General features: G+C 44.5%; 2 protein-coding genes across 2 annotated transcripts in view; both read left to right on the top strand.

The window, feature by feature from the left end:
* Positions 1-7,048: 7,048 nt before the first annotated feature.
* LOC132651914 (ubiquitin-like modifier-activating enzyme 1 Y) lies at positions 7,049-29,507 on the top strand. The gene is made up of 25 exons (XM_060376868.1): positions 7,049-7,126; positions 7,251-7,306; positions 7,391-7,559; positions 7,645-7,779; positions 8,011-8,117; positions 8,326-8,416; positions 8,967-9,099; positions 11,206-11,303; positions 11,398-11,544; positions 11,646-11,822; positions 11,931-12,035; positions 12,124-12,204; positions 12,522-12,677; positions 14,797-14,962; positions 15,187-15,383; positions 18,381-18,445; positions 18,653-18,848; positions 19,435-19,509; positions 19,603-19,792; positions 21,068-21,156; positions 28,020-28,112; positions 28,242-28,433; positions 28,917-29,018; positions 29,119-29,219; positions 29,372-29,507. Exons 2-25 carry the CDS (start codon positions 7,254-7,256, stop codon positions 29,505-29,507), a joined length of 3,054 nt encoding a protein of 1,017 aa, XP_060232851.1. The 5' UTR covers positions 7,049-7,126; positions 7,251-7,253.
* Positions 29,508-52,805: 23,298 nt separating this feature from the next.
* LOC132651915 (ubiquitin-like modifier-activating enzyme 1 Y) overlaps positions 52,806-60,948 on the top strand; it is a 22,462-nt gene continuing 14,319 nt past the window's right edge. Inside the window, exons 1-14 of the mRNA XM_060376869.1 lie at positions 52,806-52,883; positions 53,008-53,063; positions 53,148-53,316; positions 53,402-53,536; positions 53,768-53,874; positions 54,083-54,173; positions 54,724-54,856; positions 56,971-57,068; positions 57,163-57,309; positions 57,411-57,587; positions 57,696-57,800; positions 57,889-57,969; positions 58,287-58,442; positions 60,567-60,732. Coding sequence (XP_060232852.1) covers positions 53,011-53,063; positions 53,148-53,316; positions 53,402-53,536; positions 53,768-53,874; positions 54,083-54,173; positions 54,724-54,856; positions 56,971-57,068; positions 57,163-57,309; positions 57,411-57,587; positions 57,696-57,800; positions 57,889-57,969; positions 58,287-58,442; positions 60,567-60,732 — 1,618 coding nt within the window. The 5' untranslated portion in view covers positions 52,806-52,883; positions 53,008-53,010. The remainder of the gene's footprint in view (positions 52,884-53,007; positions 53,064-53,147; positions 53,317-53,401; positions 53,537-53,767; positions 53,875-54,082; positions 54,174-54,723; positions 54,857-56,970; positions 57,069-57,162; positions 57,310-57,410; positions 57,588-57,695; positions 57,801-57,888; positions 57,970-58,286; positions 58,443-60,566; positions 60,733-60,948) is intronic.

The following is a 60,948-nucleotide window of genomic DNA, read 5'->3' as shown; positions in this document are numbered from 1 at the left end:
TTTTCCTTTACAAAAGCTCTTCAGTTTCATGAGGTCCCATTTATTGACTGTTGTTCTTAATCCTTGTGTTTTAAATTAGCTATTCTAAACTGTAAACATAAAATAGGAGTATGTAGCATGACGTGGTTTTAAGTATATGAGCATATTAGAGGATTTGATTATTCTATTATCAAAGCAAAACTTTCAATCATAGATACAGTTTATAGACTGGCTAATCCTACCACATTGAATCATTACAGACTATTGTATTTTTCTGAGTGTCCCAGGGTATCCACTCAGCCAAAGCTTAAGAGACAGAAGTTACATTTGGTGGTCAGCAAGGCACCGAGTCTACCTGACAGTCACAAATAAACGCAGCAGGGATCAGATGTCTCCAAATGGAAAGGTTACCCTAGAACAAAGGCCTGGTCTTTGTTCTAGATAGACTAGCTCTGGCATGGCCATGGCTTTTCAGAGTGAGTCCAAGTAGTATCTTCATTTCCATTGAATTCTAGGAAGACTTTAATTTCTTTCTTTATTTCTTCCCTAACCCAGCTGTCATTTAGTAGCAAGTTGTTCAGTTTCCATGTGTGTGTAGGCTTTTGCTATTTCTGTTGTTGTTGAGGTCCAGCTTCATTCCATGGTGATCAGACAGGATACAAGGGATTATTTCAATCTTCTTGTATCTGTTGAGGCTCGCTTTGTGACCAACTAGATGGTCTATTTTGGAGAAGGTACCATGAGGTGCTCAGAAGAAGGTAAATTCTTTTGTGTTTTGGTGTAAGGTTCTGTAAATGTCTGTTGGGTCCATTTGATTCGTGACCTTTGTTAGAGACATTGTTTCTTTGTTTAATTTCTGTTTTATTTCCTGTCCTTTGTTGAGAGTGAGGTGTTGAAGCCTCCCACTATTAATGTGTGGGGATCTATGTGTGATTTAAGTTTTATCAACGTTTCTTTTACAAATGTGGTGCCCTTGTATTTGGGGTATAGATGTTCAGGATTGTGATGTCTTCCTGGTGGAATTTTCCCTTGATGAGCATGAACTGTCCTTCCCCATCTGTTTTTATTAATTTTGGTTGAAGGTCTATTTTATCAGATATTTGAATGCTTGCTTCTTGGGTCCATTTGCTTTGTTTTTATCTTCCACTAGGTCTTTACGCATTTTATTTGTTTCCTCTGTTATCCTTTTCATGAGCATAGATGTTAGGCCGTCATCTTGACTTTCAGTTATGCTGGGGTGTCCAGGGCTACTTGCCCCTGGATACCTGGGTTCTGGAGATGCCATATTGCTCTGTCTTTTGTTGGTTGAGCTTTAATGCTGGCTTCTACCCATTGGGCTATCTTAGTTTTTGGGTGGTAGTTTCTGGTGTTCCTGGAATCCTGTGGTGGAGGGAATCCCCTTCGCAGGAAAGGGAAGCCTCCTCAGCTTTTTGGGTTTGGTCAGTGTATGGCCGGTGTTTTTCAGGAGTTGCTACAGCTCACCTCAGGCGTTCAGACCTGAGTGGTAACTGTGGTCCTTGTGAGTCAAGAGGGCTCTCCTCTCACCCGCAGAAGTCCTGGAGACAGCTGCCCTGCTTCTGGGTTTCCTGCTGTAATTTAGTGAGCTGCTGCTATAAACTGGGTGCCCCGTGGTTTGGTCAGTTTTGTTAGGGATAACTGGTTGCCCCTTGGAGCAGTATCTGGGGGTTGATCTCGGGAATCCCAGGCTTCTGTAGGTCTGAGGTTGGGGATCTGTGCCCCAGTACCCAAGATGATGGGGTACTTGGGTACCCCATTAACATCTTAGAAACTAACTTGAATTCCACCTTCTACTTAGGACAAGCCTTAGTTTCAAACTGGAAGTGTGATACTCTGTCTTTAAGTTGCAGCACAGTCTTCTGTCTTCTCTTTGCTGTGCATATCTACACTTTATTTGTGGACTTAACCAAGCACAGAAAACATTACAGGTCACTGGTGGGTATTTATGTAATTGTGTAGAGTAACAATTTATTTGAAAATGGATCTCCTTTCACTTAAGCTTCTGTGAATTATTTTATTTTATTTTTTCCCTTAAGGTATATAATATGCTTTGCTTTTATTTCTTGAATTACTTTATTTTATTTTTTAATATTAGTTACAGTTTATTAATTTGGTATCCCAAAAGTAGCCTCGTCCCTCATTCCCTCCCAACCCCACCCTCCCTCCTCTTCTCCTCCCTGCCCCTTTCCAAGTCCACTGATAGAGAGGAGGTCTCCTCTCCATCCATCTGAACCTAGCTTATCAGGTTTCTTCAGGACTGCTTGCAGTGTCCACCTCTGTGTCCTAGCAAGGCTGCTCCTCCCTTTGTAGAGGGTATGGGTGGAGGGGAGGTCAGAGAGCCCGCTATTGAGTTCATGTCAGAAATAGTCCCTGTTCCCCTTACTAGGGTACCCACTTGGGTACTGAGCTACCATGGGCTACATCCGAGCAGGGTTTCTAGGTTATATCCATACGTGGTCCTTGGTTGGAGATAGAGTCACATAAAAGCCCCTGGTGCCCAGATATATTAGGTCCTTGGGGAGCTCCTGTCCTCTCCACATCATCCCCCTTCTTTCACATGATTTCCTGCACTCTAGGAAGTTTTCTTTATGAGGCTCAGCATCTGCTTTGATATACTGCTAGATAGAGTCTTTTATATGTATAAATATAGATATATTTATAAATATGTGTGTGTGTGTGTGTGTGTGTGTATGCAAGCATATATGTTACATTGTGTAGACAATTCAACTGGTCTTCCTTTAGGATTGTTCAGGGTCCTGAAAATGACCTATGTCAGTATCTGTATCCTATGACATCATCTGGGCCAGATACACTGTCCTGCCCCCCATTACTCACTGTTGTTTGTTCTCTCCCTCTCTGCTCTGTCCCCTCTCTTTGTCAGGGTTCCCCCTCCCCGCACCATCACCTTCTTTCTCCCCTTCCCTCCATCTCCATCCAAGAAACCTCTTTCATATGAGATCAGTTGTGTGCATGGCATTTTTACAAAAACACTTAAGTACGAATACACACATCTATGTATGCATACAACAGATGTATATGTAGGTGATGTAAATTAAATTAAATTCTCAAATAATGGGTGAGAATACGTCCCAACTTGGCACATCTTATCACCAAATGAAGTTTTGAATATCTTGCCTGGGTTACATGTAATTGAGTTGTTGGTCAAAGCTGTTTCATGGATATCCCCCCAAACCTGAGACTATTTCCAATAAAAAGGTTTGTCTTAATGACCTGAAAAGCACAGCCCCATTGCTAAAGACAAACCTACCCAACTCTTTAACTATGGAGAAATAGAGCTGGCACCTGTATAAAACCGTCCTTCTTATGTGTTCATGCCTTTGTGGTACAGGCAGGTACTCGGCATGCTACCAGAGCACAAAGGGAAACACCAATCCAGCCACAAAGACTTTAATCTACAACACTGTTCTTCTGCCTACAATATATGCTATGGCAATGGTGTCACAAATCTGTGGTATGAACTAGCCAATATATGATATGACTTACGTCCCCCTCCCTGAGACATGAGCCTCCTCTGACACTGCTTGGGGTACCAAGAACTTGAGACCAAATAGCCCAGTGACCTGGGTAAAGGCAAATACTAGCAGCTGCCACCCTGAGTCTGCTTTCCCCCAGGCAGCCTTGTGCACAGGGCCGGACTGTAGGGAATGAAGCTCAGCCTGGGTTAGGCAGGATCTCAGTAGGCACAAGGGGGGCAAGAGAAACAGCCTTCTGAGAGACAGTTTTCAATGAAACAGCTCTCAGGACAGGATTTTCAGAGTCTGGGCATGTCTCAACCTCACTCCAGCTCTGGACCCCACACTCTAACCCCCGTAGCACCATTGCACAGCTTAGTAGTCTCACAACCGCTGTGAAAAAGAAATTAAAGGTAGCAGTAACATTTCTGCTAAAGACATTTGCTGGGCTTATGTGGCCTTGTTCAGTCACCAAAGCTTCCTCCTGAAGCAATGGGGAAAAAAGTACAGGGACCCACTGACAGACATTATGCAGAGAGAATCTTTGGGACAGTGAGCCCTCGATGGGATGTCTCGATCAAATGCTTCAATCCAGGGCTCAAGGAACGTCATGGAGAAGGAGGTAGAGAGATTGTAAGAGCAAAAGGAGATAGAGGACAGAGAAAACCAGGTCCTCCCGAGCAAAGCACATGTGAACTCACAGACTGAGGCAGCAGATACAAGGCCTTCACTAGGTCATGAGTGGGTCTCTGATTCTTGTGCCTTCTCTTGGGCTCTTTTCTTTCTGTTACCATTTTAATTTTATCTTATACTTTATATATCTCAGAAGCCTGTTGTTTTCTTAAGAGAAAGAGAAAGGGAGAGGATCCAGAAGCAGAGGAGGTGGAGAGGAAGTGGGAGGTGGAGAGAGAGGAGATACCATAATCAGGATATATTAAGTGAGAAGAAAAACCCTTCTTTTCAATAAATGAAGCAAACAACAAACAAACAAAAAACCAAAACCCCACCAATGAAACAGAAACAAACCTAATCATTCTCTCTGCACTACAGTAAATTTGAATTTTTCCTGACCTCTCTGCATCTCTCATCTTTATTTGTTTATTATTCTTTTAATGTTTTTTAAAGATTTTATTTATTATTATTCTTATTAATTTTTTACGTATGCGTGCCCTGCATGTACACCCACATGCCAGAAGAGGGCATCAGACCGCAGTAATAGATGGCTGTGAGCTCAGGACCCCTGCCTGGAAGAGCAGACAGTGCTCTTAACCACGGAGCTATCTCTCACTTTTAATTACGTGTTCAGGATTTCACTGTGCAATAACACACCAATAGTTTGTTTTTCATTTTGTGTCTTCAGTGTACCAGTCAATAGTCTCCCCTCGCATCGTGGCAGGCTTACATCTTCTCAGCTTCTCTTTTAAAGGTGCAAGTCATATTTAAGAAGCCATTCTGACGCCCATAGCTGTTTTCTGTTCAAAAGATGAGGAAACGCGGTCTCTTATGCGGTATAACGTATTATTACTGGGGAGTAGTGGAAAATCCCACAGCACTGACAAGTGACGACGACGAAGAGCTTAAACCTTCAAGGCATGTTCTATGTTCTGTTCAGCTGTAATGTTCTCTTGCCTTCCTGCACTGTAAGCATTTTCCAGCAGATTTCCCTTTAATTTCATGTGACGCTTCCAGGAGGAGCATTCACCCTTTCTGTTTGTTGCTGCATTGTCTCAGAGAGCTCAGGCTTGGAAACCGGACGGCATTCACTCCGCCTTCCTCTTGCATATTCATTTCTGGCATCTGACTACGTCATAAATGATTCGTGACTGGGCGTGGACCACGTTTCTCTCTTCCGGCTGGGCAGGCACCATCTTGTTTCCTGGCCCAGGAGAAGGACGTGCCCGTTGTGTGGAAGGTGCTCCTCAACCCGCTGCTGGCCGGGGACCTCAAAGTGGAGGCAGCAACGGTTTGGAGCCGAGTCTCCGGGAAGAGGAAGGACTAAGAGAGTGGCAGGGACCGCAGTCAGGCGCCAGCATTGGTAACAGTCTGTACCTCGGTCGGTCGTAGAGGCCTCGGGAGCCCTTGGGCGGACCTGGGCACAGACAGTCGAGCTTTCGCCTTTGGAGCTAATTAGAAAGTAGGGAAGCAGAGCCATTTGTATAGCACAGTTTCATTTCCTTATCCTGGTATTAGTCGACTGGAGGTGGTCCTGTCCTTTTTTTTCTTTTTTCTTTCTTCTCTCTCTCTTTCTTCCTTCCTTCCTTCCTTCCTTCCTTCCTTCCTTCCTTCCTTTCCTCTGTGCCTCCCTCCGTCCATCCCTCCGTCCGTCCGTCCGTCCCTCCCTCCCTCCCTCCCTCCCTCCCTCCATCCCTTCCTTCCTTTTCTTTTTCAGCTTTTTGCCCGTACATAGAATCTGGGGCCTCGGATAGTCAAACTAAAACACAGTCTTTCAAACAGTCTTAGGCTTCACTTTCACAACTTCATCCTGCACAAGACTTAGTATTTTATAAAATGTGCCTTGTTGTTTTGGGTATCTAGTGCACCGGTATCAGATGCTCCTCTAAAGGCCAGAAATGTGTTTGGTCACCTGAGAAGAACTGGTTGTGACATTCCAGCCTCATTTACCTTAAGTGGTAAAGTTAATTTAATTCGGGTGGAAATAAACCCAAAAGTCCGGAACTCTGCGTTGTGTTCCTGCATTCTGAAAGAGGTCAGATGCCTGCACAGTCCGTTTGGCACTCAGTTGCCCTAGGAGTTGCTCAATTTTTTTCCTTCAGAAACAATTCCTGGATTCCCCTGGAAGCTCTAGAAAGGAGAAGGGAATCAGGTGGGCTTGAATCACTGTCCAAGTCTCCTACCTAACAGATCCAGCCTAACAGTTTCAGTAAGATTCCTTTTGCACCTTGGATTCCTATTTAGAGAGCTAGAGTCTACATGTGACTCTGGAGAGAGTCCTCAGAGCAGATGTTTTATGTAAGTGCACAATTAGACCCAGCATCTGGCTTTTACTATCTTATTTGTCTCTCGTGATCACCCGGCCTTAGAACTGCACATTGTATTGAAGAAATGTGGTGCATGTACTTTTTGTGGAATAGCCTCCAGTTTTAAAGGTCTCAGCACCCTCTTCAGGTTACCCTTAGTACCTTCCAGATAAAACTACTAAAGATTAAAGACACAAAATAGAAACTGTGGGCATTTAGAGCCAACCTATTACAAAAAAATTGTGCCAGAGCCTTAGAAATTCTTAACGTTCCCTTGAAAGTGTGCATTGGCCTCATGAACTTTCCTGGGGCCGCTAACTGACCTCTACTCTCAAAAGTGGGATTCAGTTTTATTGTTTGGAGAAGCCCAGGCAGAATTCAGGTGTAACCAGTGTCTAAGCACTGGATTTTTTTGGAATGTGAACTGTCAGAATATCTACTGCTTAGATGCTGGCCGTTTGGCCTACGGTATCTCTTAAGATAGCAGTGCTGGTGTCAACCTCTATGAAGGGATACCAGCAGAAAGTCCCTGCCACACATGTACCTCAGCTGTGATATGTTTCCTGTTTCTTCAGATGTCCGGGAGTCACAAGAGTGTCTGGGCCAGACTCTAAGCTGGATTCTAATTGGTCTCCTGCCTATTCTACTTTGTGTGAAATACCCCCAGGGCCAACCAAGGTGAGTATGTGGCTCCTGTCAAGATGGAAACAAGAGGAGGGAGTGGTAAAGCACCACTGTCTTTTCATATATCTTAAGTTCCATTACCATTTTATCTCCGCTGGAACTCTGTGCTCGTCTTCAGGCAATGTCGAAAAACAAGGAAATGGACATAGATGAAAGCCTTTACTCTCGTCAGCTGTGAGTGGTGTCCAGGATGGGAAGTGGAGATTGGGAGGAGGCACAGAGTGGGCCAAACTGTAACCTAGAGTTCTTTGTTGACAGGTATGTGCTAGGTCATGAGGCGATGAAGCATCTCCAGGCTTCCAGTGTGCTGATATCAGGCCTGCAGGGCCTGGGTGTGGAAATTGCCAAAAATATCATCCTTGGTGGGGTTAAGGCTGTCACTCTCCATGACCAGGGTACTGCCCAGTGGGCTGATCTGTCTTCCCAGGTATCTCTTTTTGTTTCTCCTTGCCTAGGCGCCAGCATGTGCACTGCATATGTTTCAGTCCTATCTTTCCACACCGACTTTATAGTTCTACCTGCGTGAAGAAGATATTGGCAAAAACCGAGCTGAGATATCCCAGCCGCGCCTTGCCGAACTCAACAGTTACGTGCCTGTGCACGCCTACACTGGACCCTTAAATGGGAGCTTCCTTACTGGTTTTCAGGTACCCTCCTGCCTCCTGCCTTATTCTTTCATCTTTGCTGTCATTTCGGCTGTGGCAGTATGACTGGTTTTTTGTCCTGGAAAATGAGGTGGGGTAGGTGGCACTTAGAGCTCCCCAGAGGGGCAGATTCTTTTGTAGAAGGGGGCTGTGTTACAGTGACATCTGAAGCACAGCACCTGCATACATAATTCCCGAGCCCTTGTAAGAGCGTGAGCCTCTTGGTCTTTACAGGTGGTGGTTCTTACCAGTGCTCCTTTGGAATATCAGCTGCAGGTGGGTGAATTCTGCCATAGCCATGGAATCAAGCTGGTGGTAGCAGACACTCGGGGCCTGGTGGGGTGAGTGCTTGCCTCTTTGTTGTCTAACTTCTGCCAGCTAGGCGAAGAGTCCCCCAAACCTTCATGTTCTCCTCCACCAACCAGATTTGAAATGCTTTTTTATTTCTCTTGAGTGGTCTGAGGGGTGTAGGATCTGTTCCAGTACCTTAAAGTGCTGGAAGGCCCTGTGCTTGGTCCAAAGCACCACGCCTGTCGCCTCCCTCCCTAGACAACTGTTCTGTGACTTTGGAGAGGAAATGATTCTCACTGATTCAAATGGGGAACAGCCACTCAGCGCCATGGTTGCAATGATCACCAAGGTAAGGAGGCCAGCTGCATAGGATCTCAGTCAGAGGTAGACAGCAGTTGTTCTTCCTCTTTCCTCTCCTTTTCTTGTTCTCTGCTTCTCCCCGTTCTTTCTGCAGCCTGCACTCCTTCCTTTCTCATCTTTCTGTGTTCTTGATGTTTTCTTTTCCTTTCTTACTCCCTCATTTTTTTTCTTATTTTCCTGTCTCCCCTCCCCTTTTTTTTTCTTCCCCTACCTCTGTCTGACTGTTGAATGTGGGATCTGACCACTAATTAGGTGAGCAGCCTATCCCCGAGGTAAATCAAGCACCTCTAACTAGTAGTTGCCCTTACCTGCTGGCAACCTGTGCTTGACTGTAAATCCTTGGTGTTTTTTGTGTTTTTGTTTGTTTGTGGGTCGTGCTGGTTTTTGCGTCTGCCTTTGAGATGTTCTCAGGAACGTACTTAAGACTAGCTTTGAATTCAGGTTGGGGTTCTGCCTCAGCTTCCACGGTGGTGGTACTACTGTAAGCATGCCACACTGTGCTAGGCTTAAAGCTAACTCTTTTTTCTTTCCTCAACCAGGAAAATCCAGGGCTTGTCACCTGTTTGGAGGAATCACGGCACGGATTTGAGAGTGGCGACTTTGTCTCTTTCACAGAAGTTCAGGGCATGAGTGAACTGAATGGCATTGGTCCCATAGAGATCAAAGTTCTGGGTACGGCAAGCCTGGGGAAGGAGGGTGAGAAGTGATAGCAAAGAATAAAGGGAAGAATGGCTCTGTGATATTGGCTGTCTGAGGAGCCAAGAGGTCACTCTGCAACTTGTAAAAGTGGTCTCAGAAGAGTCCACTTGCCTCTGCCTCCTGAGTGCTGGGAGTAAAGCCATGAGCCACCATGCCCTGATGAAACAGAGCCTTTTAACTTGTGTCTCTCCATCCCCACTGCATCATCTCTCATTCTGTGTGTGTGTGGGGGGGAGTATGCGTGCCTGTGTGTGTGTGCCTGTGTGTGTGAAGTGCATTGCTTATTGTTAAACAGCCCAGTGACTGTGGGTTTATTCCCTTTTGGCTGTTGGTTTATTCCCTCTTGACTTTTCCCTCTATTGGTTGTAGTTTAGACAGCTTAATTTTCTCCTTAAGCTATGAAAGGACTAGGCGACTACGTCCTTTCTGTGAGGTAAGATCAGTAAGCTGGGTTCTGGAAAGACTGCTCAGTTTGCAAGAGCATTGCCTCTCTAAGTGTTGGTGCCGAGTCTGAATTTAGAATAGCCACGTTGTGCAGTCCGGATGGCACACAGGTGACCACTGCAGCTTCAGTGGGCGTCAGGGGCAGAGGAGTCCTGAGGGCTCACATCTCAGTCATCGAACCTGCTTCACTGAGAAAGTTTCTGAAGGCTTGTATGGTCGTGATGTTAAGAATCTATAGTACAGAAATTTGTGTATGCAGTTAGCCACATTCAGTGCATCCCAGCAAAGACTTGTGAGACTAATAAAGCTTCTGTAGAGGGAATAGGTTAAGAAACTTGGGGAAACCTAAATGAAGTGAGGTGTGTCAACAACCACCGTCAAGAGACGCATGGTGTTTGATACTGTTTGATAGATGCAAGATACTTGTGAGTCTTACATCTTTGATGTTGGCTCCAGTTGTACTGGCATGCTGAACTTTATTCTGGATTAATCTTCTTAACCTTGGGCCTCAACTCCTTTGTATTGTCCAGACCTGGATGAGTGTGATTCTGAGTACTCGAGGTGATGCTTATAGGAAGCCTTTCTTCATGGCGGAAACTGAGCAGTGATGGAAAGGACTGTGAAGACTCTTAAAAGTTGTTTTGTATGTAGCCCTCCACCCCAGGGTCCCTGCTCATAGAAATGATTCGTAAGAAAGGGAAACTCTGTACCACTGTGGATGACGTCATGCACCTGACGTAATTCTGGCACTGAGGAGGTGGATTCAGAAGGATTAGGAGTTGAAGGTCAGCCTTAGTTATAGAGCAATAGGCCATCTTGGGCTATGTGAACCCTTGTCTCCAAATCAAGAAATAACGGAAGAAAAATTCCTTGTTTTTGAACATGAACACATTTTTTTTCTTGTTATTCCCTAACTAACATTGAAACATAGTCTAGCGTAGAGAACATTGGTATAGCAGTTCTCACTATGGTGAACATTGGTATAGTTGGTAAAGTTCTTGGTTTGTGTAAGTGTTCTGGAGAGTTTGATCCCCCAGAACCCCTGTAAGAAAAGTTAGGCCCTGTGGCTTGTGTCTTTACAGAGGTAGTACATAAAGCTTGGGAGAGGTAGATTTTTTTTTCTCTTGTTTTGAATTTGTGTGTGTATGTGTTCCGGGATGCCCTGCAGTGAGAGCTACAGACAGTTGTGAGCTGTATGGGGTAGGTGCTGGAAATTAACCAAACTCCTGTCTTTGTGGAGCAGGAAGCACTCTCAACCACTGAACTAAATCTTGGACAGAACTTGAAACAGAAGCCAGACTTGGTGGTACTTTCCTTTCATGGTATTAGTGAGTTTGTTGTATTCTGCCTGCTATGTGCACACTTTGAACTGGCTGTTTTTGTACTCTGAATCCCCTTGAGGTGACTTCTGAAGTGCTGGGATAAGACTTGTATACTCCTGTGACTTTGGGAGTGTTTTGTTTTCTTTTCCATGTCTTGAGTACAGCATGCTTGAAATAAATAAAAAAATAAAAATAATAAAATAAAATAAAATAAAGGCTGCTGTGTCTTAGGCTTGGTTTTTGTACTTGGTCTTAGGACAGCAGATGGGCACTGCATGGGCTGGCAGTCCTCTCCATCTTTTTCATCTTTCAGGTCCCTATACCTTTAGTATCTGTGATACCACCAGCTTCTCTGAGTACATCCGTGGAGGCATTGTCAGTCAAGTGAAAGTATCTCGGAAGATCAGTTTTGTGAGTAGTTGGGGAGGGGCCATGGGTGCATGAAGGAGTGCTTTGGAGATTTGTAGGTTGTTCACATCTGGTGTCAATGCTCCATCGTCTACAGAAACCCCTACTTGCCTCCTTGGCAGAGCCAGATTTTGTGGTAACAGATTTTGCTAAGTGTTGTCGCCCTGCTCAGCTGCACATTGGCTTCCAGGCCCTGCATCAGTTCTGTACTCAACACAGCAGGCCGCCTCGACCCCATAATGAGGTAAGTGAGTGGGAAGCCAGCCAGGAACCCCAGATTTGTCTATTCCCTGTGCCTGTTTTACCTCCAGTAGGGCATGATGGATTCTCTCTGGGTCCGACCAGGAGGATGCTGCAGAAGTGGTGACCTTAGCACAAGCTGTGAATGCTCAAGCTTTGCCAGCAGTTCAGCAGGATTGCCTGGACATAGACCTCATCCGGAAGTTGTCTTATGTAGCTGCTGGGGATCTGGCACCCATGAATGCCTTCATTGGTGGCTTGGCTGCCCAGGAGGTCATGAAGGTTAGCATGAGTGGGAAAGGGTATGGACTGCTGTGTGCATCCGATTCCATGACTGCCTTTCAGTCCCTGTCACTTCCAGTTTGGCTACTGACAGCACTCCTTCCCCAGGCTTGTTCTGGAAAGTTTATGCCCATTAGGCAGTGGCTGTACTTTGATGCCCTTGAATGTCTCCCAGAGCACAGAGTGGCCTTCATGGAAGAAAAGTGCGTGCCGGTAGGTTGTTGGGAACAAAGGGAAACTTTGGGAACCTCTTGAGGGAAGGCTCTCTGTAACCAGTCTCTATTCATCCACATAAATCCAGCGTCAGAACCGTTACGATGGGCAAGTGGCTGTGTTTGGATCAGACCTACAAGAGAAGCTTGGCAAGCAGAAGTACTTCCTGGTAGTTGACACTAATGGCTTCCCTCCACCCTCTCCAGCATCTCTCTCACCCTGATCCTTTTTGGGGAGGGATCTTTTGGTTTTCATGTCCTGATCACATCACCTCTTCTGTGTTTTGGTTGGTCAAGGAAAGGCTACATGATTCTGTGTTTCCTCCTCCTCCTCCCTCAGTCACGCAGAGGAGTTTTCCAGCCCTGTGCCTTGAACGTTTGGTACTGCACAGTCTTGTGTTCTCTTGTTGTTTTCTTATGGGAATAAGGAGTGGCTTACCGTGTGCCACCATTATTCACTCAGATCAGACTGTTTACCAACTTTTAGGTGGGTGCAGGTGCCATCGGTTGTGAGCTGCTCAAGAACTTTGCCATGATTGGCCTTGGCTGTGGAGAGGATGGAGAAATCACAGTTACAGATATGGACACCATTGAAAAGTCAAACCTGAACCGTCAGTTTCTCTTCCGTCCCTGGGATGTCACCGTGAGTGGGATGGGATGGGATGGGATGGGATGGCATGTCTTTCTCTCATCTCTTTGATTCTGATCCAAGTGGTTTACACGTTTCTGCTTTCTTTAGTTTCTGCCCTTTTCTTTACTTCCTTCCTGTATTTCAGTCATTCTGGAACGAGTTCAGTTGATGTTATTTCCTGTCCTATTCCTTCCTTTGCCTGGTTTTCCCTCTCCACCCAAGCTTGGATGTTTCTTCAAGGCAGATGTGACATTGTGAGAAGTGGGTTAATAGAGGCATGATTGTGGATTCCGTACAGGTCAGTACGACCTCGACTTGCTCATAGTCCACCTTTCCTTGGCTTCATTTCACACTAAGCATTCTAGACTCTTGATTTAGAAAACTGAGGTAAGGAATGTTCGTGGCCCTCTGTGATGGGAAGGTTTGGAACAAGGGAGAAACTTCCTGAGTGCATTTTGATCTCCTCTCTCTGTAACACTGAGTCTACACGACTCAGAGATTACTTAAGTGGTATTGAATACTGTTTGTCTTCCCTCACCCAGCTCGTTCTGCCAGTGGAAAGGACAAGTTTCTTCCATACTTTCTGGGAGCCTTTGTTAGTTCAGTGAAGCTGTTTTCCAGATGACTAGTCTGTGGTAACTAAAACAAACAAACAAAAATAACAACAACAACAACAACAACAAAAAATCAAATCAGAGTTAGCTATTGCAGCTTTTGCAGTCTCTAGCAAAGACTGCCATAAGTGGGAGGCTGAAGCCAGAAATTAGGACAAGCCTGGGCTGCACAGCAAATACAAGAAGCAAAAGATAGCCTGTCATGGTTAACATGCACTAAACAAAAACTAAAACAGAATCTTTAAAACAAAATAAAACACTTCAAGAGAATACTCTGTTTTCCCCGCTCTCCTTCATAAACTTTTTTAAAGCTGCACCTAAAAACAGATGTAGGAGTGCCATGGATATAAAAATATAGCTGTATTTTCAGGTGTGGTGTGGCGGTGTACACGCCTTTAATGCCAGCACTCGGGAGGCAGACACTGGCCCGCTGTAACAGAGTGAATTCCAGGACAGTCAGGGCTACACAGAGAGAGACCTGTCTCCAAAACCAACCGACCAAAGAAACCAACAAACAATAGGTGTCAGAAGAGAGGACATCACCTGAAACATACTTAGAAAAATCTGAATATGCTGTGACTCCTCAGGAATTCTATGCTGGAAGTGTTTTCACGATAAATGCTTATTAGTGCTTTTAAATATTCTGCTTAAAATTCTAACATGGGAAGTTGTGGTTCATATGACCTAAATCCCAAGAGGCTCTTTTGGAGACTGTCCTATGAATATGAATATGTCTTATGAATATGTGGCGTATGGTTAATGTTAGGATGCCAGACGTGTGTAAGAGAAGTAGAAACAGAGAAGTTAGCTTTTGGAAATACCGGGGGTGCTGGTGTTCAGTGCTTAGGAAGAATTTTCTCGTAGGGAAATTGGCATTTCCGTGATGAAACAGGGTATGAAAGCAAACAGTTGACCGCGCCAGGTTTGCAGTAGCCTGAGGAAAGATGATATTGGGCTGTGTGGTATTTAAAGATTAGAGAGTCCAAGTGGAGGAGGCCACAAGTGAAAGTGGAACCAGAGGAGCTGTTGGAGAAGTAGAACATAACTCACTCTGTCTGTGTTTCTATTTGGGTTACTCCTGATGCCATTAACTGAAAATACAGTAGCTATTAGCTCATTCTGACCTCGTGTCTTGTTTCAGTTTTTCTTTCTACTCACCTTCTGACTTGAGGACACTTGCATTCAAGTGTAAACACACACCCAGAGAGAGGGGGAGAGAGAGACTCAGAGAATGTACAAGCTAAGGAAATACCTATTTCACAAGACTCAAAATATTCTGTGGTCCCAAACTTCCTTTATAATCCTTAAGCCATAGAGATCTGAGAATATAGCTGTCATAAAAGAGCATCCTGTGGTCCGTAATCTCCTTTGAAGTATCCCTTGGGGCTGACACGATTGGAGCCTGGTTCACCTTGAGCCTTCTTTTGCCCTTCTGGAGATAAATCTCAGGATATCTGTGTGACATTTTGTTTTGTGGGTATATGGGAATCAGCTCCTTTTTCCATATTCTCACCCAGAAGTTAAAGTCTGAGACTGCTGCTGCAGCAGTGCGAAACATAAACCCACACATCACGGTGTTCAGCCACCAGAATCGAGTAGGCCCTGAGACAGAACACGTGTATGATGATGACTTCTTCCAAAACATTGATGGTGTGGCCAATGCCCTGGACAATGTGGATGCCCGTAAGTTTGCAGCTTTATGAGGACAAGAGCAGGGTAGTGTGTGTGTGTGTGTGTGTGTGTGTGTGTTGCTTGTGTTGCTGCCTTGTCTTGGGGTTTTGAGACTGAGTTTCTCTGTGTAGCCTGGGCTGTCCTGTAACTCACTCTGTAGACCAGGCTGGCCTGTGGTCCTACCGTATCCAAACATTCTTGCTGCTTATCTTCCATTTCTCCCCATCTCGCCGAAGGTTTGTACATGGACTGCCGTTGTGTGTACTACCGTAAGCCTCTGCTGGAATCAGGCACACTGGGCACCAAGGGCAACGTGCAGGTGGTTGTTCCCTTCTTGACAGAATCTTACAGCTCTAGCCAGGACCCACCTGAGAAATATATCCCTATCTGCACACTGAAGAACTTCCCCAATGCCATTGAGCACACCCTGCAGGTGAACATCTTTGGGAGAAATGGGAGGCTTGGAAGGGTTAAGTCATTCCGCCTTTTTCTGTCTCGTGCTGCAGATTACAGTTTCCTGTGTGTTTCTGTGTCTGGAATACATCCTGTGGCTGTATACCTACTGCCAGAGAACCTGTCAGTGAATCCTTTCATTTAAAAAGAACTCTACCTTTTTGCACATCCTGGGTGTGCTGTCACAGTCTCTGAGGTCTTACTTACCTGTATTAGCCCATAGGTGATGTATATCTAGCAGGTGTTCCTTTGGTGTCCTCCACCTCTGTTGACAGCACTCGCAAGATTGCACAAGTTCAAACCAAGCAAAATCCCAGCACAAAGAAGAAGTCCATACATTGTCCTGCCTCTGAGCAGGAAGAGTGAAACCTGCTCAGAAAGGGAAAAATCGTTGTCTACAATGGACTGTTACTGGGTCTATCAAGCACATTTCAGGGTAGGCCCCATGCCTAGGAGTAGGTGGCCACATGGCCTTCTTGTTTTTCTTGCTCGCTTCTGTTTTGGTATTTCTTCTCTTGCAAATGGGTTTCTGTCCCTTTACTTCTCTGGGTTTTTACTTTTATTGTGTTTTCTTGAGAGATACCACATGGGTTAGGCAGGGAGGGAGTCTCGGAGGCCTTGGCAGAAGTCAAAAATACAATAAAAATATATTGTGTGAAAAAACTATCTCAAGTTCAAAAATTAAAGAACCTTAAGCTTTTCATTTTTGAAAGAGGTACAGGAAGGTCATTGGACATGATCTGAAGAGTGAGAACGGCCTGTATAAACAATGCTTTCTGCTACACAAACCAGCTAATGTTGACTCTGCAGGTAATTTAGAAAAATTACCTTTGATAGTGAGTGCATTTTTGGTTTGTTTAACGCTTACCCAAAGTCTGTTAAACAGCTGGTTAGTCAGTGTTGCTTCTGCCTGTGTAGTCAAGTACATAATCTTGTGAGCCATCTGGCTGGACAGAGTGAATGCTGTCCAGTGGAAACCAAACCCAGAGCCCAGGGCTGAGAGGATGTTTTTGTTTCTGTTTGGTCATAGGCTCAGTGTAGTACCACTGAGGCTGTGCTAAGGAGTTGGCGATCAGGAAGGAGTAGGCTGTGGAAAGGTCCAGCTGCATTATCATGTCCTATTTCTTTTAATTTTTATATTTTTCTTCACAGTTTATCCATTATGTATCCCAGTGGAAGCCCCCTATTCAGTCCCCCCAAGTCTAACCCTCCCTCGCTCTTCCCCTCTTCCCCTAGTCCACTGAAAGGGGGAGTTCTCCACTATTGCCCCCTGTCCATACCCTGTAAAGTCTCATCAGGACTGCTTGGATCCTCTTCCTCTGTGGCCTGACAAGGCTACATCACCAGGGGCAAGTAATCAGAGAGCATTCGACTGAGTTCATGATAGGGGCAGTCCCTGCTCCACTCACTCAGGGATCCACAGGGAGACTGAGCTGTCAGTTGGCCACATCTGAGCAGGGGGTCTAGGCCCTCTCCATGAATGGTCCCCTGCTGGTGCATTAGTCTCTGCAGGAACCCCTGGGCTCAGATCTTTGAGTTTTTAGGTCTCTGTGTGGTGCTCCTGTCCATTCCCACCCCCCCCCCATGTCCCTGTAATCCTACCTCTCTTTCTCTCTAAGACACCCTCTGTTCTGCCCAAAATTGGCATCTGCTTCATTCCTCCATTGAGTGGATTCTTTCAGAGGACCCTCTATTGTAGACTCCCATCCTGTTTCCTTTCTTCCACTGGTGTCTATCCTGTTTGGCATTCTGAACGCGATTTAAGCATCCTCCCTAGGGTCCTTCTTGGTGTTTGGGTTCTTTAGGTCTGTAGATGGTTGTCCTATATTACATGGCTGAATCCACTTATTAGTGAGTGTTGACCATGCCTGTCTTTCTGTTTCTGGGTTACCTCACTCAGGATGATCTCTCCTGGTTTCATCTATTTGCCTGCAAATTTCATGACTTTTTTGTTTTTAGGTGAGTACGGTAGAGTTGTGTAGTCATGCCTGCCTGTGCACATGGCTCAACCGTCCCAGACAGCACTGCGGGCCCCAAAGCACCCAAAGAGACTGGTTGTCCCTGTTCGGAAGAAACCCAATGCTGAGGGAACCATGTCCGTTTTCTTGCTAGAGGTTATGGAATGGTTCCCTGGGTCTTCACAGCAGACAGAGAATCAGAAAACTTGTTTAGACAGTGTTCAGGTACTTTGCAGGCTCCCTCCCAGATCCTCAGATTGCTTATCTGCAAAAATGTGCATCCCTATCAGAGATAATGTGCATTGAAGTAATATCTACCTCAGGGGGTGATTAAAGCACTTATCAATAAGCTTTGGTAAAGTGCTTAGTGTTGGGTATGCGGTTGCCATTGTAGTCAGTCATGTGGTATGGTATGTACTCATTCACTAACTTTGATGCCTGCTCATGCTATCGTTACATCACAGAGTTAAAATTCAGATGTGTGCAGTGGTGTTTATTCTTCTGCAGTGGGTCATAAAAGCAGGGGATTGTGTGTGAGAGTTAGAATTCAGAACCTGTATGTGCAGTGTCTACATAGATGTCTCAGGCCATTTCAGCAATTTGTCCTAGCTCTCAGAAACCTTAGTGAGTAGACAGTGTCTGTTGAGTCATGGGTACTGTTCTGCCCAAACCTAATAACTGCTTGTGGATCATTCTTCTTCTAATGTGAGTTGTTGTTGTTGTTGTTCTTTTTTTTTTTTTTTTTTTTTGTCTATCTCTCTTAAATCCCAGCATATCACACCTGTATTGCCATGAACTTTCTAGTGTCTCACACATAACATAAGTGGCTGCAAAGAATGGCCACAGGTGTTAAGATTGGTGTTGAAAGCTCTGGAGAAGGTGGGTCCCCTCATTCAAGAGGTTGAATGCTGTCTTCACCCAGAGCAAGCTCTACTAACTAGTAGTCACTAATGTGTCTAGAACGCTATTTTGTTGGGCATTGCTGACAAGCACATGACATTTGTGTGCTCTGTCTGTAGTGGGCTCGCAATGAGTTTGAAGGGCTCTTCAAGCAGTCAGCAGAAAACGTTAACCAATATATCACGTAAGTCCCAGACACTGTCTTGCCAACCAACAAAGGTATGCTATCTGCTCAACTCAGGCAGAGGAGATGAGTTAGATGGTCGATTGAGCCTGGTGCTGGTGGAGGTGCTGGGAGGTGGTCAGGGTCGCCTTTTCCATGGAGAAATAGGCTAGTCCAGAAACCTTACTTTTAGGCCCCTGATGTAATCCAGCTGTTTGCATTGGGCAGGGACCCCACATTCATGAAGCGAACATTGCAGCTAGCAGGCACCCAGCCTGTGGAAGTCCTGGAGGCTGTACAGCGCAGCCTGGTCCTGCAGAGGCCACGTACTTGGGCCGACTGTGTGACTTGGGCCTACCGGCACTGGCACACCCAGTATTCTGACAACATCCAGCAGTTGCTGCATAACTTCCCTCCAGACCAGGTATTCTCTACCCCCTGGGTGTATTGGGCTGAATACATTTCCAGGAAATTGGATGCTTACTGTCCAATATATGACTATCCATGGCTTCTTCCAGGCAGCTTAACTGCCATGGGCACCCCAAGGCAGGGTTTAGGCCAGTACTTTGGGCAAGCACTTGTGTTTTCCTTCTCCCTGTGTGACAAGCAAGGGGTTTAGTTTCCTTTCTTCCTGTACTTGTGGGCTGAGTCACATCTGATGTCACATGAGGGCCGTGGTCAGAGGTGAGAAAGTTCTCTAGTTAAGCACATACAGCAATCTCTGGTCCCAGTTCCCAACTGTGGTTGGCACTGGGTCACATCATGGGTAATGTCTTGATGAACATCGTCTGTGAAATAGGTATGGTAATGTCTTTTGGGAGTTTAGAAAGGATCAGTTTGCATTTCTTAGTATTCCTTCGGTTTTGTACCTCATATAAAGTGGTAAGTTTTGTCTTGTTGTGTGTTGGGATCATCATGAATTTCCAAGAATGGTGGGCCTGGGATTCATGAGCTGAGGATGGTGTGAGTGTCCTACTCCCTCATCCTCTTCATCCTTTGCATTCTCCTAGGTTACGAGCTCTGGGGCACTCTTTTGGTCAGGACCAAAACGCTGTCCACATCCGCTCACCTTTGACACAACCAATGTAAAAGTTGTCCTGGGTCGGTGGGTGGGTGGGTCGGTGGGTGGGTGGGGAGTTTGTCTCTACCCTCACCCTTTGCCCTGCCTTTCTTTTCAGCCCCTGCATCTGGATTATGTGATGGCTGCTGCCAACCTGTTTGCCCAGACATACGGACTAGGAGGATCCCAGGACTGTGCTGCTGTGGCCAAACTCCTACAGTCTCTGCCAGTCCCCAAGTTTTCTCCCAAGTCTGGCATCAGGATCCCTGCTTCTGAGCAGGAGCTGCAGAGCATCAGTGCCACACTTGGTGAGAAAGCTCCGCAGTTAGCTCAGGGTTCATGTGTCTGTTTCCTCTCCCTGTAAGCCTCCCTGCCCTCTGGTGTTTGCCACTGGCCATGCTTTTCACTGTGTTTCTGCGATTTTCCTGGCCTGTCTTCTTTGAGTCTGTACTTTAGGGTGCATGCTTGGAAAACAAGTTTCTGTATCTCCTTTCTCTGCAGTATGGGTTTATGTAAATGGTTCATTCTTTCTTTATATGAATTACTTTACAGAATTCTCCTTCTTGTTTCTTCTTGAATTCATTTCCTGCAAACAAAACCTGAATGCTCCCTGCCATCTCCTTCTGCTGCTTTGTCTTGTAACAGAGGTTGTCTCTTTTCCCACCCAGGTATCTACTTCACACTTTTCTCTGTGTTTGTGTCCACTCTGTGTCTTGCTTGAAGCACACCACACTTGGAGCCCACTTGGAGTCATGCTCCATCTCCTCTTCTGACCTCTCTGAAGAGTCTCTTGTCTTGTCCCAATCTCCCCAGTTGATACTCAATTTCCCATAGGTAGTAGTTGTCTCCTTCTGGTATTTGGCCAACAATGTCCTTTTCAGACTTTCACCTCCTTCATTTAAGTCTCTGCTTCTCTTCCCTGTAGGATTGCCTGTCTTTTCTTTCCATTAACTAACGTCTGTCTTTATGTGAAGTTATCTGAATCACTTTTTCCCAGCTCCGTCATCTTCATCTTTCAAAACTGAAATCCTATGCCCATCGAACAGCTCCTACCATCCTGTACCACCTCCCCATTTCAGAAGACATTTGTCGACTTTCTTGTCTTTTTGACCACTCCCTATACCATCTTAGCACAACTACAGAGAAGCAAAATCATACCAGGTGTTTCTCTGTCTCATCTATTTTTTTTTTTTTTAGTGTGATGGCTATGCATTAATGTACTCCTACAATTTTCTCTCTGTGTCACGGCTTTATTAGACTCCTGTGTGAATATTTCTCTGTTAATTTGTTGCCGTATAACTAATTTATTTCCTTCCACCCTTGATCTATTATGAACATGCTGCTTGCTTGTATGATGTGTTCATCTTTGTCACTTAGGTTCTTCAGGTGTTTGTGTGTTTGTATTCCTCATCCCTGTATCCCTTGGGCAGGGAAGTGTTTTCTCACCTCTCCTTCTCTTCCATCTTCCACGATACCTTTCCTTTTCAAATACTTTTACCTGAACACCACCCACTCACTCCTGACTTCACCTTGGACAGTGCAATGGGTTCACCAGAGATTGTGGTGTCTTTCACTTTGTGCAGATAACAGCCATCTGGAGAACCTCAAGATTTCACTTCCTACTCCAGACAAGCTGCGTGGATTCAAGATGTACCCCATTGACTTTGAGAAGGTATATGGTGGGCTACTTGGGACGTCTAGCATGGTAGGCACAGAGCCCTAGCAGTAGGCTTTGGTCAAACATTGTTGGCCTGCAGTGGTCGCCATCTGTTTCAAAGAGTAGTTGCTTTGATGAAGGGAGAGAGTTAGATCTGTGAGTATAAGAATGAATAGCTTGAATGCCGTTAAGAATTAGGCTGGTTTAGGAAAGGTGTGGTAACATCTCCTTTTTTAAGATTCATTACTTGACTAATTCTGGGAATTGGCTAGGTTCCCAGTCCCTGGCTTGATTTCCACAAACCCCAAATGGTCTGTATTTCATATGTTCATCTACAGTACTTGTCCTGCACTGGAAGGCAAGTTTTAAAAAATGTAATATCCTTTGATTAAAAACAACAAACAAACAAACAAACAAACAAACACTACTGCTTTGAGATTGTGTCTCCTAGAATTGACAGTGAAGTTTCCCAAAACAAGACCTGAGCAAAGGCAACACCAATAGACATTTTTTCCATTTAGATGTACTTTGATTATATTCATCTCCTTCCCCAAGTCCTTCTAGATCATTCCCAACCACAACTTCCATGATTTGTCTCTAAAACAACAGAAATGTAGTACAACAATAAGACTTTCCAAAACCAGGAAAACAAGACACCACTCAAGAGAGAGAACAGCGAGAGTCCCAGCAAACCCTTTTTAAAAATTCATTTTTTAAATTGATTACAATTTATTCAGTTTGTATCCCAGCTGTGGCCCCCTCCCTCGCACCCTCCAAACACCCTTTCCTTTCATTTCTCTGCCAATGCTGCTTCCCCAGTCCACTGATAGGCAGGTCGTCCTGTCCTTCCAGCTGACCCGCCTATCAGGTCTCATCAGGACTGTCTGCATTATCTCTCTCTCTCCACCAAACTCTTAACAAAATAAAAGCACACACAGACTGTCCAGTCCTCTAGGTATTGTTCCACTATTCCTAAACAGGAGACCTGCTCTGATATGGTTGATATACCCATTGTCACTCCACAGGAGAAAAGTGATGTTCCTGTTCCCTGCAGGTATAAATGACAGATTGGTTGTTAACCTTGACCCTAAAGGTTTTGCTCATTCATCAATTTTTTTTTAATTTTTTTTTTATTTTTTATTTTTTTACAAATACAACAAAATAACATAGGATAAAACAACTATCACCTCAGAGCTGGATAAGACAAACCACCGACAGAGGAAAAGAGCCCAGGGGAAGGCACAAGAAACAGAGACCCACTAAGTGAAAGCCATAATACTTACTCAGGGGACCTGTGCAGGGTTTATATGAGATTCGCTCAGTTGATTTAGAGGGCCTAGTTTTGTTGTTGTCCTGCATCCCTTCTTGCTCTTACCCTCTCTCTGCTCCTCTTCCCTCCATTTCACCAGTGTGGCTGCCCAAACAAGACCTGAACAAAGGCAACACCAGTAGACTATTTATTTCTACTAAAACAACTTCTCAAATGTAAAATTACGTTGATCATATTCTTCCCCTTCCTCAAGTTCTTCCAGCTCATCTCTGATGGAGTGACACTGGGCATAATCCACCACTCCAGGTCAGACATCCTGTTTGGGAGAGGTTAGACAGCGCATCGTGAGTTAGGAGGTGCATACAAGTCTGTGTGTGTGTGTGTGTGTGTGTGTGTGTGTGTGTGTGTGTTTCTTTAAGAGGTTGGTGGTATCTGTTCTCTCCTCTACCATAGGTTTCATGAGCTCAGAGAGGAGGGATTTCATGTGGATGTCCCATTGAGGGATGGCTGCTCCAAGATCTCTTACTCTCTGCATAATATCCAGCTGTGGGTCTCTATGTTCCTATCAGCTGAAGAAGGAAGATTTTTGGATGTTGGTGTAATAAGACACCAACATTGATTCATAAATGTAGTGGAATATCTGTCATTAAGAATCATTTTTCACTATGTTTTTGTTTTTGCTTTTACCAGTATCATTTGATCTCTTCACTACATCTCTTTAGTATCTATTGTCAGGTTCTTAGTCACCCAGTGTCAGGTATGGCTCCATCTCATGTGGTGGGGTCTTAGGTCAAGTCAGTCATCGTTTGGCCTCCCTGCCCCACCCCCCCAGTCTTTGTGTCAGTGTTAACCTAGTATGTGTTGCAGGCAGGACACTATGGTAGATGAAGGCTTTGTGACTGGCTTGATGTTTATGTTCCTCTTTTGATAGCATGCAGAGAACCTTCCTGTACCAAAGAGTGAAATGTAGGGGTGAGGGCTCTGTCTAGGTACCAGTTTGACATTTCCATGTTCAGTGAGTTGTGTAGATGTTTTTCTTCAGCTGTCAGCTTGAAAAGAGCAACCTGTAGTCTTGGCAACAGCTGGGATTAGTTGGGGATCCCTTGGGACCCCTTTGGCCAGTTTCTCAGACAGATGCAACACAATCCCAGTCCTGGAAGCTTCTTTTTGTGACGAGAGGTGGCCAGTTGGGGGGACTTTGTCTCTCCCATCATTTGGTGATTTCATTCTATCTTGCATGCCCCCACCCCCTTTTGTAAATGCTTTCAGGAAGTTTCTACTTTGTTCGGTTTCTGCATACCCTCACATCACCATTATTTTAGCCATATCTCCCCATATTCTCATTTTGGTTTGTTTATATGGTGAATCACTTTTATTGTTTTTTACATATTGAACCATCCCTGCATCGCTGGGTTGAAGCTTCTTGGTCATGGTGGATGATGTTTTCCAAGTGTTCTTGGATTAGGTTTGCAAGCAGTTTATTGACTGTCTTTGAATTAATGTTCACAAATGAAATTGGTCTGTAATTCTCTTTCTTTGTCCTCCAGTCTTTATGTGGTTTGATTATCAGGGGTAACTGTGATCTCATCAAAGGACTTGGGCAATAGAGTTCTGATTGTCTTTTGTAGAGGATTGGTATTAACTCTTCTCTGAAAGCCGTGGTGGTGGTGGTGGAGCATGCTTTTACTCTCAGCACTTGGGTGGCAGAGGGAGGTTGATCTCTGAGTTCGAGGCCAGCCTGGTCTACAGAGTCATTTCCAGCACAGCTAAAGCTACACAGTGAAGCCCTGTCTCGAAAAATAAAAACAAACACAAAACAAAACAAAAAGTCTGGTGAACTCCTGTGCTAAAATATCTGGCCCCAGACTTTGTTCGTTTGGGAGACTTTCAAAGGCTGCTTCTATTCCACTCTAGGGTAGAGGTCTTTAAAAATTGTTTATCTGATTTTTATTTAATTTTGGCAAGTGTTACTAAAGTATGGAGGAGCAAATTATCCAGTTTTTTTTTTTATTTTCCGGTTTGGTGGAGTACAGGGTTTTGTCTGTCTGTCTGTCTATCTGTTTGTTTGTGTGTTTGTTTGTGTTTTGATTTTTCAAGACAGGGTTTCTTCTCTGTGTAGCCCTGGCTGTCCTGGACTCCCTTTGTAGACGAGGCTGCTCTCGAACCCACAGAGGTCCCCCTGCCTCTGCCTCCCAGAATGGAGGATGACAGGTGTACAGCACTGCTCCTGGCTTTTGGAGTACTGGTTTTTAAAGTATTGTCCTTATGATTCTTTAGGTTTCTTCTGCGTCTGTAATCATAGCCCTCTTTTTGTTGCGGATTTTTGTTAATTTGGATATTCTCTTTCTGCCCTTTAATTAAATTATAAAAGATCTGGTCAATCTTTAATGATTTTTCCCCATTAACGAACTGTTGTTTCATTGATTTCTTTTAACCCTGAGTTTGATTATTTCTTATCGTTGGTGTGAGCTCTTCGTTTTCTTCTAGAGCTTTCAGGTGTTCTGCTAAGTTGCCACTATGACGTCTCTTTAAGTTTTCTTTCTGTTTTTGTTTTGCTTTCTAATGTAGGCTCTTAGTGCTCTGAACTTTCCTGCTCAAATGGCCTTCCTTGTGTTCCTTAAGTTTGGGCATGCTGTATATTCATTTTCCTTCAGTGCTAGAAAGTGTTTTGTTTCTAATTTCTGCCTTGACCTGTTTTTCATTCAGTAGGGCCTTGCTCAGTTTTTATGAGTTTGTAAGGTTTCTGTTGTTTCTGTTGTTGATCTCTAGCTTTAATCTACGGTGATCAGAAATGATATGTGCAGTGTTGTTTTGATTTTCTTGGACCTGTTGACACTTCTTTGTGTCTGGCCACATGGTCAATTTTTAAGGCTCCTTGGGGGTCTTAGAAGAAGGTATGCTCTTACGCGTTCGGGTGAAATGTTCTGTAGATATCTGTTAAGTCTGTTTGGTTTCTAACTTCAGTCAGCTCCAACGTTTCTCTGTCTAGGTTTTGTCTGGATGACCAGTCCATTGGCGTGATAGGGGTATTGAAGTCTCCCACTGTCAGTGTGTGAAGGTCAACATGTGATTTAAGTGGTAATAGTGGTCTTTAAAAAGGTTTTCAATTATATTTATTCATTAAATTAATGTTTTATTAATTATAGTGTACCCCAGCTTTAGCCCCCTCCCACTTTGCCTCCCGGTCCCATTTTCTCCTCCTCATCTCTTCCCATGCTCCTCCTCAAGTCTACTGATAGGGGAGGTCCTCCTTCCCTTCCCCCCTGACCCCAGCCTATCAAGTCTCCTCAGGACTGGCTCCGTTGTCTACCTCCATGGTCTGGTAAGGCTGCTTCTCCCTCAGGCGGAGGTGATCAAAGAGCCAGCCACTGAGTCCATGACAGAGACAGTCCCTGCTTCCATCACCATGGAACGAACACATGTGGAGACTTGAGAAGTCAGGTATAAGTCTAATAAGTCAGCCATTCTTTAGTACTTGGTCTTTTCCCCTTGCTGCATTTAATATTCTTTCTTTGTTCTGTATATTTTAGCGTTTTGATTATTAGGAGATGAGAGGACTTTCTTTCTGGTTCAAGTCTATTTCGTGTTCTGTATGCTTCTTGTACTGTGATAGGCATTTGTTTCTTTGTTTGTTTGTGGTAGGGAATTTTTTTCTGAGATTTTGTTGAAAATTATCCTGGGCCTTTGAGCTGGGATTCTTCTCCTTCCTCTATTCCCACTATTGTTAGATGTGGTCTTTTCTTGGTGCCCCGGATTTTCTGGATGTTTTGTGTCAGGAGCTCTTTAGATATAGCATGTTCTTTGATGTGGGCTTCATTTATTCTATGGTATCTTCACCACCCGAGATTCTCTCTTCCACCTCCTGTATTCTGTGTCCCCTCTGTATTTTCTGTTTAAGTTCCTGGATTTTTCATTACCAGGTTTCCATCAGTTGGGGTTTTCTGTTTTGATTGTATTTTCGCTCTCAGGTCTTGAACTGTTTTATTCGTGTCCTTCCACTGTTTGCAGCTTCCAAGATTACTTTAGGAGATTTATTTGTTTATGTCTGATGTATTTCCTCTTTAAGGACCTTTATCATTTCAAACAGGCTGTTTTAAGACCTTTTACTTGTGCTGTGGACATGCTGGGCCTGCTGTATCGGGGTTGGTGGGCTTTAATGGAGGCAGATGGTACTGATTTTGTTTTAATCTCCAGGCATTTGTGATAGGGAGGGTTGTAATTCTAGGTGTACAAGGTGCTGAAACCCAGGCTTCTCTGTGCTGGGTGGGTGTTTTGTTCATAGGCTTCTCTTTCTCCCTGGTATTTTATAGGAGAGTGTGGAGGCTGTGTGAGGCCTATAGGAAAATCTTCTGGAGTCTTGATAGGTGTGGGACTGGGTTTTCCAGGTAAAATGTGTTTCAAGGTGTGGCGAACTGAGACTTAAGGATTGGAATGGGCTTGGGGTGATAACTGTGCTTTACTGCAGGGAGGGAAAGCAGAGTGTTTCACCAGGAGCTGAATAGTCATTGCCCTTGTTACGAGAGCACACAGTTAGGAGAGACCACAGCTCTTTAGCTCTGCTAAAGAGCTCGAGAGGAGACCAGAGGATTGAACTTGGAGGAGTTGAGGCAGAAGTGATGATCTGCAGTTCCCTTTCCGACGTCCCTGCCTAGGTTGCTCTGTGGTTTCTCAGGGAACGCCTGCTGGAATTAGGGGACAGAACAAACCCATTAGGGGTGTAGGGAGAGGAAGAGCAGTAGGACATATAGAGATGAAGTGGGTGTGGAATGCTGCCACAAGTAGACTGTTACAGAGCGAGGTTTGAGACTGCAATTTTTGATTTGCAGGAGCTGAGGTAGACACGAGGACTTGGTTAAATTTAGGCTGCCTGTTTCCTGGACCAGAGAGGCCTATAGTTCCCTGTAGACCAGAGGGCCTCCTGGATTTCAGATCTAGATGTGGAGAGGGAGATGAGGAGGGGAAGGCCTATAGGAGGTGGGGGTCAGAAGGCTGCTTCAGGTATTCTGCTGCAAAGCTGTGGATGATAGTCGGGGACTGGACTTGGAGGAGCAGAAGGAGAGGTGAAGGTCTGCAGTTAGCCTACCCGCCTCCCTTATAGGAGTGTGTTTGAAGAGAGTCCTTAGAGGCACTGAATACCTGAGCGGGGAGTGGGAGGGCACGGTTATTGGGCCCCACTCATAAACAAAGAACGGCAGGCAACGAGGGAAGGCTGAGAGTAGGAGAAACCCTCTTTTCCAGCGTTTATTCAGTACCGAGTTGTCATCCCTGAAATCATGGAATCCAAGTAATGCTCACAGACTGAGCAGGTTCTATTTAGGTGTTATCTTTAAACATACCAAGATGGGGCCATAATTTTTAAAGAGAGCAAGCAGGGAAGAGGATAGTTAGAATGGATTTGAAGAAGGAAAAGCTAGAGAGAGACGCCACAATTACATTTCACTCTAAGAAAAAGAAAAAAAAAACAAAAACCAAAAAACTTTGCTTTGAACAAGACCTGCAGGACACAGCACAGTTACTTCTTGTGGTCATTGCATTCATTGCACGTGGCTGGAGGAGACAGTTGTCTCCTCAGTAGCCATTCACTGTCCTACTTCTCCACTCCCAAAAGGATGATGACAGCAACTTCCACATGGATTTCATTGTGGCAGCATCCAACCTCCGGGCTGAAAACTACGGCATTTCCCCTGCAGACCGGCATCAGGTAATAGGAGTCTGTGACCTGCCATTGACCCTTGCCCCAAGCTGTTTTTCCTTCCTTTGAGTCTTCCGTAGACCCCCTGCTTTCTCTTAAACAGTAGCTAATCCCTGTTGGTCACTGTCTGTCTTACAGAGCAAGCTGATTGCGGGGAAGATCATCCCAGCCATTGCAACCACCACAGCAGCTGTAGTTGGCCTTGTGTGTCTGGAGCTGTACAAGGTGGTTCAGGGACACCGACAACTGGAGTCTTACAAAAACAGTTTCATCAACTTGGCTCTGCCTTTCTTTAGCTTCTCTGCACCCCTAGCTCCAACTTATCACCAGGTGCGGGACCTACAAAGAATATAGGAAATGTTGACGTTACCATTCAGGGAGATGATGAGTTCATGAGCACTGTGTGTGCGTGTGCAAGCGGGAGTGTGCTCGCATGTGTATGTCTAACCTTCACAGGAGATGAGGTGTTATGTCACTGAGGTAAATTTTGGGTACTTTGGTCCGTTCATCAACTACACAGGCTACCTGATTGTGGGGCAGGCCAGATATTGCTAGAGTGCGAGGTTCTGTTTCGACAAAACCGAAAAAGAGCAAGAAGGGTGCTGGCAAAATACTTGATGGGGATCTATGAGGGAGGGAGAAAGCAGGGTCTTAGGGTGTGTGTCCTTTTCATTACAAAGATTCAGACTTCCTGATCACAGTTAGATGATGCTACAAGGGTGTGTTTGACAATAGAGCAATGGTTAGTGCAGTTGTAACATGTTAACAGCGCTTGGGTTAGCCCCTTCCTTAGCACGTGTATTTGTCCTCCAGTACTATGATCAGAAGTGGACATTGTGGGATCGCTTTGACGTACAGGGACTGCAACCCAGCGGAGAGGAGATGACCCTCAGGCAGTTTCTAGACTACTTTAAGGTAGGGCTCCGTCCTCCTTGAAGTCGCCGTAAGTGTACATTTGACTGACCACTGTCCCATCTCACAGTCACCACTCACACATCTCTCCTAACCTTTGCAGGCAGTGCACAAGCTGGAGATCACCATGCTGTCCCAGGGTGTATCCATGCTCTATTCCTTCTTTATGCCAGCCACCAAGCTCAAGGAATGCTTGGATCAGCCGTGAGTTAGCCTCTGGGCTGGTGGGATGGAAGCCTTATAGAGGATTCTCAGCATCCCAGTGTGCTTCTCATTCTTCCTGTTCTTTTCCCCTCCTCTGCCCCGACCTTGGCTTTTATTCTTCCCTCTTAACTCTTACTTTTCCTGATTTTCAGGATGACAGAGATTTTGAGCCGTGTGTTAAAGCGAAAACTGGGCCATCGTGTAAAGACCCTTGTGTTTGAGCTGTGCTGCAACAGTGAGAGTGGAGAGGACATCGAGGTTCCTTATGTACGATACATCATCCGTTGAACTCCATTCTTTCAGTTCTGTCAGCCCACAGCAAAACCCTTGTAGTTAGGATGATCCCGGAGTCCGGACTTGCTTGTTCCCAAGATGTTTTTTTTTTAGTGATTTTGTTTTTTACGCTGTTTAGAACTGAAAGTCATAATAATAAATTTTCAGGCTTTAGGTAGTGTGTCTTCCTCTCCTTGCAAGGGCAGCAGCCCTTACTCTCAACTGTGGATGCCTTACTCTACACTGTGTCAGGTAAACGGTGACAAGAGAACAGCTGCACAGAAGCAGCATGGGCATTATCCAGTATTCAAAAACAATACTGAAGGTTAAACTTCAGCTGGACTCATAAATGTGGGTGATGCCGACATTCCTCTTGCTGTTTCTGCTTAGGGAGAAATGAAGCCTGTGGCAGCAAGGCCATCGTGTGGAGGTCAGTGCTTACCTAACATTGATATAACCTTTCTTTTCTCCTGCTACATACCAGTCGTAGTGATGTCAGATGAAGCAGAGACTCTAGTCTTGATTTTTTTTCCCCTCCTGCCAGTTGCTCATCTGAAATAAAGGGGTAAGAGGTTGGTGCCTTATTAGGAATAAGGGTCTCAGAGTTGATTGCTGCTTAACGCGTGTGTCATTATTTTTGAATGTGTAGTTGCCTGCCTAAGTTTTAGGTATTGCTGTTGTTGGCTAGGCAGTCATGAAATGTGCCTCTTTTATTTTCGACAGCTGAATAATGACATTTAGGGGTATCATTAGGCCAGGGGTGCTCTCTCTTGTAAGCACCCCTCCGGCGCTTCTGCTTCACTCAGGACTTTTCTCCTGTCCTACTCTCCTGGTGACTTTGTGGTATTGAGTTGAAATGTTTGCAGTTTTCCTGGTTTCGGGAAAGGTGTTCATTCCCGAGGCGGTGTGATTTCGGATACCTTGCTTCCTCATCTGTATTTTACATTCCTTTATTTTCTGCAGTGCTGACCTCCTGATCACGAATGGCTTGTTGTTTACACTTACCTTGGAAGGCGTTGTGAAGAGTTAGATTGGTTTACAAAGAAAACTCTGCTCATTGTAGTGATGTGGTTGGCTGTTACTTCTTCTCGTGGTGGAAATATGACAACGGGTAATGTTTTCCAAGCTATTAGGGGTCTAGTCTTGGAGCAATTCTGGAGAAAATGCATTTGTAAATATGTTATCGTTTTATCTTTCTTCATTCGGTGTTTGTAATATCTCTGCCTTTCTAAGCTTTTCTTTTCTTACAAAATTTTCTTCCTGTAAGATACATTTAGTCCCAGACTGTCCTCACCTCATAGCTTTTCCTCTGTGAGGCAATGACATGATTAAATCATTTCCCTTCCTTCCTCTAAACGCTCTGATGCACTCTTCTTTGCACTTTGAAATTTGTGGCTGTTCTTGAATTAATTGTTGTTGCATGTATGTATATAAATATACATTCATAAACACCAACTGCTCTGTCTCTATACTGTTACTTGTATTTTGGTCTGCAGGGCTGCCCATTTGGGATTAGATAAAGAGTAGGTGTGCTCCTCCCTGGAAAGGATTGTCTTTCCATTCTCAGCATTCCTCAGTTGCATTTAGTTTTTTTTTTTTTTTTTTTTTTTTTTTTTTTGTCTAGGGTGGAAGGCACTTCCCTGTCCACACCATCAAGTGTATTATTACAGTTCTTGTTCAGCTCATCTTCAGGTACACAACATTCCAAGAAGATACATCCTCACAGTCATGACTTCCAGCTCTTAGACTCTTCCTTTTCTCTCCTCTGCAGTGATTCGTGACCTTAGGTGCAGAAACTGCATTTACAAATATATGTATTGGCATGGGGCTCCACGACCTTTTGCATTTTGATTGGGTATTGTTTTCTGCAAAGGTCTTTATCTGTTGCAGAGAGGTTTCTTTGATGAACGGTGAGCAGTTAGATGTCTGTGCATGTAGGGACAAAGTGTTGAGAATGTAGTCAGGGATTATGATGATTTAGTAAAGTTGTTGTAGGTTCCTCTAAAAGGTCTATGACTTCATTATCCTCGAGCCCCGAGCTAGGTTTCCAGTAGCAGGTTTTTTTAAATACGGTGTGACCAGATGACCAGAAAGGACCCTTTTTGGTCATGTCCATTTTGACTTCTAAATGTCCCTCCTCTTTGCATGTGCACACATTTCCATGGATTTGGGGAGTCTGGCGCCATGATTCCATTGAATATTAGTTTTTCTCCTTCCTTTCTATTTCCTTGTTTTACCACAGGGATTCTTAAATGTTCTTGTGGTCATGATCAGGTCCGAGAGTACTTGATAGTTCTGGGAATTACTTGTTTATTTTTTTCCTTATTTGCATCTTCAACACATCTTCAATCCTTGACAGTTCTTTATTTTCCCGTGGATGTAGTTTACAGAGGATGCTTTCCCTTGTGTGTTTAAATTCTTGACACACACAGATAGACAGACACACATAGGAGTGGGCCTTTGCACATGCTTTTAATCCTATCACTGGGTGGAGGGGGCAGACACAGGCAGATCTCTGAGTTGACATGCTTGGTCTACATGGTGAGTTCCAGGAGTGTCAATGCAACATAGAAAAACCCTAGTCTCAGCAATAAAGAAGCAAAAATATAGAAAACCCTGCTTGTCAGGATGACTCAGAAGTTAAGAGCACGAAGAGCATACTGTTCCTGTAGAGAACCCAGGTTTGATTCATAGTTTCCTTTGCCTTGTCACTTCTCTGCAAGTGTACATACTGTGCTTTGTGAAGGGGAAAGCCCTGTAGTAATAGGCAAAGGGCTAGGGAGATGGCCGAGTTAGCAGAGTGCTTGCTACAGCACTGGGAAGATCCCCAGTACCCACATAAATACCAGTCTCCTAATTCCAGCATCTGGAAGTTGGATACAGGGGATCCTTGGAGCGAGTCAGCCTGCTGGACAGGCTCAATCTGCCAGCTTCATGTGGGACGCCGAGCCCCATGTTAGAAATTAAATAACAAATGAAGATAGATAACTAGTTGCCTGGGACCAGGGACAGCGGGGTTTTGCAACATGAGGATACATGTGTGAGGTTGGCAAAAGTGAAGAAGCTGACCATGTGTCGATGTTCAAGCCAATGACCTTCAATCACTCGAGACATCTGTATTTCATACATTACTTTATTGCATACAGTAATAGTCCTGCTTGTCTGATCAGAGACATCACTGGTTATTCTACTTATATACCACCGTAAGCCCCCTCTTTACACAAAGCCCCCAATACACAAAGTTTCCCTTCCTCCTTCCTCCCTCCCACTGCATCAGTCACGCTTTGCGTTCTACTACAAAGTATAGTGTTCATACTTTGTATAGTAGTTATAGTTTGGCAAGCCAAAAATAAACGTCTAGCCAGGCATGTCCTGTGGACATGAGCACAAACCCAGCTGGCAGCAAATGTGGCTTACGCGGTTAAAGTAAGGTGAGAGACAGAATGACCACTTGTGGGTGCAAGTCCAGTCATCAAACAGCACCCTTCTGCCATAATACATTTGTAAGGGCAGGTACAGACATGCTCATTGTACCAAGCAAACGTTCCTGATATGCACCAATCTGTCCCTGATACCATCTTCCCAAGAACTGTATTTTAAGTGTTCAGAATAGTTACTCCAGCAGGACCCATTGCTCTCCTCTACTGCCACAGTGTGCCACAGTGCTACTTACTCAGTGTGACTGCAGCTGTTTCTCTAGGGAGGGACATGACTACGTGTCCCCAAATCCCCAGGATTCATGATCTTATCTGGAGGTTCTATGGAGGAGAGGAGGGGAGGGGAGATGAGTGGAGTAGAGAGGAATGGAGAGAGGGAGGGCAGGGAGGGAGAGGAGAGAGGGAGAGGAGGGAGAGGAGAGAGGGAGAGGAGGGAGAGGAGAGGGAGGGGAGGGGAGGGTATTACCCCCTTGAAATAGTACTGAGAAAAGATAGAATCATCCTCAGGCCTGTAATCCTGTGTGATCCTAGACCTGCCCGTGGCTGACAAAATATGAACTGTTATAAGTGTAAACAGCATAGCAAAAGCAAGGAGAGCTTGCAGCACATGATCCAGGTAATAAGCATAGAAGCCACCAAATTCTCCACAGGTCCTTGCCAAGTGGGAAGGGGTTTCCATGGGCCTTGTCAGTAGAGGCCCATCAGTGAAGCCCTCATACACTGTTCCCTGCAGATACTGTGTGGCCACCATCAGCCAGCATCAGTCTTCTGAAGTTTTCCTTCCAGCACCTGCTTTCAGGCTAGTTTTGTAGATAAGTGCTGATTAAATTTGGTAATAATTGTTGTCTGTCTTTTTTTTTTTTCTCTTTCTCTCTCTGTAAATCATGATGGAACATTTTCCTGGGTGTCGTATTCTGTGCTGCTATGTGTGTTCCCTTGGAACTTGTAAATTATCATCTGTCCAGGTCCTCCTGGCTTTAGGAGTCTCCACAGAGAAGTCAGGTATTAATTCTGATAGATCTGCCTTTTTTGTTTCTTGGTCTTTTCCCTGGTGGCTTTAAGTATCTTTCTTTGTTCTGTTCGTTTACTGTTTTGGTCATTATGTGCCACATGGACTCTCTGTTTGTTTGGGTTTTTTTTTTGTTTTGTTTTTGTTTCTTTGTTTTTTTTGTTGTTGTTGTTGTTTTTGTTTTTGTCCAAATATATGTGTTCTGCATCCTCCTTGTTCCATTATAGGCATATCTTTCTTTAGGTTAGGAGAGTTCTCTTCTTTGGTTTTGTTGAAAACATTTCTTCTACTTGCTCCACTCCTGTTAATCTTAGATTTGCTCTTTTCATAGTGTCCCAGATATCCTGGATATTTTGTGAAAGCAAGTAAATGTTTTCTTTGGAGAGTTAGGTGCAAATCTCTGTCCTATATTTATGACCAGAAATTCTATCTTCCATCAGTTGTATGTTCTTGGTGAAGCTTTCCTCTGTAGTTGTTGTTTGAATCTCAGACTTTTCATTTCCAGCATTCCCTTAACTTAGGTTTTATTTTGATTCTCTTTCCACTTTCAAGTCTTGAAGGATTGTGTTTGTTTTTGTTGTTGTTTTTTTATGTCCTTCAACTATTTGTGTATTGCTGGATCTCCTTAATAGATTTACTTACTCATTTCTACACACTGTTTGTGTTTTCCTGGATTTATTTAAGTGATTTATTCATTTCCTCTTTAAGGCCCTCTATCATCTTAGTGTAAGGCAGTTATAAGATATTTTTTCTTAAGCTCCAGCTATTGCTGAAATACTTTGAGCCTGCTTTGGTAGGATACCTGACTAGGGGAGATGGTGTGCCTGGGTGATACTGTGTTCTTACCCAGGCCTTATCTAGGCCTCTTGTGTTTAGAGTGATTATAGTTCTTGCTGTTGATTCCTGGCTTGTCTCTGTGAGGTGGGTGTTGTGATCTTTGGTTCCAGTTTCCGATCTGGAGTTTAGATAGTTGTAAAGCTTGTGTCTTTCTCAACAGGGAATTTACTGTGGACCCGAGGGCCATGCCCTGAGACTCCCAGGAAAATTGTGTTTCTGGGTATCAGGATCTTACATTGAGGAACAGAGATAGGGCAAGGATACTTCCCTCAGCTTCCTAAGAGCTCATGCCTACCAAGGCCTAACAGAGTAGCGTCCCTGAATGGCACTCCAGTCCCAGTCCTGTCTCCTTCCTCCTGCCACACTTTCCCAGGCATCCAGATCCCAGGACCTGTAGTCCTCCTTCTCCCAACTAAAGAGAGCTCAGGACAGACTCCTTTGCCTGCCAGAGCCCTGACATACTGTGTGTTAAGTGGACTGTGGCCATGGCTCTATCTTCTTCTTGCCTGCATACTGTACCCTGGATACCTTCCTTATTCTGCCAGTCAATACAAATGGCCAACCCAAAGGAATATGGCACAGGCTAAGGAGGACAAGTTCCTATGGAGCTTTTGGCCCTCCACCCTTCTGTCCTGCCGCCCAACCTAAGCTATCTTAGCCCTGGTTTGGAGATGGCCTCTTTTCACAAAAGCACCTGGATCCCAAGGAAAAGACCCCATTGCCAGTGTCAGAACCCACAGCATGGCACAAGGGCTTTGAGGCATCCCCTCCCCTCCCACACACACTCAGCTTTGGGCCAAAGCAGAACAGCCCTATGCTCTAGCTCTTTTGTTGGCCTGGCTGTCAGTCAGGCAGACAACACACCCTGCCTGCAGGACAAACCACTCTTCAGAGAAAGGTGAACAATCACTCATATCAGGCAATACAACATACCAACCAAAGACCTCTCAGGGACCTGGGTGCCTCAAACACTGTCTCCTGCACTGACATTGTGAATATAAAAGAGAGTATTCCAGTCCAGTGGAAGTGCTCCAGCCTTCCTCCCCCTCAAGCCAGGAGGAGCATATAGGAAATTCAGCCAGTAGCTACTGCTCCTGTCTCCTGCTCACTGTTAGGCTGGATTTCATACAATGTCTATACTTACCCAGCTGCCATGATGGCCAGTCTTCTCTCAGCAGTATATGCTGTGTGAAGACACAGACCACCAGACTGGGGATTCTGGGGTCTTTGAGTCTTTTTAAACCAGCCTTTGCCTAGATTCCTGTTTTGTAGAATGCCCTGTGCCTTGGGCCCTTCAGGGTCCTGTCTCCATCCATGCTAACTCCCTCCCTCTTTGGTGCAAAATGTCCTTGTCGTGCTGCAGCAAGAGATGCTGGGAAGCATCTTTCAGGATGCTCCCTGGTAGCTCTTTCTTAGCACAAGAACCTCACTGCTGCAATCCTATACCACAGCCAAGTGAAAAGCTCCTCTAGTAGAATCATATCACCCTGGAGATCATCCTGGGTGAGGTAATTCAGAAACAGAAACACAGGCATAGTCGACACTCACTAATAAGCAGATATTAGCTGTTTAATATAGAGCAGCCTTCTGCAGACCCAAAGAAACTAAACCTTAAGGAGGACCCTAGGGAGGATGCTTAAATCGCATTCAGAATGGCAAACAGGACAGACCCCAGAGGCAGTCGAAGAGTGAAACAGGATGTGAGTCTACTATAGAGGGTCCTCTGAAAGGATTCACCCTACAGGGGATCAAGTCAAAAGCTGAGACACAAGGTCAAACTTTGGGCAGAGCGCAGGGAGTATTATAGAGGAAGAGAGGTGTAGGATCAGAGGGACATGGAGGGGACAGTAGCCCCAAACGGAGACCAACAAAACTAAAAGATCAGAGCCCAGCGTGTCTGGCAGAGACTGATAAACCAATGGAGGCCCATGCATGGAGAGGACCTAGACCCCATGCTCAGATGTGGCTGATTGGCATCTCAGAGATCATCTGGATCTCTAAGTAAGTGGAGCAAGGAATGCCTCTATCATGACTACTCTCTGATAATTCGCCCCTGATGATGCAGCCTTGAAAGGCCACAGAGGAAGAGAATCCTAGCAGTCCTGATGAGACTTAATGTGCTGTTGGCAGATGGCAATAGTGGAGAACTCCCCCTCTTCAGTGGACTAGGGGAAGTAGATGAGGGGAAGAGTGAGAGAGGGTGGGACTGGGAGTGTTGAAGGAGGGGACTTCAATTGGGATATAGAATGAATAAATTGTGGAAAAAATAAAAATTAAATAAAAGTAATCCGTCAAATTACTCCTGCTCTTCAAGCCCCTCCTGCTCTTCAAGCCTTGTCAGCTGGTTTCTTGCTCTGCCTCTTGACGTAGAGTTAAGTCTATTAAGTCCTGTGAACAGAAAGCTCTTGGATTAAAGGCATATCCTAGGAATGGGTGAACTACACAATATCCACCTATTTACAATATAAAAGTTTCTGTTTTACAGTTGTGTGATAGGGCTCAACTATACCAAACAGTTTTACAGTTCACAATTTTAGGATTCACCGTGGGATCAAATATCCTACAAGAGTTAATTGGCACTATTTATCTAGAGTCCCTTGACCTGAGATGTGGATTCAGATAGAATTCCTGTAGTTCACAGGAGTCCTTTTTGACTTTACAAAGAAAGTAAGTTTTCAACATGTTAGCATTAACATTGATTTCTGCAGTGATTGTAGAAAAAGGTCAAAAGACATACTTTTTTGTGTGATATTAGAGCAGAGGCTTGGGAAACAATCTTGGGCTAAAAGCATGAACACTGTCTCTGAGCTGAGCTTAGAAAAGGCTATGGACCATTTTGACAACTGTGAAATAGTAACCTTGTTGTCCTCAGAAGGATGATAGAAACCTTCTGTAGAGCATAAAGACAAAAGATCACTTGATCTTAATTTTTAGCACGAGTACACACCATGGTGGGTGGGTGGGGGTATCCCTCTTCTATCCAGAAAACTGGGTGCATATAAATTTAACACAATAAGGAACAACTTCTAAGTTTTTATTTTAAAAGGTAAACCAAAGTAAATTTAAAACCTTGAGCTTGTGTCTGTGATAGTGGATCATACAGTGGAATATTATTTTTTTAAATCAATAAATATAAGTCCCAATGATTAACATCAAAGTTCTGAACATTCTTAATACCACAGTGGGACAGCCACAGGAAGAATTCTGGAGTTTATTTATTTATTTGTTTATTTTTATATAATTAAATCACCTTCTTAGACCCTGAAATACTTTCTTAAGTCCTCATGACTAAAGCTTTTGTGTTTTCAGGCCTCTACTCCAATTATTTACCACGAGACACTGGTGAAATTATTGGAAGCAGTGACTGTCCTTTAGCTAGCGGAATGGTAAAAAACTACATCTAACACCTGTTTTTGGAGTCTGGTAACAAAGGTAGACTGTGTCTAGACCTGACGGTAGCCTAGTCCCGTGCATATGAAGAGGACTGTGAAGACATCTAAAGCCTCTGATGACAGAAGTTGGCAGTATGACCATGGGACCTGAGTGTGAGGTTAAAACAGACCTGCAGTGTTTATCCTGGGTTGAGCAAGGATAGTGGAGGCCACTGAATCGGGAGGTCTTCAGGCATCTGCCAAGCCAAGGAACTCGAAGGCTGGAAGTGTCTGCAGTGCTTGCACTGATTAAGCCTCCATTCAGAGCTTCGATGTTAATCATTGGGACTCATATTTATTATGTTGTCCAAGCCTGCATGGGAGCATTTCAACAGAGGCCATTCCAATAGGCAGGACATGGCTTGTTGAGGCATCTGTATGGCTAGTGTCCTTTCTGGCTACATTTGAAACAAATCCCTGGCAGAATTGACTTAGGACCATACAGTATGGAGCATAGCAGACCTATTGGCTTAGGACCATACAGTATGGAGCATAGGTCCAGTATTGTACTGGACCATACAGTATGGAGCATAGCAGACCTCTTGTTTTCTCTTTAGGAATGTCAACAGCTTCAGGGCAGCAGCCAAGACCTGGAGCATAGTTTTCTGCTGTAATAAACCTGTAAGGAAGATTTGGCCATCTCCTCTTGGGATTAAAAGACTTTGAAAACCATTTTACCAACTCCTGTATAGGTTTAGGGGCCGTCCTTGGCCATTTAGTTAAGATGGCAGTGAGACCATGTCTGCATCTGTGGGATTATAAATACATTTCTGAACATGTTAAGGGACTTGATCATCTACAAGATGACTGACTATTAATTTACATTTCATTATCATCAATGAAAAACTACTAGGTTTTTAAGTTTTGTTCCTGTTAGTTTGGATCCTTAAAAATCATAATTCTGAATTAGAGCTTGTCCAGAATTGAAATACATAAACATAATCCATAAAGAGACTAGACACTTTTTGACCTTTTTGTGGTGTATCACTAATAGAGCATAAAAGTTTCCTTTATGATTTAGTTTATGAAAATTTATAGCTTATAAAACTCTTAAGACGATACTATAGATTAGCAGAAACAAGGCTAAGCATATTTATGGCCGTGATTTTTAGCCTTTTTGAATAAAGGTAGAGCATAACAACCAAGCTTTAACATTGTAAACAATAGAATGCCTCCAGAATCAGTATATCCCAGTTTAAAAGTATCTTTGGAGTTAGGTTACATGGCTTAAGGTTATTTAAGCACAAGTTTTTGACTATTGACCCTAGACTTTAAAAACATGATCGGGTCTGAGAAAGGGTGAGCAATAACCCATTTCTAGAGTCACTAATACGGTAGAACAGTGTAAAACAATTTTAAAATAACATTTGGATTTATCATACCAAATCCATTAGCCAGAAAACCTGCACTTGAACACAGAGTCCAGGCAATTGGCTACAGAAGAGCAGCATTCATTTATGCATCCAAGAACAAAGACGTAAGTAGTTAGAGATATAGTTTATTTTTTCTTTATTTTATTTTATTATTTTTTTTATCAGTTACATTTTATTAACTCTGTATCCCAGCCGTGTCCCGCTCCCTCATTTCCCTCCCAGTCCCTCCCTCCCTCCCTCATCTCCACCGTGCCCCTTTCCAAGTCCACTGATAGGGGGGGACCTCCTCCCCATTCATCTGATCCTGTTTTATCAGGTATCTTCAGGACTGGCTGCAAAGCCCTCCTCTGTGGCCTAACAGGACTGCTCCTCCCTTCGGGGGTGGGGGCAAAGAGCCAGTCATTGAGTTCCTGTTAGAAATAGTCCTTGTTCCCCTCACTTTGGGAAACCAATTGGTTACTGAGCTACCACAGGCTACATCTGAGTGGAGGTTCTAGGTTCTATCCATACATGGTCCTTGGTTGAATGTCAGTCTCAGAAAAGACCCTGTGCCCAGATATATTTGGTCCTTGTGGAGCTCCTATCCTTTCCCCATCAGACTAACTCCCCTTCTTTCTTATGATTCCCTGGACTCTGCCAAAGGTTTGGTCATGAGTCTTTGCTTTGAAAACACTGCTAGTTAGAGTCTTTCAGATGCGCTCAGTAGACTCCTGTCATACGTTCAATGCACATTCCAAGAGATACAGTTTAAACTAGCTTGTTCATCTGAAAAGACCTGTCCAAACTTGATAGTTTATCATCATACAAAATCCATTTTAAACCAGGAATACACAGTATGTTGTTAAGCATAACTTTGAATTTTTATAAAATTCCATACCAATTTAAGATAATCTGTACCAATTTAAGATGAGACTTGCTGCTTTCTTAGTCTAAAAAGGAGAGGAAATAATAGAGTTAATTATGACTAAGAAGTTTTCCAAACACTGATTTATAACAAGTGGTCATTTTAAGATGGTGGAGTTACATGGCAGTTTATAATTCATGTGGTCAGCAAATTATACAAAACCTTAGATAAGAGTTTACAGTATGATCTATTTTGATTTTTTTTTTGAGAGCAGAGAGAAAAGAGTTTTTAGAGTTGGGCAGTAGAGTCTTAGAGATAAGAGACTTTGGGGAGTGCAGAGTAGAGTTTAAATATTTGGGAACCATCTTTCTGTGGTCTTAAGATTTTCATAGTTCAGCAAGACAGTCTTTGGTCTGTGAATGTGGTCTGATACATTCTGAGTCCGTTGAAGGGAAAGAGCATAAGCTTGTTGTGGGGGACGGGTGGCAAGTTGTGAATGGGTCCACATGGAGAAGATGAAAGCCAGAGCCACGAGAGGGAATCAAACTCTGAATTGAACTTAGAACCAAATTAACAGATAAATGGTTTCCACATACCTCTAAAGGTGGTCAAGAGAAAGATGCTTGCTTTGGAGCAGCAAAGCAGGGTGCTGGCAGCAGCAAGCTGGGATCAGGAGGAACATGGCCATCTGGTGAGGCAGAGAGGTGGTCTGAGCAGCCTGTTAGATATTATAGTTGCCTTATATCACCTTGGGATGGACAGAGAAGTCTATCCTCACTATCTCATACCTCCCAGCCTCCATCCTAACCCATCTGCTTTAAACATCCCTAATTAGGATACCTCCCACTCATAATCTTATAAATACTTGCTTCTTTGGATTGCTTCTTTCCATGCCATTCTTGGAGTCCTTTCTCCTGGCCCGGGTGGTTCCTTTTCCACACCAACCCATCATGGTGTTCAGAATGGATTAGAAGAAAGGACTGTGAAAGCGGCATTAAAAGGAGCAGTGCACCACAAGGAGAGCAATAAAACCAGAAAATTTGAACACAGGGGTCTTCCCAGAGACTCATACTCCAACCAAGTACCACACATGAAGATAACCTAAAACTCCTGCACAGATGTAGCCCATGGCAGTTTAGTGTCCAAGTGGGTTCCATAGTAATGGGAAGAAGGACTGCCTCTGACATGAACTGATTGGCCTGCTCTTTGATCACCTCCCCCTGAGGGGGGAGCAGCCTTACCAGGCCACAGAAGATGACAATGCAGCCACTCCTGATGAGATCTGATAGACTAAGATCAGAAGGAAGGAGAGGAGGACCTCCCCTATCAGTAGACTTGGGGAGGGGCATGCATGAAGAAGAGGGAGGGAGAATGGGATCGGGAGGGGCTTATGGGGGGATACAAAGTGAATAAAGTATAATTAATTAATTAAAAAATAAATAAAAAAGGAGCAGTGCAGACAAAGGATTAACAAGTAGTTATGAAATTATGGATGGGAGATAGAAATGGGTAAGGTACATGGCATCTGACAGGTGCTGTGAGATGGAAGGAAAAGTTATTGAGATAGCATAGGTGGAAATACCTGCCCAGCCAGGTGTTATAAAGCAGTTATACAACCTAAGAGGTGTCTGTGGCTTACTGATTTTGAAAATGGGTTAAATAATACCACTGTAACGATCATTGGGTTAATAACAATTATTTAGCACTATATCATTTATTACCAATTACACCCCTGTGTTTCGTAATGCCTTTGCCTCTGCATTTGCTGACCGGAGAGTGTTTATGCTCTTCCTGGATTGGCCCAGCCCCAGAATCCCTTCCAATGCCTTCTTGGATACATCCGATATACTCCTTATGGGAAGTGGCCCGAAGACTTGGCAGGTTCTTAAAGCAAAGCTGGAGAGGCATGGATCTATGATGAAGACTTTGGGGAATTCTCTTGGAGAAACTTCCAGGAAATACCCAGCAGGAATGGCTTTTCCCTGACCTCCCCACACCAACACCACTGGAGAGGAGTGTCATGGTAGGAGACCCATCTAGGATCTACATAGATTCTCTGCCCAATCCTAGGTGATGAAGGTGCCCTGCCTGTGTAAGGACACCTTCCTCCTGCCCCCATACCCAACCTTTTGAACCCCAAACTCATGCACATCCTTTAGACAAAGGGCTGTGATGCCTCTGAGTTCAAGGCCAGCCTGGTCAACAAAGCCAGTCTAGGACAGCCAAAACTGCACAAAGAAACCCTGTCTGGAAGAAAAAAAAAGAAACAGAATGAGAGGAGGAGGAGGAGGAGGAGGAGGAGGAGGAGGAGGAGGAGGAGGAGGAAGAGGAAGAGGAGGAGGAGAAAGAGAAGGAGGAGGAAGAAGAGAAATAGAAAGAAAGGAAGAAAAAAGAGAGAAAGAAAGAAAAAACTAAGAATGAAAAGAAAGAAAAAGGAAAGAAAGAGAGAAAGAAAGAAAGAAGGAAAGAAGGAAAAAGAAAGAAAACAAACCTTGGGATGTGCCCATATTGCTCCAGGATTTTGTAGTTCAGAGAATGAATTGAATGATGGCAGTTGCTATGCAGGAGCGAGGGAGAGAGGCACTCATAGAGGGAGGGGAGAGAGATACAGAAAGAGAAGAGGACAAAGCAGGGTGAACCAGAAAGTCTGATACATACTGAAGGATCTCTAGAGAGGGGATGCTCCACTCCTGGGCTAGGGAATGGAGGGTAGAGGGCAGGGTATTCCAGCCTCATCCTGCAACAGGTAGGGATCTAATGATGCCTGCAACCACACATCTGAAGCCTTTTGTTGATAAAACTGGATAAGGGGCAAAGCAATCTTCTTTGGCTGCTTCCTGCTGTCACTGGGGACATTGATACTGAGGTTGGGAGGGCAAAAAGCTGAAATGTTGGCCAAAGTCAGGGGGGAATTGGCTGTTTTACTTTCTGTCCAGGATCTGGGAGATCATATCCATGAAGGAAACTGCAGGCCTAGCTGAAACAGTCTGTAAAGTTTGTAACAGTCTGTAAAGTTTGCAACAGTCTGTAAAGAGCACTTGTGTTCTGGATGCAGCTCTTGAGGTAGCTCCTGGACCTGACAGGATGCTGGAACAGATAAACATTAGGAAAAGAAGGTAAAGTTAAGGAATTTAGGAAGAGAGATTATTTTCCTTGGGCATGCATTTAAAACTCCTAGACCCATGGTCTTGGCAGCTGGGATAGGGAGGGATCCCTCCTACAGGAATAGGTAGGTAGGAAAATAGACTGTTGATTGACAGTAGTTTTCTAGAGTCCATTTGACCTACGGATTCTAGTGGATTCCAGCAGATCTCCTGAAGCTTACAAGAATCTTAAAGTTTACAAAATGAGACAAATTGGCTTGGTAGGCAATTTAAAATCTGATTAATGTGAAAGCTCTGAAGAGTCTTAATACAAGAGTAGCATAGTGAGGGCAAGAGTTTTTATATTCCTTAAATCACTTTCTTACTACCAACCTTAAAACACCTTCTTAGACCCCTCAAACGCTTGATGTCCTTATAACTCAACATAACAAGGCAGCAGAAGCCTTGGTTTTTAGTGTTACACTCAAACTCATATTCAAACTCATCAGAGACCTGAGAAGGATAAATTACCACAGAAAGGGTACTCCAGACAGCCCATGTATCAACTAATATGACAGAAGCTTACCCATTACCTAGACAGACTTCCTAGTAGACTGCTGTGGTATTAATGGCCTTACTGTGGGCACAAGTCCCAAGGCAGCATCAGGTTTGGCTGCCATGCCTGGCAAATCTGGGAGACATTTCTGTGGAGGAGGATCCTGGGAAACTGACTGACATCTTATTTCATCTAGGCCAAATGGGGCAAATCAGCTGTAGGAGTGTCCTGCTTGTCCATAGTTCAGACCAGGCCTTACCAGCAGGTGAGGCATTGGGCCAGTCTTGCGCAGTGGTTAGCATACCACAATCCAGATGGGAGTCATTTGTTTTTCTGCCGGTATCTTCTTGGAGGTTTTGGGGTCACTGCTAGAGGCTGGTGTCTCTGTTATAGCAAGCTTTTCCTTTAAACTTTTAAATGCCATCTTCTGCAAATTCCGACAGATTTGAGGACCATAATCTATTAAGTATAGCTGAGCCAAACAATACCTATGTTTTTATTTTTTAATTAATTTTTTAATGTTTTATATTAGTTACAGTATATTAACTTTGTCTCCCAGCTGTAGTCCCTCCCACTCCCATCCTCCCTCCCTCATGTCCTCCCTGTCCCTCTCTAAGTCCACTGATAGGGGATGTGCTCCTCCCCTTCCATCTGACCCTAGCTTATCAGGTTTCTTCAAAACTGGCTGCAATGTCCTCCTCTGTGGCCTAGCAAAGCTGCTCCTCCCTTGGAGTGGGGAGGTCAAAGAGCCAGCCTTTGAGTTCTTGTCAGAAATAGTCCCTGTTCCCCTTACTAGGGTACCCACTTGGATACTGAGCTGCCATGGGCTACATCTGAGCAGGGGTAAGCTTCTGTCATGTTACTTGTTTTCTTCTATTTCCAATGGCCATCCCATTTGTCTTTCTAAGTGAAGTTTGGTCATCTTATCCCAGGTCCATTTTCTTGTTTATCTTCTTCAGGTATACAGCGTTTTAGTATGTTTATCCTATCTTATAGGTCTAGTACCCACTTTTAAGTGAGTATATACCGCGTGTGTCTTTCTGCTTCTGGAAGACCTCTCACTCAGGATGATCTTTTCTAGATCCCACCATTTACCTGCAAACTTCATGGTTTCCTTGTTTTTACTTGCCGAGTAGTAGTCCATTGTGTAAAAAATACCACAATTTCTGTATGCATTCCTCAGTTGATGGACATCTGGGTTGTTTCCAGGTTCTGGCTATTATGAACATGGTTGAGCAAATGTCCTAGTGTACTTGAGCATCTTTTGGATATATGCCTAGGAGTGGTTTAGCTGAATTTTGAGGAAGCGCTATTCCTAATTTTCTGAGAAAGCACCAGATTGATTTCTAAAATGGTTGTACAAGTTTATATTCCCACCAACCTCTCCAGCATCTGGATTGTCACTTGAGTTTTTGATCTTAGTCATTCTGATGGGTGTAAAGGGAAATCTCAGGGTCATTTTGATTTGCATCTCCCTGATGGATAAGGACGTTGAGCAGTCCTTTAAGTGTTTCTCTGTCATACTATATTCCTCTACAGAGAATACTCTGCTTAGTATTTTATCAGATATTAGTTGGGTTGCTTGATATGTTGCTTTTTAACTTCTTTGGTTCTTTATATATTCTGGATATCAGCCCTCTGTCAGATATAGGGTCCCAGTCTGTAGGCTGCCATTTTGTTCTGATGACAGTGTCTTTTCCTTTACAAAAGCTCTTCAGTTTCATGAGGTCCCATTTATTGACTGTTGTTCTTAATCCTTGTGTTTTAAATTAGCTATTCTAAACTGTAAACATAAAATAGGAGTATGTAGCATGACGTGGTTTTAAGTATATGAGCATATTAGAGGATTTGATTATTCTATTATCAAAGCAAAACTTTCAATCATAGATACAGTTTATAGACTGGCTAATCCTACCACATTGAATCATTACAGACTATTGTATTTTTCTGAGTGTCCCAGGGTATCCACTCAGCCAAAGCTTAAGAGACAGAAGTTACATTTGGTGGTCAGCAAGGCACCGAGTCTACCTGACAGTCACAAATAAACGCAGCAGGGATCAGATGTCTCCAAATGGAAAGGTTACCCTAGAACAAAGGCCTGGTCTTTGTTCTAGATAGACTAGCTCTGGCATGGCCATGGCTTTTCAGAGTGAGTCCAAGTAGTATCTTCATTTCCATTGAATTCTAGGAAGACTTTAATTTCTTTCTTTATTTCTTCCCTAACCCAGCTGTCATTTAGTAGCAAGTTGTTCAGTTTCCATGTGTGTGTAGGCTTTTGCTATTTCTGTTGTTGTTGAGGTCCAGCTTCATTCCATGGTGATCAGACAGGATACAAGGGATTATTTCAATCTTCTTGTATCTGTTGAGGCTCGCTTTGTGACCAACTAGATGGTCTATTTTGGAGAAGGTACCATGAGGTGCTCAGAAGAAGGTAAATTCTTTTGTGTTTTGGTGTAAGGTTCTGTAAATGTCTGTTGGGTCCATTTGATTCGTGACCTTTGTTAGAGACATTGTTTCTTTGTTTAATTTCTGTTTTATTTCCTGTCCTTTGTTGAGAGTGAGGTGTTGAAGCCTCCCACTATTAATGTGTGGGGATCTATGTGTGATTTAAGTTTTATCAACGTTTCTTTTACAAATGTGGTGCCCTTGTATTTGGGGTATAGATGTTCAGGATTGTGATGTCTTCCTGGTGGAATTTTCCCTTGATGAGCATGAACTGTCCTTCCCCATCTGTTTTTATTAATTTTGGTTGAAGGTCTATTTTATCAGATATTTGAATGCTTGCTTCTTGGGTCCATTTGCTTTGTTTTTATCTTCCACTAGGTCTTTACGCATTTTATTTGTTTCCTCTGTTATCCTTTTCATGAGCATAGATGTTAGGCCGTCATCTTGACTTTCAGTTATGCTGGGGTGTCCAGGGCTACTTGCCCCTGGATACCTGGGTTCTGGAGATGCCATATTGCTCTGTCTTTTGTTGGTTGAGCTTTAATGCTGGCTTCTACCCATTGGGCTATCTTAGTTTTTGGGTGGTAGTTTCTGGTGTTCCTGGAATCCTGTGGTGGAGGGAATCCCCTTCGCAGGAAAGGGAAGCCTCCTCAGCTTTTTGGGTTTGGTCAGTGTATGGCCGGTGTTTTTCAGGAGTTGCTACAGCTCACCTCAGGCGTTCAGACCTGAGTGGTAACTGTGGTCCTTGTGAGTCAAGAGGGCTCTCCTCTCACCCGCAGAAGTCCTGGAGACAGCTGCCCTGCTTCTGGGTTTCCTGCTGTAATTTAGTGAGCTGCTGCTATAAACTGGGTGCCCCGTGGTTTGGTCAGTTTTGTTAGGGATAACTGGTTGCCCCTTGGAGCAGTATCTGGGGGTTGATCTCGGGAATCCCAGGCTTCTGTAGGTCTGAGGTTGGGGATCTGTGCCCCAGTACCCAAGATGATGGGGTACTTGGGTACCCCATTAACATCTTAGAAACTAACTTGAATTCCACCTTCTACTTAGGACAAGCCTTAGTTTCAAACTGGAAGTGTGATACTCTGTCTTTAAGTTGCAGCACAGTCTTCTGTCTTCTCTTTGCTGTGCATATCTACACTTTATTTGTGGACTTAACCAAGCACAGAAAACATTACAGGTCACTGGTGGGTATTTATGTAATTGTGTAGAGTAACAATTTATTTGAAAATGGATCTCCTTTCACTTAAGCTTCTGTGAATTATTTTATTTTATTTTTTCCCTTAAGGTATATAATATGCTTTGCTTTTATTTCTTGAATTACTTTATTTTATTTTTTAATATTAGTTACAGTTTATTAATTTGGTATCCCAAAAGTAGCCTCGTCCCTCATTCCCTCCCAACCCCACCCTCCCTCCTCTTCTCCTCCCTGCCCCTTTCCAAGTCCACTGATAGAGAGGAGGTCTCCTCTCCATCCATCTGAACCTAGCTTATCAGGTTTCTTCAGGACTGCTTGCAGTGTCCACCTCTGTGTCCTAGCAAGGCTGCTCCTCCCTTTGTAGAGGGTATGGGTGGAGGGGAGGTCAGAGAGCCCGCTATTGAGTTCATGTCAGAAATAGTCCCTGTTCCCCTTACTAGGGTACCCACTTGGGTACTGAGCTACCATGGGCTACATCCGAGCAGGGTTTCTAGGTTATATCCATACGTGGTCCTTGGTTGGAGATAGAGTCACATAAAAGCCCCTGGTGCCCAGATATATTAGGTCCTTGGGGAGCTCCTGTCCTCTCCACATCATCCCCCTTCTTTCACATGATTTCCTGCACTCTAGGAAGTTTTCTTTATGAGGCTCAGCATCTGCTTTGATATACTGCTAGATAGAGTCTTTTATATGTATAAATATAGATATATTTATAAATATGTGTGTGTGTGTGTGTGTGTGTGTGTATGCAAGCATATATGTTACATTGTGTAGACAATTCAACTGGTCTTCCTTTAGGATTGTTCAGGGTCCTGAAAATGACCTATGTCAGTATCTGTATCCTATGACATCATCTGGGCCAGATACACTGTCCTGCCCCCCATTACTCACTGTTGTTTGTTCTCTCCCTCTCTGCTCTGTCCCCTCTCTTTGTCAGGGTTCCCCCTCCCCGCACCATCACCTTCTTTCTCCCCTTCCCTCCATCTCCATCCAAGAAACCTCTTTCATATGAGATCAGTTGTGTGCATGGCATTTTTACAAAAACACTTAAGTACGAATACACACATCTATGTATGCATACAACAGATGTATATGTAGGTGATGTAAATTAAATTAAATTCTCAAATAATGGGTGAGAATACGTCCCAACTTGGCACATCTTATCACCAAATGAAGTTTTGAATATCTTGCCTGGGTTACATGTAATTGAGTTGTTGGTCAAAGCTGTTTCATGGATATCCCCCCAAACCTGAGACTATTTCCAATAAAAAGGTTTGTCTTAATGACCTGAAAAGCACAGCCCCATTGCTAAAGACAAACCTACCCAACTCTTTAACTATGGAGAAATAGAGCTGGCACCTGTATAAAACCGTCCTTCTTATGTGTTCATGCCTTTGTGGTACAGGCAGGTACTCGGCATGCTACCAGAGCACAAAGGGAAACACCAATCCAGCCACAAAGACTTTAATCTACAACACTGTTCTTCTGCCTACAATATATGCTATGGCAATGGTGTCACAAATCTGTGGTATGAACTAGCCAATATATGATATGACTTACGTCCCCCTCCCTGAGACATGAGCCTCCTCTGACACTGCTTGGGGTACCAAGAACTTGAGACCAAATAGCCCAGTGACCTGGGTAAAGGCAAATACTAGCAGCTGCCACCCTGAGTCTGCTTTCCCCCAGGCAGCCTTGTGCACAGGGCCGGACTGTAGGGAATGAAGCTCAGCCTGGGTTAGGCAGGATCTCAGTAGGCACAAGGGGGGCAAGAGAAACAGCCTTCTGAGAGACAGTTTTCAATGAAACAGCTCTCAGGACAGGATTTTCAGAGTCTGGGCATGTCTCAACCTCACTCCAGCTCTGGACCCCACACTCTAACCCCCGTAGCACCATTGCACAGCTTAGTAGTCTCACAACCGCTGTGAAAAAGAAATTAAAGGTAGCAGTAACATTTCTGCTAAAGACATTTGCTGGGCTTATGTGGCCTTGTTCAGTCACCAAAGCTTCCTCCTGAAGCAATGGGGAAAAAAGTACAGGGACCCACTGACAGACATTATGCAGAGAGAATCTTTGGGACAGTGAGCCCTCGATGGGATGTCTCGATCAAATGCTTCAATCCAGGGCTCAAGGAACGTCATGGAGGAGGAGGTAGAGAGATTGTAAGAGCAAAAGGAGATAGAGGACAGAGAAAACCAGGTCCTCCCGAGCAAAGCACATGTGAACTCACAGACTGAGGCAGCAGATACAAGGCCTTCACTAGGTCATGAGTGGGTCTCTGATTCTTGTGCCTTCTCTTGGGCTCTTTTCTTTCTGTTACCATTTTAATTTTATCTTATACTTTATATATCTCAGAAGCCTGTTGTTTTCTTAAGAGAAAGAGAAAGGGAGAGGATCCAGAAGCAGAGGAGGTGGAGAGGAAGTGGGAGGTGGAGAGAGAGGAGATACCATAATCAGGATATATTAAGTGAGAAGAAAAACCCTTCTTTTCAATAAATGAAGCAAACAACAAACAAACAAAAAACCAAAACCCCACCAATGAAACAGAAACAAACCTAATCATTCTCTCTGCACTACAGTAAATTTGAATTTTTCCTGACCTCTCTGCATCTCTCATCTTTATTTGTTTATTATTCTTTTAATGTTTTTTAAAGATTTTATTTATTATTATTCTTATTAATTTTTTACGTATGCGTGCCCTGCATGTACACCCACATGCCAGAAGAGGGCATCAGACCGCAGTAATAGATGGCTGTGAGCTCAGGACCCCTGCCTGGAAGAGCAGACAGTGCTCTTAACCACGGAGCTATCTCTCACTTTTAATTACGTGTTCAGGATTTCACTGTGCAATAACACACCAATAGTTTGTTTTTCATTTTGTGTCTTCAGTGTACCAGTCAATAGTCTCCCCTCGCATCGTGGCAGGCTTACATCTTCTCAGCTTCTCTTTTAAAGGTGCAAGTCATATTTAAGAAGCCATTCTGACGCCCATAGCTGTTTTCTGTTCAAAAGATGAGGAAACGCGGTCTCTTATGCGGTATAACGTATTATTACTGGGGAGTAGTGGAAAATCCCACAGCACTGACAAGTGACGACGACGAAGAGCTTAAACCTTCAAGGCATGTTCTATGTTCTGTTCAGCTGTAATGTTCTCTTGCCTTCCTGCACTGTAAGCATTTTCCAGCAGATTTCCCTTTAATTTCATGTGACGCTTCCAGGAGGAGCATTCACCCTTTCTGTTTGTTGCTGCATTGTCTCAGAGAGCTCAGGCTTGGAAACCGGACGGCATTCACTCCGCCTTCCTCTTGCATATTCATTTCTGGCATCTGACTACGTCATAAATGATTCGTGACTGGGCGTGGACCACGTTTCTCTCTTCCGGCTGGGCAGGCACCATCTTGTTTCCTGGCCCAGGAGAAGGACGTGCCCGTTGTGTGGAAGGTGCTCCTCAACCCGCTGCTGGCCGGGGACCTCAAAGTGGAGGCAGCAACGGTTTGGAGCCGAGTCTCCGGGAAGAGGAAGGACTAAGAGAGTGGCAGGGACCGCAGTCAGGCGCCAGCATTGGTAACAGTCTGTACCTCGGTCGGTCGTAGAGGCCTCGGGAGCCCTTGGGCGGACCTGGGCACAGACAGTCGAGCTTTCGCCTTTGGAGCTAATTAGAAAGTAGGGAAGCAGAGCCATTTGTATAGCACAGTTTCATTTCCTTATCCTGGTATTAGTCGACTGGAGGTGGTCCTGTCCTTTTTTTTCTTTTTTCTTTCTTCTCTCTCTCTTTCTTCCTTCCTTCCTTCCTTCCTTCCTTCCTTCCTTCCTTCCTTCCCTCTGTGCCTCCCTCCGTCCATCCCTCCGTCCGTCCGTCCGTCCGTCCCTCCCTCCCTCCCTCCCTCCCTCCATCCCTTCCTTCCTTTTCTTTTTCAGCTTTTTGCCCGTACATAGAATCTGGGGCCTCGGATAGTCAAACTAAAACACAGTCTTTCAAACAGTCTTAGGCTTCACTTTCACAACTTCATCCTGCACAAGACTTAGTATTTTATAAAATGTGCCTTGTTGTTTTGGGTATCTAGTGCACCGGTATCAGATGCTCCTCTAAAGGCCAGAAATGTGTTTGGTCACCTGAGAAGAACTGGTTGTGACATTCCAGCCTCATTTACCTTAAGTGGTAAAGTTAATTTAATTCGGGTGGAAATAAACCCAAAAGTCCGGAACTCTGCGTTGTGTTCCTGCATTCTGAAAGAGGTCAGATGCCTGCACAGTCCGTTTGGCACTCAGTTGCCCTAGGAGTTGCTCAATTTTTTTCCTTCAGAAACAATTCCTGGATTCCCCTGGAAGCTCTAGAAAGGAGAAGGGAATCAGGTGGGCTTGAATCACTGTCCAAGTCTCCTACCTAACAGATCCAGCCTAACAGTTTCAGTAAGATTCCTTTTGCACCTTGGATTCCTATTTAGAGAGCTAGAGTCTACATGTGACTCTGGAGAGAGTCCTCAGAGCAGATGTTTTATGTAAGTGCACAATTAGACCCAGCATCTGGCTTTTACTATCTTATTTGTCTCTCGTGATCACCCGGCCTTAGAACTGCACATTGTATTGAAGAAATGTGGTGCATGTACTTTTTGTGGAATAGCCTCCAGTTTTAAAGGTCTCAGCACCCTCTTCAGGTTACCCTTAGTACCTTCCTGATAAAACTACTAAAGATTAAAGACACAAAATAGAAACTGTGGGCATTTAGAGCCAACCTATTACAAAAAAATTGTGCCAGAGCCTTAGAAATTCTTAACGTTCCCTTGAAAGTGTGCATTGGCCTCATGAACTTTCCTGGGGCCGCTAACTGACCTCTACTCTCAAAAGTGGGATTCAGTTTTATTGTTTGGAGAAGCCCAGGCAGAATTCAGGTGTAACCAGTGTCTAAGCACTGGATTTTTTGGAATGTGAACTGTCAGAATATCTACTGCTTAGATGCTGGCCGTTTGGCCTACGGTATCTCTTAAGATAGCAGTGCTGGTGTCAACCTCTATGAAGGGATACCAGCAGAAAGTCCCTGCCACACATGTACCTCAGCTGTGATATGTTTCCTGTTTCTTCAGATGTCCGGGAGTCACAAGAGTGTCTGGGCCAGACTCTAAGCTGGATTCTAATTGGTCTCCTGCCTATTCTACTTTGTGTGAAATACCCCCAGGGCCAACCAAGGTGAGTATGTGGCTCCTGTCAAGATGGAAACAAGAGGAGGGAGTGGTAAAGCACCACTGTCTTTTCATATATCTTAAGTTCCATTACCATTTTATCTCCGCTGGAACTCTGTGCTCGTCTTCAGGCAATGTCGAAAAACAAGGAAATGGACATAGATGAAAGCCTTTACTCTCGTCAGCTGTGAGTGGTGTCCAGGATGGGAAGTGGAGATTGGGAGGAGGCACAGAGTGGGCCAAACTGTAACCTAGAGTTCTTTGTTGACAGGTATGTGCTAGGTCATGAGGCGATGAAGCATCTCCAGGCTTCCAGTGTGCTGATATCAGGCCTGCAGGGCCTGGGTGTGGAAATTGCCAAAAATATCATCCTTGGTGGGGTTAAGGCTGTCACTCTCCATGACCAGGGTACTGCCCAGTGGGCTGATCTGTCTTCCCAGGTATCTCTTTTTGTTTCTCCTTGCCTAGGCGCCAGCATGTGCACTGCATATGTTTCAGTCCTATCTTTCCACACCGACTTTATAGTTCTACCTGCGTGAAGAAGATATTGGCAAAAACCGAGCTGAGATATCCCAGCCGCGCCTTGCCGAACTCAACAGTTACGTGCCTGTGCACGCCTACACTGGACCCTTAAATGGGAGCTTCCTTACTGGTTTTCAGGTACCCTCCTGCCTCCTGCCTTATTCTTTCATCTTTGCTGTCATTTCGGCTGTGGCAGTATGACTGGTTTTTTGTCCTGGAAAATGAGGTGGGGTAGGTGGCACTTAGAGCTCCCCAGAGGGGCAGATTCTTTTGTAGAAGGGGGCTGTGTTACAGTGACATCTGAAGCACAGCACCTGCATACATAATTCCCGAGCCCTTGTAAGAGCGTGAGCCTCTTGGTCTTTACAGGTGGTGGTTCTTACCAGTGCTCCTTTGGAATATCAGCTGCAGGTGGGTGAATTCTGCCATAGCCATGGAATCAAGCTGGTGGTAGCAGACACTCGGGGCCTGGTGGGGTGAGTGCTTGCCTCTTTGTTGTCTAACTTCTGCCAGCTAGGCGAAGAGTCCCCCAAACCTTCATGTTCTCCTCCACCAACCAGATTTGAAATGCTTTTTTATTTCTCTTGAGTGGTCTGAGGGGTGTAGGATCTGTTCCAGTACCTTAAAGTGCTGGAAGGCCCTGTGCTTGGTCCAAAGCACCACGCCTGTCGCCTCCCTCCCTAGACAACTGTTCTGTGACTTTGGAGAGGAAATGATTCTCACTGATTCAAATGGGGAACAGCCACTCAGCGCCATGGTTGCAATGATCACCAAGGTAAGGAGGCCAGCTGCATAGGATCTCAGTCAGAGGTAGACAGCAGTTGTTCTTCCTCTTTCCTCTCCTTTTCTTGTTCTCTGCTTCTCCCCGTTCTTTCTGCAGCCTGCACTCCTTCCTTTCTCATCTTTCTGTGTTCTTGATGTTTTCTTTTCCTTTCTTACTCCCTCATTTTTTTTCTTATTTTCCTGTCTCCCCTCCCCTTTTTTTTTCTTCCCCTACCTCTGTCTGACTGTTGAATGTGGGATCTGCCCACTAATTAGGTGAGCAGCCTATCCCCGAGGTAAATCAAGCACCTCTAACTAGTAGTTGCCCTTACCTGCTGGCAACCTGTGCTTGACTGTAAATCCTTGGTGTTTTTTGTGTTTTTGTTTGTTTGTGGGTCGTGCTGGTTTTTGCGTCTGCCTTTGAGATGTTCTCAGGAACGTACTTAAGACTAGCTTTGAATTCAGGTTGGGGTTCTGCCTCAGCTTCCACGGTGGTGGTACTACTGTAAGCATGCCACACTGTGCTAGGCTTAAAGCTAACTCTTTTTTCTTTCCTCAACCAGGAAAATCCAGGGCTTGTCACCTGTTTGGAGGAATCACGGCACGGATTTGAGAGTGGCGACTTTGTCTCTTTCACAGAAGTTCAGGGCATGAGTGAACTGAATGGCATTGGTCCCATAGAGATCAAAGTTCTGGGTACGGCAAGCCTGGGGAAGGAGGGTGAGAAGTGATAGCAAAGAATAAAGGGAAGAATGGCTCTGTGATATTGGCTGTCTGAGGAGCCAAGAGGTCACTCTGCAACTTGTAAAAGTGGTCTCAGAAGAGTCCACTTGCCTCTGCCTCCTGAGTGCTGGGAGTAAAGCCATGAGCCACCATGCCCTGATGAAACAGAGCCTTTTAACTTGTGTCTCTCCATCCCCACTGCATCATCTCTCATTCTGTGTGTGTGTGGGGGGGAGTATGCGTGCCTGTGTGTGTGTGCCTGTGTGTGTGAAGTGCATTGCTTATTGTTAAACAGCCCAGTGACTGTGGGTTTATTCCCTTTTGGCTGTTGGTTTATTCCCTCTTGACTTTTCCCTCTATTGGTTGTAGTTTAGACAGCTTAATTTTCTCCTTAAGCTATGAAAGGACTAGGCGACTACGTCCTTTCTGTGAGGTAAGATCAGTAAGCTGGGTTCTGGAAAGACTGCTCAGTTTGCAAGAGCATTGCCTCTCTAAGTGTTGGTGCCGAGTCTGAATTTAGAATAGCCACGTTGTGCAGTCCGGATGGCACACAGGTGACCACTGCAGCTTCAGTGGGCGTCAGGGGCAGAGGAGTCCTGAGGGCTCACATCTCAGTCATCGAACCTGCTTCACTGAGAAAGTTTCTGAAGGCTTGTATGGTCGTGATGTTAAGAATCTATAGTACAGAAATTTGTGTATGCAGTTAGCCACATTCAGTGCATCCCAGCAAAGACTTGTGAGACTAATAAAGCTTCTGTAGAGGGAATAGGTTAAGAAACTTGGGGAAACCTAAATGAAGTGAGGTGTGTCAACAACCACCGTCAAGAGACGCATGGTGTTTGATACTGTTTGATAGATGCAAGATACTTGTGAGTCTTACATCTTTGATGTTGGCTCCAGTTGTACTGGCATGCTGAACTTTATTCTGGATTAATCTTCTTAACCTTGGGCCTCAACTCCTTTGTATTGTCCAGACCTGGATGAGTGTGATTCTGAGTACTCGAGGTGATGCTTATAGGAAGCCTTTCTTCATGGCGGAAACTGAGCAGTGATGGAAAGGACTGTGAAGACTCTTAAAAGTTGTTTTGTATGTAGCCCTCCACCCCAGGGTCCCTGCTCATAGAAATGATTCGTAAGAAAGGGAAACTCTGTACCACTGTGGATGACGTCATGCACCTGACGTAATTCTGGCACTGAGGAGGTGGATTCAGAAGGATTAGGAGTTGAAGGTCAGCCTTAGTTATAGAGCAATAGGCCATCTTGGGCTATGTGAACCCTTGTCTCCAAATCAAGAAATAACGGAAGAAAAATTCCTTGTTTTTGAACATGAACACATTTTTTTTTTCTTGTTATTCCCTAACTAACATTGAAACATAGTCTAGCGTAGAGAACATTGGTATAGCAGTTCTCACTATGGTGAACATTGGTATAGTTGGTAAAGTTCTTGGTTTGTGTAAGTGTTCTGGAGAGTTTGATCCCCCAGAACCCCTGTAAGAAAAGTTAGGCCCTGTGGCTTGTGTCTTTACAGAGGTAGTACATAAAGCTTGGGAGAGGGACAAGTAGATTTTTTTTTCTCTTGTTTTGAATTTGTGTGTGTATGTGTTCCGGGATGCCCTGCAGTGAGAGCTACAGACAGTTGTGAGCTGTATGGGGTAGGTGCTGGAAATTAACCAAACTCCTGTCTTTGTGGAGCAGGAAGCACTCTCAACCACTGAACTAAATCTTGGACAGAACTTGAAACAGAAGCCAGACTTGGTGGTACTTTCCTTTCATGGTATTAGTGAGTTTGTTGTATTCTGCCTGCTATGTGCACACTTTGAACTGGCTGTTTTTGTACTCTGAATCCCCTTGAGGTGACTTCTGAAGTGCTGGGATAAGACTTGTATACTCCTGTGACTTTGGGAGTGTTTTGTTTTCTTTTCCATGTCTTGAGTACAGCATGCTTGAAATAAATAAAAAAATAAAAATAATAAAATAAAATAAAAAAAAGGCTGCTGTGTCTTAGGCTTGGTTTTTGTACTTGGTCTTAGGACAGCAGATGGGCACTGCATGGGCTGGCAGTCCTCTCCATCTTTTTCATCTTTCAGGTCCCTATACCTTTAGTATCTGTGATACCACCAGCTTCTCTGAGTACATCCGTGGAGGCATTGTCAGTCAAGTGAAAGTATCTCGGAAGATCAGTTTTGTGAGTAGTTGGGGAGGGGCCATGGGTGCATGAAGGAGTGCTTTGGAGATTTGTAGGTTGTTCACATCTGGTGTCAATGCTCCATCGTCTACAGAAACCCCTACTTGCCTCCTTGGCAGAGCCAGATTTTGTGGTAACAGATTTTGCTAAGTGTTGTCGCCCTGCTCAGCTGCACATTGGCTTCCAGGCCCTGCATCAGTTCTGTACTCAACACAGCAGGCCGCCTCGACCCCATAATGAGGTAAGTGAGTGGGAAGCCAGCCAGGAACCCCAGATTTGTCTATTCCCTGTGCCTGTTTTACCTCCAGTAGGGCATGATGGATTCTCTCTGGGTCCGACCAGGAGGATGCTGCAGAAGTGGTGACCTTAGCACAAGCTGTGAATGCTCAAGCTTTGCCAGCAGTTCAGCAGGATTGCCTGGACATAGACCTCATCCGGAAGTTGTCTTATGTAGCTGCTGGGGATCTGGCACCCATGAATGCCTTCATTGGTGGCTTGGCTGCCCAGGAGGTCATGAAGGTTAGCATGAGTGGGAAAGGGTATGGACTGCTGTGTGCATCCGATTCCATGACTGCCTTTCAGTCCCTGTCACTTCCAGTTTGGCTACTGACAGCACTCCTTCCCCAGGCTTGTTCTGGAAAGTTTATGCCCATTAGGCAGTGGCTGTACTTTGATGCCCTTGAATGTCTCCCAGAGCACAGAGTGGCCTTCATGGAAGAAAAGTGCGTGCCGGTAGGTTGTTGGGAACAAAGGGAAACTTTGGGAACCTCTTGAGGGAAGGCTCTCTGTAACCAGTCTCTATTCATCCACATAAATCCAGCGTCAGAACCGTTACGATGGGCAAGTGGCTGTGTTTGGATCAGACCTACAAGAGAAGCTTGGCAAGCAGAAGTACTTCCTGGTAGTTGACACTAATGGCTTCCCTCCACCCTCTCCAGCATCTCTCTCACCCTGATCCTTTTTGGGGAGGGATCTTTTGGTTTTCATGTCCTGATCACATCACCTCTTCTGTGTTTTGGTTGGTCAAGGAAAGGCTACATGATTCTGTGTTTCCTCCTCCTCCTCCCTCAGTCACGCAGAGGAGTTTTCCAGCCCTGTGCCTTGAACGTTTGGTACTGCACAGTCTTGTGTTCTCTTGTTGTTTTCTTATGGGAATAAGGAGTGGCTTACCGTGTGCCACCATTATTCACTCAGATCAGACTGTTTACCAACTTTTAGGTGGGTGCAGGTGCCATCGGTTGTGAGCTGCTCAAGAACTTTGCCATGATTGGCCTTGGCTGTGGAGAGGATGGAGAAATCACAGTTACAGATATGGACACCATTGAGAAGTCAAACCTGAACCGTCAGTTTCTCTTCCGTCCCTGGGATGTCACCGTGAGTGGGATGGGATGGGATGGGATGGGATGGGATGGCATGTCTTTCTCTCATCTCTTTGATTCTGATCCAAGTGGTTTACACGTTTCTGCTTTCTTTAGTTTCTGCCCTTTTCTTTACTTCCTTCCTGTATTTCAGTCATTCTGGAACGAGTTCAGTTGATGTTATTTCCTGTCCTATTCCTTCCTTTGCCTGGTTTTCCCTCTCCACCCAAGCTTGGATGTTTCTTCAAGGCAGATGTGACATTGTGAGAAGTGGGTTAATAGAGGCATGATTGTGGATTCCGTACAGGTCAGTACGACCTCGACTTGCTCATAGTCCACCTTTCCTTGGCTTCATTTCACACTAAGCATTCTAGACTCTTGATTTAGAAAACTGAGGTAAGGAATGTTCGTGGCCCTCTGTGATGGGAAGGTTTGGAACAAGGGAGAAACTTCCTGAGTGCATTTTGATCTCCTCTCTCTGTAACACTGAGTCTACACGACTCAGAGATTACTTAAGTGGTATTGAATACTGTTTGTCTTCCCTCACCCAGCTCGTTCTGCCAGTGGAAAGGACAAGTTTCTTCCATACTTTCTGGGAGCCTTTGTTAGTTCAGTGAAGCTGTTTTCCAGATGACTAGTCTGTGGTAACTAAAACAAACAAACAAAAATAACAACAACAACAACAACAACAAAAAATCAAATCAGAGTTAGCTATTGCAGCTTTTGCAGTCTCTAGCAAAGACTGCCATAAGTGGGAGGCTGAAGCCAGAAATTAGGACAAGCCTGGGCTGCACAGCAAATACAAGAAGCGAAAGATAGCCTGTCATGGTTAACATGCACTAAACAAAAACTAAAACAGAATCTTTAAAACAAAATAAAACACTTCAAGAGAATACTCTGTTTTCCCCGCTCTCCTTCATAAACTTTTTTAAAGCTGCACCTAAAAACAGATGTAGGAGTGCCATGGATATAAAAATATAGCTGTATTTTCAGGTGTGGTGTGGCGGTGTACACGCCTTTAATGCCAGCACTCGGGAGGCAGACACTGGCCCGCTGTAACAGAGTGAATTCCAGGACAGTCAGGGCTACACAGAGAGAGACCTGTCTCCAAAACCAACCGACCAAAGAAACCAACAAACAATAGGTGTCAGAAGAGAGGACATCACCTGAAACATACTTAGAAAAATCTGAATATGCTGTGACTCCTCAGGAATTCTATGCTGGAAGTGTTTTCACGATAAATGCTTATTAGTGCTTTTAAATATTCTGCTTAAAATTCTAACATGGGAAGTTGTGGTTCATATGACCTAAATCCCAAGAGGCTCTTTTGGAGACTGTCCTATGAATATGAATATGTCTTATGAATATGTGGCGTATGGTTAATGTTAGGATGCCAGACGTGTGTAAGAGAAGTAGAAACAGAGAAGTTAGCTTTTGGAAATACCGGGGGTGCTGGTGTTCAGTGCTTAGGAAGAATTTTCTCGTAGGGAAATTGGCATTTCCGTGATGAAACAGGGTATGAAAGCAAACAGTTGACCGCGCCAGGTTTGCAGTAGCCTGAGGAAAGATGATATTGGGCTGTGTGGTATTTAAAGATTAGAGAGTCCAAGTGGAGGAGGCCACAAGTGAAAGTGGAACCAGAGGAGCTGTTGGAGAAGTAGAACATAACTCACTCTGTCTGTGTTTCTATTTGGGTTACTCCTGATGCCATTAACTGAAAATACAGTAGCTATTAGCTCATTCTGACCTCGTGTCTTGTTTCAGTTTTTCTTTCTACTCACCTTCTGACTTGAGGACACTTGCATTCAAGTGTAAACACACACCCAGAGAGAGGGGGAGAGAGAGACTCAGAGAATGTACAAGCTAAGGAAATACCTATTTCACAAGACTCAAAATATTCTGTGGTCCCAAACTTCCTTTATAATCCTTAAGCCATAGAGATCTGAGAATATAGCTGTCATAAAAGAGCATCCTGTGGTCCGTAATCTCCTTTGAAGTATCCCTTGGGGCTGACACGATTGGAGCCTGGTTCACCTTGAGCCTTCTTTTGCCCTTCTGGAGATAAATCTCAGGATATCTGTGTGACATTTTGTTTTGTGGGTATATGGGAATCAGCTCCTTTTTCCATATTCTCACCCAGAAGTTAAAGTCTGAGACTGCTGCTGCAGCAGTGCGAAACATAAACCCACACATCACGGTGTTCAGCCACCAGAATCGAGTAGGCCCTGAGACAGAACACGTGTATGATGATGACTTCTTCCAAAACATTGATGGTGTGGCCAATGCCCTGGACAATGTGGATGCCCGTAAGTTTGCAGCTTTATGAGGACAAGAGCAGGGTAGTGTGTGTGTGTGTGTGTGTGTGTGTGTGTGTTGCTTGTGTTGCTGCCTTGTCTTGGGGTTTTGAGACTGAGTTTCTCTGTGTAGCCTGGGCTGTCCTGTAACTCACTCTGTAGACCAGGCTGGCCTGTGGTCCTACCGTATCCAAACATTCTTGCTGCTTATCTTCCATTTCTCCCCAT

Source organism: Meriones unguiculatus (genome assembly GCF_030254825.1).
Source record: "Meriones unguiculatus strain TT.TT164.6M chromosome Y unlocalized genomic scaffold, Bangor_MerUng_6.1 ChrY_unordered_Scaffold_35, whole genome shotgun sequence".
Taxonomy (NCBI): Eukaryota; Metazoa; Chordata; class Mammalia; order Rodentia; family Muridae; genus Meriones; species Meriones unguiculatus.
This window is presented reverse-complemented; position numbering and strand designations above follow the sequence as displayed.

Coding starts and splice junctions, on each gene's coding strand:
- LOC132651914 (XM_060376868.1), top strand. CDS start 7,254: ATGTCGAAAAACAAGGAAATGGACATAGATGAAAGCCTTTACTCTCGT. Junction 9,100..11,205: donor CATAGAGATCAAAGTTCTGG/GTACGGCAAGCC, acceptor TTCATCTTTCAG/GTCCCTATACCTTTAGTATC. Junction 12,205..12,521: donor GCAAGCAGAAGTACTTCCTG/GTAGTTGACACT, acceptor ACCAACTTTTAG/GTGGGTGCAGGTGCCATCGG.